This window comes from Rhododendron vialii, chromosome 5a (assembly GCF_030253575.1).
Source record: "Rhododendron vialii isolate Sample 1 chromosome 5a, ASM3025357v1".
Taxonomy (NCBI): domain Eukaryota; kingdom Viridiplantae; phylum Streptophyta; class Magnoliopsida; order Ericales; family Ericaceae; genus Rhododendron; species Rhododendron vialii.
In genome coordinates, this window is record NC_080561.1 from 26,724,857 (window position 1) to 26,796,870 (window position 72,014).

The window sequence follows — 72,014 nt, forward strand, 5'->3', positions numbered from 1 at the left end:
TAGACTTTAAATTCAAGAGATTGTACGACTGCATGGGGTACCGGTATCAATTGTATCCGATCGCGACCCGCGCTTCACGTCAAATTTCTGGCAAAGTCTACAGAAAGCATTGGGAACAGATCTTCGTTTGAGTACAGCCTTTCACCCTCAAACAGACGGACAACCAAAAGGATGATTCAAACCCTTGAGGATATGCTTCGTGCCTGTACTTTAGACTTTACGGGAAATTGGGAACGCCATTTACCGTTAGTCGAATTTGCCGATAACAATAGTTATCAGGCCAGCATTGAGATGGCTCCATATGAAGCCCTATACGGACGACCCTGTCGATCCCCTATCTGTTGGACCGAGCTAGGAGAAGCAAGTCTATTGGGACTAGAACTTGTCAAAGAGACAACAGAAAAAGTCAGAATCATCCGCCAACGACTTTTGACTGCTCAGAGCCGACAGAAAAGCTACGCTGACAAGAGGACTAGACCACTATCCTTTCAAGCTGGGGAGCATGTATTCGTTAAAATCAAACCACGACGAGGAGTTATTCGGTTTGGAAAGAAGGGGAAGCTATCACCCCGGTATATCGGACCATTTGAGATTTTGGAGAGGTCGCCTACCGCCTAGCCCTGCCACCTCAAATTGACAGAGTTCACAACGTTTTTCATGTATCTATGCTTCGCAAGTATATGTCACACCCCTCTCACATACTCAACTGGGAGGAGGTCACACTTAACAAAGACACGACTTTCGACGAACAACCTGTCGAGATACAAGATTATAGTGAGAAGAATATCAGGGGTAAGACGATCAAACTCGTCAGGATTTTATGGTGACATCGGGGTATAGAGGAGTCAACTTGGGAAAAAGCTGATACTATGCGCACCAACTACCCGTATCTGTTTCCACCTGAAGGTATACTTTAATTTCGAGGACGAAATTTTTTTTTAAGGGGGGTAGGTTGTAACATTCTTAAATTTTAGAAGAAAAAAAAATTGAAATGTTAATGTTTAATTCGTTAATTAACTAGATTCATTAATATGACTACATGATTAAATGTATAATTAGAATTAGTCATACGATAATTCTAAACCTTACATAGATATATATGCATTTATACTTATCTTGTATTCTCTCCTAACTAACTCACCCACACCCTAACATTTTTCCATCCCATAATTTATGGGATTCCCTCTTACCACTCTCGGCAGCTCTCTCTCTCACTCTCTCTCCTTCTCTTAGTTCCCTCTCACACTCCATCACCTCCACACTTATCCCCCACACTCCTATTATCTCTACACTTGCATCCCCTCTCTCTCACTTCTCTATACAAAACCCACACCTCATATAATCCAAAAATTGATAGCCAAATCATTTTCGTAGCTGCATAATTGTGGTGAGAAACACCCATCGCTCGACTAAAGTCAGCCCGAGTTCTCTGCCGCCACCGTCTTTTTCCTTTTTCTGAAACCATCCAGAATCCGTTTTTCGCTTGTAACCGAATTCGAGGTAGATTAATCTCTTCTCTACTTTCTCCTAAGTATATAAATGTGCTATTATATTAGTTGTAATGATAGGAATTGAAAAGAAACAAATCCATGCATTGTGCGTTGAAGAAATCGAAAATTCTTGTTTTCTGTTCAGATCTGTGTTTTTTTGTGAAACTATTCAAATGGAAAATCTGATTTGTTCATTTTGTTCGTCTTGTCGAGACGATTCCGGAAAGGTATAATAAGCCTATTTTCGATGTAGGGATTGATCACACGACCCAGTCAAAATTCCGGATTTAAACCATATGTTTGCGTTATATATATAACTGTGTGCGTACAGTACACTAGGTGGAAGACACTGACGTCATAGAACCCCATTCGACAAAAATTACAGTTTACCCCCTGTGTCTTGGTTTGTACTAAAATATGATCCTAAACTATGTGAAATTAATTATTTTACCACTTGTGCTAAATTTTTAAACTTTTAGGATACACCTATGACTATTTCTTTGGGATCTGCGATATATGTTAACCTTGAAAGGATTTAGTAACTAAAAGTATTAGGTTTAGAAAGGAATAAAATTATTTTTGGTATTATTATTTTTATTGTTAACGATCCTAAAAAGAGATTAATAAAAACTAATATCAATTTACTTGTCAACGAACCTTAAGGGCATCGGCCAATCATAAAATATTATGTGTTTACATACTTGCACAATACCAATTGCTATGCTTGCTTTCATTTTGAGATACATGTTGTTTGTTGATTAAGCTATTCTGAAGTATTATTGTTGTGGTTGTAGATTGGACAAATAGGTTTCACAGGGTGGTTACGAGTAGTGACTCATATAGACGATGTTAAGTAAATGGAAATTGGTAAAGTGTTGGAAGTGTGAGTATGTGAATTGTGATTTGAGCCATGGTGATGGCGAGGGTAACCTATGGGGCCCTGTGTTGAAATGGGTTACCTGCGGGGCCTGGTGTTGTGACGCTAACGTATGATACGTCATGGAAAGTTTCTCTTTGAGGAAGAGAATGAGTTCCATGAGACGGTTATAGTTAGTGAGACGTTAATGTATGATACGTCATGGGAAGTTTCTCTTGGAGAAAGAGAATGGGTCCCATGAGACGGTTATAGTTAGCGTGGGGTAGTGGATGTCCGACCCTAATGTACGATACGTCATGGGATGACTCGATCCTCCTGTTATGGTCTTAAGTGAGAACATACTCGGTACATAACTTAGATGCGCTCACCTAGGACCCTGGTGCAGGATAAGCAAGAGGAAGGGTGGACCCATGAGACGATTGTAGTTAGTGGATGTGGGAGGAAAGGATCTCGTGGAGATGATCCTTAGATTTCATGTAAGATGATGGATAGTAAGAAAAAGACGATGTGTTATTGTTCCGTACTTTCTGTATATTATGAATTATTATATCGTTGATCTGCTAATTGTAAGGTAAGGGGGTAGTAGGGTTGGGATTATCTTCTGAGTTTCAAAACTCATTATAGTGCCGTTGGGCTGGCGTTTCATTCCAGGTAATCAGGAGACCGAAGAGCAGAATCCGCTGCAAGATGATCCGTACCAGAATGAGGACCTCCCAACCGAGGAAGAGGAGTTTGTTGAGCCTTGGAGGCCATACCCTTAGAAGCTCTGTTAATTTGAAGTATTTTTATTTAAATTTTTCATAAGTGTTATCACATTTGTCAAAGTCTATTTCATTTTGTTGGTCTGTAAGACTATTAAGTAGGTTTGAATTTGGTATTTGAGGTTTCCGCTGCTAAACTCTATTTAATAAAATTTCATTTCTTATATCTCAGTTTTTATGAATTTTTAAATCAGTTGAAAATGATTTAAATAACGTGTCCGAAAATCGGGGCGTTACACCTTTGGAGTGAAAATCACTTATGCTTTATCACTTCAACAAATAATACAAACAATTCACGTATACATGCTCATACTTCCCTTAGCAAAAATAAGTTTGTTGACTATCCTGCATTCCAAACATTATAAGTGACAGATAACCTTATCTACTTAGAGAAAAACGGTTAAGGATATTCTATTTTATGTCTTGAATTAGAGAGTAAGGGCATTCTACTTTCCAACATACAATTCTACGCTATACGTGGGGTTAGTGGAGAAGGGACTTGTAACGCCCCTAATTTTAGAAACGTTAAAGAGATAATTTCATTGAAAATCTAAATAGAGTCTGGCATATTATTACATCATAATCCCCATAATTACACAGAATGGAAGGAACTAAGATTCCTAACTACAGCTCTGCCTGTTCTTCTATCCTAGCTAGCTCTCCGGCTCCAAAGGCCTCCAAGGTGTACAGCTCACCTTGTTCATCTACAGAGTCTAACACATTATACCAGCGTCACACCGATATAATATGTCAAGGTCACCAAAGGTAACACCATGAGCTACAGGAGCTCAATAGAATAATCCAAACCCACTAACCCTTAACTCATAAACAATAAATCATAAATTAACGATTTCCAAATAGAACATGCATAATTGACCAAAACAGCTAACAATGATACATCCACATTCACTATTCACTATTGTTGGTGTCTATGATTTTTTTGAGTTTCTCCTACGCGACATTTCGTAGATCGTGTCACTGGTTTCACCTTTCATTTACCAAATCAATATTTCCAAAATCGTCATTTTACACACCCAACCTCGGTTCCGCCGCGCCGGTCTCCTGAGTGTCCTCACAATGGTTCCGCCGCGCCGGGTTCCCATTGGCACACAAAAACATTGAATTTTGCATTAGCTCCTCCCCTCGGATAACCAATTCACAATTCAAAACCCTCGGTTCCGCCACTCTAGGTTCTCGAGTATCCTCACGATGGTTCCGCCGCTCCGAGTTCCCATATGGGTTTTCGAAAATCATTAAACCAATTGTGTTGGCTCCTCTCCGCGGATAACCGAACCACAATTCATCCCTCGGTTCCACCGCTCCGGGTTCCCGAATATACCACAATGGTTCCGCCGCTCTGGGTTCCCATTGGTTTTTCGAAAATACTTTACACACGCACTCTTCACAATGGACTATCAAGTCCGGCCACATCGCAGTTTCCAAAATATTTCTCTTTTGCAAATCACATCATTCCATTAACTACACTCTAGGTGTCATGTTTCTACTTTCTTGATTTATGTGTCTCGTTTTTATGCAACGACTCCGCGGTAGGATTTTTCACATATGTAATCATAAATCATTCATTGTAATCTTGAAACTAAACTAGCAAGATCATCCAACTAAATCATGCTCAAAACACCACTTAAAGCATAACGCCACATGTACGGACGCCTTTGGAGTGAAAATCACTTATACTTTACAACAAGACAAGTAATACAAGCATTTCATGTATACATGCTCATAATCATCCTAAAGATCAAAATACGAATATTTTCGTGCATTTTGATATACAAACAACATACAATATACGTAGAATAAGTAAGTAGAGATATTCTACGTATACTTAGAGTAAGCGGTTCGAAGTATTCTACCGTTCTTCTTGGTAGGGCGGCTACGGAAAAGTAAGTTGACGATCAAGCGGAATGACTTCCTACGGTAAACTTTCAGTAGTTTCGGAAGAGAAAGGTTTCTCTTGAAACTACTTCGTGACTAGAACTTCTAAACTTTATGGATCGAAAGGGTGGTTTAGGATGAGTTTCTTGAAGATCTTAGGAAGAACAAGAACACTCAAGACAAGGACACACATGCACACACATCTCTCTCTCTCTCTCATCCTCCTTCTCTCGGCCTCTCCCTCTCTCTCTCTCCTCCCTCTCTTTCCTCTCGGCCCCTCCCTCTCTCTCTCTCTCTCTCTTTCTCTCTCTCTCTTGTATTATGTATGTAAGTATGTATATATATGTATCTAGGAAAGTAACCCTAGAATAATTAGGCTTAAGGCTATAACCCTAGGCATGTCTTGTCTTATCAAGTTGTATATATATGTATATACACTTGGCAAGTCTAATATTTATTAACCAAGGGATAATAATTCCCCTAACATTTGTTACCCAATGGGTAAAGAAAAAGTAAGGTTGACATGAAAGGTTGAAATGACAAGCTTGACTTCTTGGAAGCAAGGTACAAGATTATCATGGTACAAGATTCCCATGTGACTAGTCTTGTCACACACACACACACACACACACATATATAACCCTCTGATCTCTCTCTTCCTTTTTCCATTAAAATGGATGACTAGGATTAAGAATTAAAAAGGCACCATCTCTCTCTTCCTTTTTCCAACTCACGTGCAGACCTCCTCCCCCTCTCTCTCTCTAACCTCCGTTCTCTCCTCTCTCTCTGTCTACGCTACTACCTCCGATCCTCCAAGCTCCTTGACAAACAAACTCCCACCGTCAACGATCATCAACTGCTAACCCTCCGGTCGCCGGCGACAAATCACCAGAGTGCACTTTATTTTCAGCAACTGTATCTCTATCTCACCCCTCTCTCAAAACCCCAATCCAAGCCCTAATTCTGGTGAGATAGCTCTGGCGACGATAGCTCTTCCTGTGAATACCTCTAAATATTATTGACGATAAGAATCATTCATTAATAGAAGAATTAAGGTAATTTGTTGTTTTTGAATTCTTGGTGAGGTAATTTTGGGATTTCTTGTTTCAAATTAACTGAATACAGCGGCCGAACAAAACCAAAAAAAATTTGAATGATTCTTGGCCGACATCTTTTCGTAGTGGGTTCATTGATTGTACACCTCCGGTGGTGTATTTATGGACCTAGTGAAGCCTTTATTCACCTGATTTTGTCATTGATGCATGCTTGGATGTCAAGGATTTTGTCTTCCCGTCAGTTTTAGATTTCATTGTATGAAGCTCTAATCATGGATCTAAGGGATGGGTATGTGATCTCATCCTTTTGAGTGATGAAGATGTAGCTCGAAAACTATGTCTGCCTATCTTCTTCAAGGATTAGAAAATTGTAAGGATTTTAGGACGTGGGTCGGTCTCGAATTGCATGCTAGGTTTTTGTCGAAGGAGGACGTTATGAAGGAGACAAGGAAGAGGACGGTAAACAAGGAAGAGATCTGTGAGGATTTGTGCTTTGTTTGCAAAGACGGTGGAGTGCTATTTACTTGCGACTACAAGTGAGTTTTTATCTTTTCAAATGAAAGGATTTTGCGGATCTTCTAAGAGAAATAGACGGACACTTTTTTAGGATCTCGCCCTTTACATGTGGGTCTTTGCAGTTCAGTTGATTAAAGAAAAAAACTTGTTGATTAGTATATATGTTAGATGTGGTTGAAATTAGGGGGAGGATTGAGATTTGGGGTGAATATTTTTTGTTTGTGCACTATTCCTAATTTTTTCCCATAAGAATAAATGAAAAAGTAACAGTAAAAGAGAGAACTATATAAGGTTCTATTTTCACGAAAACAAACCAAGAAAAAAATATCCTCAAGAAGTGAAAATTACTTCAAATCCTGAGGGATTTAGAGATCGCAAAAAAATAAATAGAACACGTTAAAATTGTACATACACTTGTACAAAACATGCATATCTACGTGGAAGATGAGCTGATTCTCTTGAACCCAAAAAACAAAGTGTCTCAAAATTCCTTACGGAAATACCAATGATAATAGAAGTTATCACATAACCATGAAATGAGATACATATTTCTCAATTCTCATTACTTTGACACCAATACAGTGGCAATTTTGGTTGATATTAAAAATAAATTTTTCAACAACTTCCTCTACATGATCCCAAAAAATTGTCACATGGAAAAATTAAAAAATTGATTTTACATAATTTTACATTCATTATGGATCTCATTTTGTAGAGTTTTTCAAGTAAATTTCAGAAATATAAAATTTATAAAAATTAAATTTGTAAATCAAAAGTTATGTAGTACATTTTAAGATTTAAAATTGAGAGAGAGAGAGAGAGAGAGAGAGAGAGAGAGAATGGAGAAAGTTAAGAGAGGGAGAAGGTCTGCACGTGAGTTGGAAAAAGGAAGAGAGAGATTGTGCCTTTTAATTTTTAATCCTAGCCATCCATTCTAATGGCTAGGATTTAGTGTCTATTTTTTTGGCAAAAGTTTTGTCCCTTGATCCCGTCCCATATATATATATAGACTAGTTGTTATTATCCAATGGGTAACATCTCCCTAACAATTATGGACCAAAGGGTAAAGAAAAAGTAAGGTTGACATGACATGACCCAAGATTCTTTTCTTGACTTGTTACATCAAATCTTTATTGGCCATTAAAACTCTATTACCTAACGGTTACAAGTTTCCCTAGCGGTTATTAACCAAAGGATGAAAGAGAAAAGAACTAAGTAGTTTGGTTTCTCCAACTAACCAGTTGAAAACTAATTCTACTTGCCACGTAGGATTTCTAGTCAAGAAATATAATTTAAAGATTTTATTACATTTACTAGGAAAATATATAAGTGCTTCTACATGCGTACTTGTCTTTAGAAAATGACTAGATTGTCCGGTGCAAAGAGATATAATTTTATAAGTCTCAAATCTAATTATGACGGATTATTAGAAATTAAAAAAAATTTAAAAGCAAATCCAAGTAATTAAAATAAAATTTAAATATTTAACGAAATTTTTATTTACCGAAAATCAAGGTCGTTACAGGACTCTACCTTTCTTCTTGGCGGTAGTGACGACTACGGAAAGTAAGTTGGCTATCGGACGGAGTAACTTCCTACGGTAAGCTTCCGGTAGCTTCGAAAGAGAAGGGTTTCTCTCAATACTAAATCTTGACTAATACCACTATAACTTTTGGATCGAGAGGGTGGTCGAGTGGTGGTTTAGTGGTGGCTTTGGATGAGTTTCTTGAAGAACTTCAAGAAAAACTCAAGAACACTAAGAACAAGGAAGAACAAAGTAAGAACTCAAGGATTCTAGAGAGAGAAGTTGAAAGGTTGGAATGTGTGAGTTAAATAGCAAGGATGAAGTGCTATTTATAGCAAAAGTCTTGGCTATTACCCAAGGAATAAAATTTTTTCTAACAATTATTGTCCAATGGTTAAAAGGGCAATTATGATAGGTATAGTCTTGTCTTGTCATAAGAAAGCTTGCTTGCAAGAAAGGATAAAATGATATCTAGGCTAGAGAGTAGTCTTCCCATGTGTAGTCAATCCTAGGCTAGGTTGTAGTCAATTTCTAGGATGATTAAAGGCTAGGTAGTATGCTTGAACTAGTCTAGGAATGTGTTGTCATGTAGTACTTTGGTTGAGTGTGAAGGTAGCTAAAAAGTTAGCTTGTGTAAGTACCCAAAACACTAGCACACACTTCACTCCTCCCTCTCTCTCTCCCATTCGGCTCTCTCTTTCTATCTCTCTTTCTTTGTACTATGTACCACTTATATATATATATATATATATATATATATATATATACACACACACACACACACACACACACATACTTAGGATCCAATTAGGGATCCCGCACGGCCTTACCGTGCGGGTCTCCCTTTTCCCGATCGAATTGTGATGATCCGAGCCGATCAATGTGTTCAGAACGTGATTTTAAGGGTACCCGCGAGAAATAAGCAAAAAAATTGATCGGGAAGGGCTTGATCCGAGCAGTTTTTTACTGAACCATTCAATAAAAAATTGTTCAGATCAAGCCCTTCCCGATCATTTTTTTGTTGATTTCTCGCGAGTACACTTAAAATCACGTTCTGATCACTTTGAGCGGCTCGGATCGTCGTAATTAGATCGGCAAAGGGGAGTCTTGCATGGTAAGACCGTGCGGGATCCCTTAAGAAATCCAGACTGTGTGTGTGTGTGTATATATATAGGTGTCTAGAGAAAATCTAGGAAAGTAAGTCTTTGAGGGTAATAAGTCTAAGGTTGACATGCATGACAAGGCTAAGGTTGCTTCTTTTGGAAGCAAAATGATGGCTCCCTTTTGTCTTGTCAAATTTTTGTATTCTTTGGCATGTCTAGCTTCCATTATCCAAGGGATAAAGATTTCCCTAATATTATTAACCAATGGGTAGAGAATAAAGGTGATAGGTATGGGCTTTGAATGACTAGTCATGGGGTATAATGATTACCTCTGTTTGGAAAACATTTCGTTGTAATTTTAACCACTGTTGAAAAATAGTTCTTTGTTGAGCAAAATTGTTTTCCATTAAGCAGCCAGAAGATTTAACTACTGTTGTCTTTGTGCTATTTTATATTGGTAAATAGCCAAATTAACCTTATATGAATTTCTGGACATATTATGCCTCCTACTATTAAGATTTCTAATACAATCTTCCCAATAACGTATTTCAGAAAGGATTTCTAGTCGTCCAATTAATAGCATCTAGCCCTGCAAAAATTCACGAGTCAGAAAATCAAGTAGAGAATTATTTTCTCCTTTTTTGTATTCTATATCAAAATCAAAGGCAGATAATTCAGACTGTCAACGAGCAAAAATTTGCTTTGAGGCAAGATTTTTGATATCTTGTTTTAAAACCTGCTTTGCAGCACTACAATCAACTCTCAACAAAAATTGTTGATTTAGTAAATCATCTTGGAATTTATTTATGCATTTCATAGTAGAAAGAATTTCTTTCTTTACAGTGCTATAATTAGCCTGTGCATTTTTGAAAAGTCCAGAAGTGAATCTTACCAATTCTTCCTTTCCGGAATTTGGATTATATTGTTTTAGGATGCCACCATAACCAATATTTGAAGCATCCGTGTCTACAATTTTCTTCCATTCTGGATTAGCAATGGCCAAACAAGGTAGTTGCTTAGCTTTCAATTTAATTTTTTGGACAGCTCTTGTATGGTCTTCTGTCCAAGGAGGAGGATTCTTCTTAAGCCTTTCATATAAGGGAGCCGAATCCTGGGCTAACTCCTTATAGTAGTCTCCTATGTAATTAAGACTTCCAAGAATCCTTTGCAATTGAGTTTTATCCTTTATCTCATCTGGAAATTTAGAAGCAAATTCTATACTTCCATCTATTGGGATAATTTTCCCCTGATGAATATTGTGCCCTAAAAATCATACCCTAGTTTGGAACAATTTCATTTTAGGTGCAGACACCACCAATCCATTCCTTTTAATTACATCTTTAAAAATTCGAAGATGTTTTAAATGTTGGTCGATGTTTTGTGAAAAGATTAACACATCATCAATATAACAAATTGCAAATTCTGCATAAGGGTAAAAAATATCATTCATAATATTCTGAAATTCTGAAGGTGCATTCTTCAGGCCAAAAGGCATCACATTCCATTCATAATGGCCAAATGGAACTGTAAATGCTGTCTTATATCGATCAGATTCTTTAATTTGAATCTGCCAATAACCAGATTTTAAATCAAATTTAGAGAAGATAACCGCTTTATTCAGTCTATCCAGTAGATCTTTTTTTATTAGGGATGGGATATCTTATCCACATTAAGACCTCATTAAGGGGTTTATAATTAATAACTAATCTAGGAACACCCCTCTCCTTTTCAGCATTTTTATTAACATAAAATGCTGTACAACTCCAAGGAGAGTAACTCTTCCTGATCAATTGTTTTTTGAGTAAATTGTCAATTTCATTTTGACACATTTTAAATATTCTTGTTTCATTTGAGAAGGTCTGGCCTTAGTAGGAATTTTTCTTTCATCAAAGTCCTTTTCATATGGAAGTGAAACAATATATTTCTTTCTATCCCAAAAAACATTAGGGATATCAGTGCAGATTTCTTTATGAAAATCTTCTTCAATTTGAGAAATTTTCTCTTTCATCATAGGTTTTTGCAATGTTTCTTCAATATTCATTATTCTAATTTCTTTTTGAAGAAAATTTATTTGTTTATCCTTATTGGAAATTTTCCTCATGATATCATTTATTTCCTTGTAAACAGGAGGAGAAACAAATTCAAAAAAGATTTCCTGCCCATCCACATGAGCAGTAATACCAGCAGTATTGGTTTGCATTGGCATTAGCATTGCCAAAAAAGGGGTTCCCAATATTAACTCTTGCTGAAGATTTCTTATACAAAGAAATGTTGTTTCCAAACAAACTCCTTTATTGCAAATGTATACATTATTGAGTTTGTATTTGATCATCATGTTAGATCCACTTGCATTAGTGAGACTTTGAGAAGTTTTCTCAAAATATTGGGTTGGAACAATCCCTTCTTGGATACAATTCATATATGCTCCACTATCCACTAGTGCAATAATATTGCTGATAGTATAATATTTTTGTATTACCAAGGTTACCCTCACATGCCATATATGGTAAACCACATTATTAATGATATTTAAATAATTAGAGTCATCAGTATGACTATTCTCTCCTTTTTCCAAAGAAATGAATTTTTTATTCATGTCACTAAGCTCTTGAGTAGCCTTGGTTTGGAATGATTTTAACAGTTTTATTTCTGTCTTTAAAATATTGATTTCTCCCTGTAAATCAGAAATTGTGACAGGTTTATGATTATCCATCTGTTCTAATCTGTCTAAAACATTCTTTAGACTATAAGTTTCATTAGGGATTTGGGGTTTTCCCTCCTCTTCTTCTGTAGTAGAAGAAATACATGTTTCTATGATTTTCATCTTTAATTGAGGATCATTAATTTGATCTATTATATCCAATAAACCTTGTTGTTTATTAGTAAGAACATTTATACTGAGTCCATTCATTTCCATAATAGCTTTCCAATAATTATTGGAAGTTGAACAACCAAGGTTATTACATTTACAATTATTAGAAACTTCTTCTTCTTCTTCAGAACTAGAAGAAGTATCCTTTTCTTGGTCTTGATCAGATATCTCATTTACTCGATCTTCTGACTCTTCCTGTGATTCAGAATCACTAGAATTAATCATTAGTTTAAAGAGTTATTGTTTTAACCCTTCATCTATTTGAAGCTCATTAAGCTTTTTCTTAGTTTTACACTTATTAGCATAGTGGCCTATTTTCCCACATTTAAAACATGTTGTTGTGGTCTTCTTCTTATTACTCTATTTTTTGGTAGTAGAAGTAGACGGTTTTGAACTGGATTGCTCAAAAGCCTGCTTCTTCTTATGAGATTTCTTCTTGGAATATTGTTTAGTAGTTTTATTACTACTTTTCTTGTTAGAGGGTTTTGGGTATTTAGTCATATCATACCCAAAATGTTCACAGAATTGACCCAATTCATGCTTCCCAGTCAGATTTTGCTTCTTCAATTGATTGTGTAGTTTAATATCGTTACACAAAGTTAATCCTTCCTGAATTATTATGGAAATTATTTGTCCATAAGTATAATTATCATAATTAATAGTTAAACCATTATTTTGATCTCTCAATTTTTTTCTAATTTTTTCTGCAAAAAAATATGGTAATCCATCAACAAATTTTGATTTCCAATGCTCACTATTAGCATCAGTTCTTTGCATTACTTTTGCTAGAAACACATCCTTATGCCAACGAAAATGAGTTAACGTTGGACATTTTAAATTCTGAAGTAATTCCCTGCTTCTTTCGCGTTGGTTATCCCAGTGACCAACAAAGTGTAAAATTATTGATTGAACTACAGAGTAAACAGCATCCTGTATCTGTTCCCCCTTTTCATTAATTTTTACTGCATTTAAAATTTCCGAGCGTTGGTTTGCAGATAGGACATTATCCCACCAACCTTTAATCATACCAGTAAAACCAACTGTTATCTAGCCAGCAACCTGTTTATCTTCATTTTTATTATTCACACAGATAGTACTATACATCATCATTTGATGTACTACTCCAAAAATTTGATATTCTGTCATACCATCTATGTTCCATTCATAAATGACTCTACCATTATAAGACATTTGTTTTTGAAAACCAGATTCCTCATACAACATATCTTGAGGAGTTGGTCTGGGATAATAATATCTATCAGCCCCTGAGTAAGGAAAATCTTTATTTCTGGGATATTGAATTTTATTGATTGTATCAGGCTAAGCTTGGATTAAAGAATTTTCCAATTCTAAAATTTCCTGGTTATTCATATCTTCAAGAGTTATTTCCTTAGATATAACATTTAATGAAAGACCTTGTAATCTTTTTTGCAATTCTTTAACTAATTCGATATTTTTATTTGGATTATTCAAATTAAATCCAGTAATAGGAATAGGAGGTCGGATATTTGAGGGAGAAATTTCCTCTTTTTTCACCATGCCCTTGTGTCCTAAATTCACAATCTGCTCACTTATCTGGGCTATTTGTCCTTCCATCCGGACTAATTGATCTCCAACTGTGTTAAGAAACAAATTGGTATAATTATTCTGCTTATGGATCTTACCATTTACATCCGCATTTGTAGGTTTAACAAATGCCACAGTCTCTAAAGAAGGTTCAGAATCTGAACTGCCCTCCAAAGATAAAGGAGTTGTTGGAGGATGAAGTGCAGTTATAATTGTTCCGGTCATAGATCTCCAATTTCTATGGTAATTCTAGATTACATTTATGGATTTATCCAATTCCGTGTAATACTTCCCATAAAACTATTGTGTAAAAGGGATAATATTCTTTGTATATTCTATCCAATTATAGAATTCTTTTTTAAAATTCTGTAATTGATTCTCATTATATTTTGAGAAGTACCATTCCCCAAATTCTTTATATTTAGGTTGGTAAAATTCCTTATTAATCTTTTCCCTAATCTCCTTACCTATTATGGTCATTAATAGTAAAATTCATTTCACTAGCAGTGTAAAGACCCTGTATTTTTAATAAATAATAATAATTACCAATATATATATATATATATATATATATATATATATATATTATTTTGCTCGTTAGTTATTTAATGCGAAAAATTATTTATGTCGTCACACCAATTTTTTTCTATAATCTATTGTGCGCGCACGTGTCCGACAAGTTAATTCTTTATTGCGTGCGTGTGTGTACACTGGATCATTTCACCCAAACCTTAACCTAACTAAATCCTAAACTAGAATCCTAAACAAACTATTACCAAACCAATACTCTACCATCACCTCACATCTCCCGCTCCTTTCTTCTTTTCAGCCGAAAATCCCACCTTCTTCCCCTGCAAAAAAATCAGAAACCCACTCCCCCACCATGCCTCCTATCCCATCCAACCATTCCAACACTCCAAAAAATAAAATAAATTCCAAAACCCATCTTATAAACCCCCATTTTCTTCTCCTGTTTCCAGTTCCCTTCGGCAGAGAGAGAGAGAGAGAAAAGGCAGCCTCCATTCTCCACCTCCCACCCGTAGTCTTCCACCATCACCCGAACTTCACTTCTCCAAGCACCACCGGGCTCCGCCGTCGCTCCGAATCACCACCGAAATCCCTCCATAAATTGTTTCGTCGGACGAGAGGTAGTTCGAAACTCACCTCCCTACGTATATAACGTGTCCGTAATGATTTTTATGTTTCGGTATGATTATATTCGAACACCACTGCCACCGTTTTGTTCTTGTTTTAAAAAAAAAAAAGAAAGAAAGAAAGAAGAAGTGCAGCCGCTGGAAAGGCAACACACAAAGGCAACACACCGTTTTCTTTTTAAAAGAAAAAGAAGGAAAAGAAAGACAGCCCGGGAAAGATTAAAAAGATTTTAGAATAATTATTGCTTAACCCCTTGAGTTAGATTAGCTTGTAAATTCCACCATTGGGTTTGAATAGCTTCTAAAACCACCCTAGAGAATATGAAATAATAATATAAGTCCCTAAGTTAAATTTTTTCGGTTTGATGTTAGTTTAATCGCATGATTAATATATTCAAATGATAAATTCTATGGTATGATAAATTTTATCACATGAGTAGATTTATCGCATGATTGGTTGTTATCGTAGAATTAATTATTGTAGCATGTTTACATGTTTTGTAGAAGTATTAAATTGTGTGAAATGTTGTTGGATTGATAGATTGGACAAATAGGTTCCCGGGGTTGGTTGGGAGGTGTGGATTTAACTTATTAGACGTGAGAATAGGATTAATGGAAAAGATAATAAAGTGAGAAGCTGAGATTTGGATTCCGGGCTTGGAACTCGTGGTGATGTATTGATTGGAGATTGATTGGTGGTGAGTTTGTGAATTGTTGGTTTACGAAACCCTGGGTACGGCATGGTGTGGTCGACTCTCGGATATTGGGACGGGTCATAAGGGTGGTATTGTGCTTGTGTCACAAACCGGGACAGAGTGTGCTTGCCTGCGCACCCGGGAAGTTTTATCCGAACTTATGGTCGCGGATGGGATACCCGAGTACATAACTTAGGTATCTTTCATCCGGATCTGGAAAAGGGGAGTCGGACCACACCAGTGTTTTGTGCCGGAGGTTATGGGTAGGAACGGATCTGTGGATAAGATCCGAGATTTCACTTAGGTTAAAGAATAGTAATGAAATAATGGATTTGTTCTCTTTTGATGTTATTCTTATTGCATTCCTATTATAAATCTTGTTGCTTGTAAGTTATGGGTTCGGGTGGGTTTTGGCTACTGAGCGTCATCGCTCACGGTACTATGTTGCCCTGGTAACTCGAACGCCAGGTACTGAAGACAGAACGGAAGTGCCGTTCGAGCAGCCTAACTTTAACCCTGCTAGGGACGGAGGCGAGGAACCTTGGTTGTTGTACGCTTAGATGCTCTGGCAGAAAATTGGTCTTTGATTTTGAAAGCTTAAACGTTTAAATTTGGAAAGTGTAATTACTCGACTTGTTCGAAACTTTAAACTTAATTCAATATGGTTGTAATATTTTGACATATGCTTTTGGAATGACTGACGCAGTAAATCGGATTAATCCTTTGAGAAAATTGTCCTTTAATATTTATTTAACGTTTCTGAAATTCGGGGCGTTACAAGCAGTCGGTGATTCTACTGTGTTTGGTGGATTATTGTAAACTCCATGAGGAATTTGGTTCTGGGATATTCTTATTCCTGCTAGATTAACATCCTCTATTGGATGGTGTGATTCAGGAATTTCAGATGTTAAATGTCTACTAGTAGTAGGAATACTAACCTTATATGGTACTTGTGTTACAGAAAAGTTATTCCTAGAAGTTCTGCTTCTAAGAAACCTTTCTGGTTGAGAATTCCTAAAATTTAGAGAGACAGTTCCATCACTGTCTTGAACTATTTGTTCAATTTGATTGACTATAGGTCTAGGTGGGACTGCATTATTTATTACCCAGCTTTCTGGAAACGTAATTTCTTCCCAATTAATCAACCTATTGGTTGCAATATTCGACGTTAACATATTGGTTTCAACCAGGACAGTCTGGTCAGCTGGTCCTAAATGACGAACCCTAGGATTTACAGTATTCATAATCTTATAGTAAATTCTATAAACTACTGCTATAACTTCAGATCCAGGTAAGAAATCATAACCTCTAGTCTGAATTCTACAATTTAAAACTTCACCTAAGTTTCTATCTGTTAGTGACAGAGTAAGATTTGGATAAGCATTAAAATAAATAGGACCATGACATAAACTGGTCTCTATGGCCCCCATTATTGAGGACCTCCGATTATTACATCTGCCATCTCTAAGGGTTACTTGAAGATAGGTATCCATACCTAACAGAGTTAATGGTTTAAGTGCTATTTGCATTAAACCATTATGAACATATTTATAATTTCTCATGTGAGCAATTAGATCACTACGATCCATTAGATTTATTATCTTATCATTAAGCTCTAAGCTTTCTGTCCTTTCCATGGTTTTTATTGCCATGCTACTACGAAATTCAAACATTCCATGCCCATATATAGTAGAAGGAAGGACTGGAGGTATAGTCCAGTGGTTCAGTTGTTCTTGCACATTGGCATATTCCACTAATTCAGTGTTTTTAATTCGATCATTATCTGATCTAAATAATCTTCTCATCGAGATATGATTGTGTTAGTGCTCTTATAGATTATTCTTTCATGAATTTGCCTTTTCTTTTTTAAATGGAAGACAACATTTTAGATAGCACGTCTGTCAACGATTTACTGGAGCAAGGCCAAATTACCCTTCCCGGGTCCTCATGGCCGGACAAATCCGAACGCGACTTGGGTGACGTCCCACTACGTAAAATGTTTTCTTTCATTTAAATTTTTGGTTTTAATTTTTATTTGAAAGGCATCTTCATGTCAGAATAATTTATACTAGCACTAATAGTTTATATTAAGCCATCTATGGCTTTGATACCAAAGGTCAGTCTGGATCTCTCAAGGGATCTCACACGGTCTTACCGTGCAGGACTCCCCTTTCCCGATCGAATTACGACGATCCGAGCCGCTCAAAATGATCAGAACGTGATTTTAAGGGTACCCACGAGAAATCAGCAAAAAAAATGATCAGGAAGGGCTTGATCTGAACAATTTTTTATTGAACGGTTCAGTAAAAAACTGCTCGGATCAAGCCCTTCCCGATCAATATTTTTGCTTATTTCTCGCGGGTACCCTTAAAATCACGTTCTGAACACATTGAGCAGCTCGGATTGTCACAATTCGATCGGGAAAGGGGAGTCCCGCACGGTAAGGCCGTGCGGGATCCCTAATTGGATCCTAAGTATGTGTGTGTGTGTGTGTGTGTGTGTATATATATATATATATATATATATATATATATAAGTGGTACATAGTACAAAGAAAGAGAGATAGAGATAGAGAGAGAGAGGGAGGAGTAAAGTGTGTGCTAGTGTTTTGGGTACTTACACAAGCTAACTTTTTAGCCACCTTCACACTCAACCAAAGTACTACATGACAACACATTTCTAGACTAGTTCAAGCACACTACCTAGCCTTTAATCATCCTAGAAATTGATTACAACCTAGCCTAGGATTGACTACACATGGGAAGACTACTCTCTAGCCTAGATATCATTTTATCCTTTCTTGCAAGCAAGCTTTCCTATGACAAGACAAGATCAAACCTATCATAATTGCCATTTTAACCATTGGACAATAATTGCTAGAAAAAATTTTATTCCTTGGGTAATAGCCAAGACTTTTGCTATAAATAGCACCCCATCCTTGCTATTTAACTCACAACTTCCAACCTTTCAACTTCTCTCTCTAGAATCCTTGAGTTCTTACTTTGTTCTTCCTTGTTCTTAGTGTTCTTGAGTTTTTCTTGAAGTTCTTCAAGAAACTCATCCAAAGCCACCACTAAACCACCACTCGACCACCCTCTCGATCCAAAAGTTTTAGTGGTATTAGTCAAGATTTAGTATCGAGAGAAACCCTTCTCTTTCGAAACTACAGGAAGCTTACCATAGGAAGTTACTCCATCCGATAGCCAACTTACTTTCTGTAGTCGTCACTACCGCCAAGAAGAAAGGTAGAGTCCTGTAACGACTTTGATTTTCGGTAAATAAAAATTTCATTAAATATTTGAATTTTATTTTAATTACTTGGATTTGCTTTTTAAATTTTTTTAATTTCTAATAATCCATCATAATTAGATTTGAGACTTATAAAATTATATCTCTTTGCACCGGACAATCTAGTCATTTTCTAAAGACAAGTACGTATGTAGAAGCACTTATATATTTTCCTAGTAAATGTAATAAAATCTTTAAATTATATTTCTTGACTAGAAATCCTACGTTAAGGTCAGTTTTCTTTTGATCTTTTGTACTATTGCTCTTTTAATTCAGTACTATCTTTGGTATCAGAGCCATAGATGGCTTAATATAAACTGTTAGTGCTAGTATAAATTATTCTGACATGAAGATGCCTTTCAAATAAAAATTAAAACCAAAAATTTAAATGAAAGAAAACATTTTACGTAGTGGGACGTCACCCAAGTCGCATTCGGATTTGTCCAGCCATGAGGACCTGGGAAGGGTAATTTGGCCTTGCTCCGGTAAATCGTTGACAGATGTGCTATCTAAAATGTTGTCTTCCATTTAAAAAAAAGAAAAGAAAAGGCAAATTCATGAAAGAATAATCTATAAGAGCACTAACACAATCATATCTCGATGAGAAGATTATTTAGATCAGATAATGATCGAATTAAAAACACTGAATTAGTGGAATATGCCAATGTGCAAGAACAACTGAACCACTGGACTATACCTCCAGTCCGTCCTTCTACTATATATGGGCATGGAATGTTTGAATTTCGTAGTAGCATGGCAATAAAAACCATGGAAAGGACAGAAAGCTTAGAGCTTAATGATAAGATAATAAATCTAATGGATCGTAGTGATCTAATTGCACTTAATGGTTTAATGCAAATAGCACTTAAACCATTAACTCTGTTAGGTATGGATACCTATCTTCAAGTAACACTTAGAGATGACAGATGTAATAATCGGAGGTCCTCAATAATGGGGGCAATAGAGACCAGTTTATGTCATGGTCCTATTTATTTTAATGCTTATCCAAATCTTACTCTATCACTGACATATAGAAACTTAGGTGAAGTTTTAAATTGTAGAATTCAGACTAGAGGTTATGATTTCTTACCTGGATCTGAAGTTATAGCAGTAGTTTATAGAATTTACTATAAGATTATGAATACTGTAAATCCTAGGGTTCGTCATTTAGGACCAGCTGACCAGACTGTCCTGGTTGAAACCAATATGTTAACGTCGAATATTGCAACCAATAGGTTGATTAATTGGGAAGAAATTACGTTTTCAGAAAGCTGGGTAATAAATAATGCAGTTCCACCCAGACATATAGTCAATCAAATTGAACAAATATTTCAAGACAGTGATGGAACTGTATCTCTAAATTTTAGGAATTCTCAACCAGAAAGGTTTCTTAGAAGCAGAACTTCTAGGAATAACTTTTCTGTAACACAAGTATTAGTATTCCTACTACTAGTAGACATTCAACATCTGAAATTCCTGAATCACACCATCCAATAGAGGATGTTAATCTAGCAGGAATAAGAATATCCCAGAACCAAATTCCTCATGGAGTTTACAATAATCCACCAAACACAGTAGAATCACCTACTGCTAGTGAAATGAATTTAACTATTAATGACCATAATAGGTAAGGAGATCAGGGAAAAGATTAATAAGGAATTTTACCAACCTAAATATAAAGAATTTAGGGAATGGTACTTCTCAAAATATAATGAGAATCAATTACAGAATTTTAAAAAAGAATTCTATAATTGGATAGAATATACAAAGAATATTATCCCTTTTACACAATGGTTTTATCGGAAGTATTACACGGAATTGGATAAATCCATAAATTTAATCCAGAATTACCATAGAAATTGGAGATCTATGACTGGAACAATTATAACTGTACTTCATCCTCCAACAACTCCTTTATCTTTGGAGGGCAGTTCAGATTCTGAACCTTCTTTGGAGACTGTGGCGTTTGTTAAACCTACAAATGCGGATGTAAATGGTAAGATCCATAAGCAGAATAATTATACCAACTTGTTTCTTAGCATAGTTGGAGATCAATTAGTCCGGATGGAATGACAAATAGCCCAGATAAGTGAGCAGATTGTGAATTTAGGACACAAGGGCACAGTGAAAGAAGAGGAAATTTCTCCCTCAAATATCCGACCTCCTATTCCTATTACTGGATTTAATTTGAATAATCCAAATAAAAATATCAAATTAGTTAAAGAATTGCAAAAAAGATTACAAGGTCTTTCATTAAATGTTATATCTAAGGAAATAACTCTTGAAGATATGAATTACCAGGAAATTTTAGAATTGGAAAATTCTTTTATCCAAGCTCAGCCTGATACAATCGATAAAATTCAATATCCCAGGAATAAAGATTTTCCTTACTCAGGGACTGATAGATATTATTATCCCAGACCAACTCCTCAAGATATGTTGTATGAGGAATCTGGTTTTCAAAAACAAATGTCTTATAATGGCAGAGTCATTTATGAATGGAACATAGATGGTATGACAGAATATCAAATTTTTGGAGTAGTACATCAAATGATGATGTATAGTACTATCTATGTGAATAATAAAAATGAAGATAAACAGGTTGCCGGCTGGATAACAATTGGTTTTATTGATATGATTAAAGGTTGGTGGGATAATGTCCTATCTGCAAACCAACGCTCGGAAATTTTAAATGCAGTAAAAATTAATGAAAAGGGGGAACAGATACAGGATGTTGTTTACACTCTAGTTCAATCAATAATTTTACACTTTGTTGGTCACTGGGATAACCAACGCGAAAGAAGCAGGGAATTACTTCAGAATTTAAAATGTCCAACGTTAACTCATTTTCGTTGGTATAAGGATGTGTTTCTAGCAAAAGTAATGCAAAGAATTGATGTTAATAGTGAGCATTGGAAATCAAAATTTGTTGATGGATTACCATATTTCTTTGCAGAAAAAATTAGGAAAATATTGAGAGATCAAAATAATGGTTTAACTATTAATTATGATAATTATACTTATGGACAAATAATTTCCATAATAATTCAGGAAGGATTAACTTTGTGTAACGATATTAAACTACACAATCAATTGAAGAAGCAAAATCTGACTGGGAAGCATGAATTGGGTCAATTCTGTGATCAATTTGGGTATGATATGACTAAATACCTGAAACCCTCTAACAAGAAAAGTAGTAATAAATCTACTAAACAATATTCCAAGAAGAAATCTCATAAGAAGAAGCAGGCTTTTGAGCAATCCAGTTCAAAACTGTCTACTTCTACTACCAAAAAACAGAGTAATAAGAAGAAGACCGCAGCAACATGTTTTAAATGTGGGAAAATAGGCCACTATGCTAATAAGTGTAAAACTAAGAAAAAGCTTAATGAGCTTCAAATAGATGAATGGTTAAAACAATAACTCTTTAAACTAATGATTAATTCTAGTGATTCTGAATCACAGTAAGAGTCAGAAGATCGAGTAAATGAGATATCTGATCAAGACCAAGAAAAGGATACTTCTTCTAGTTCTGAAGAAGAAGAAGAAGTTTCTAATAATTGTAAATGTAATAACCTTGATTGTTCAACTTCCAATAATTATTGGAAAGCTATTATGGAAATGAATGGACTCAGTATAAATGTTCTTACTAATAAACAACAAGGTTTATTGGATATAATAGATCAAATTAATGATCCTCAATTAAAGATGAAAATCATAGAAACATGTATTTCTTCTACTACAGAAGAAGAGGAGGGAAAACCCCAAATCCCTAATGAAACTTATAGTCTAAAGAATGTTTTAGACAGATTAGAACAGATGGATAATCATAAACCTGTCACAATTTCTGATTTACAGGGAGAAATCAATATTTTAAAGACAGAAATAAAACTGTTAAAATCATTCCAAACCAAGGCTACTCAAGAGCTTGGTGACATGAATAAAAAATTCATTTCTTTGGAAAAAGGAGAGAATAGTCATACTGATGACTCTAATTATTTAAATTTCATTAATAATGTGGTTTACCAGATATGGCATGTAAGGGTAACCTTGGTAATACAAAAAGAGTATACTATCAGCAATATTATTGCACTAGTGGATAGTGGAGCATATATGAATTGTATCCAAGAAGGGATTGTTCCAACCCAATATTTTGAGAAAACTTCTCAAAGTCTCACTAATGCAAGTGGATCTAACATGATGATCAAATACAAACTCAATAATGTATACATTTGCAATAAAGGAGTTTGTTTGGAAACAACATTTCTTTGTATAAGAAATCTCCAGCAAGAGTTAATATTGGGAACCCCTTTTTTGGCAATGCTAATGCCAATGCAAACCAATACTGCTGGTATTACTGCTCATGTGGATGGGCAGAAAATCTTTTTTGAATTTGTTTCTCCTCCTGTTTACAAGGAAATAAATGATATCATGAGGAAAATTTCCAATAAGGATAAACAAATAAATTTTCTTCAAAAAGAAATTAGAATAATGAATATTGAAGAAACATCGCAAAAACCTATGATGAAAGAGAAAATTTCTCAAATTGAAGAAGATTTTCATAAAGAAATCTGCAGTGATATCCCTAATGTTTTTTGGGATAGAAAGAAATATATTGTTTCACTTCCATATGAAAAGGACTTTGATGAAAGAAAAATTCCTACTAAGGCCAGACCTTCTCAAATGAAACAAGAATATTTAAAAATGTGTCAAAATGAAATTGACAATTTACTCAAAAAACAATTGATCAGGAAGAGTTACTCTCCTTGGAGTTGTACAGCATTTTATGTTAATAAAAATGCTGAAAAGGAGAGGGGTGTTCCTAGATTAGTTATTAATTATAAACCCCTTAATGAGGTCTTAATGTGGATAAGATATCCCATCCCTAATAAAAAAGATCTACTGGATAGACTGAATAAAGCGGTTATCTTCTCTAAATTTGATTTAAAATCTGGTTATTGGCAGATTCAAATTAAAGAATCTGATCGATATAAGACAGCATTTACAGTTCCATTTGGCCATTATGAATGGAATGTGATGCCTTTTGGCCTGAAGAATGCACCTTCAGAATTTCAGAATATTATGAATGATATTTTTTACCCTTATGCAGAATTTGCAATTTGTTATATTGATGATGTGTTAATCTTTTCACAAAACATCGACCAACATTTAAAACATCTTCGAATTTTTAAAGATGTAATTAAAAGGAATGGATTGGTGGTGTCTGCACCTAAAATGAAATTGTTCCAAACTAGGGTATGATTTTTAGGGCACAATATTCATTAGGGGAAAATTATCCCAATAGATGGAAGTATAGAATTTGCTTCTAAATTTCCAGATGAGATAAAGGATAAAACTCAATTGCAAAGGATTCTTGGAAGTCTTAATTACATAGGAGACTACTATAAGGAGTTAGCCCAGGATTCGGCTCCCTTATATGAAAGGCTTAAGAAGAATCCTCCTCCTTGGACAGAAGACCATACAAGAGCTGTCCAAAAAATTAAATTGAAAGCTAAGCAACTACCTTGTTTGGCCATTGCTAATCCAGAATGGAAGAAAATTGTAGACACGGATGCTTCAAATATTGGTTATGGTGGCATCCTAAAACAATATAATCCAAATTCCGGAAAGGAAGAATTGGTACGATTCACTTCGGGACTTTTCAAAAATGCACAGGCTAATTATAGCACTGTAAAGAAAGAAATTCTTTCTACTATGAAATGCATAAATAAATTCCAAGATGATTTACTAAATCAACAATTTTTGTTGAGAGTTGATTGTAGTGCTGCAAAGCAGGTTTTAAAACAAGATATCAAAAATCTTGCCTCAAAGCAAATTTTTGCTCGTTGGCAGTCTGAATTATCTGCCTTTGATTTTGATATAGAATACATAAAAGGAGAAAATAATTCTCTACTTGATTTTCTGACTCGTGAATTTTTGTAGGGCTAGATGCTATTAATTGGACGACTAGAAATCCTTTCTGAAATACGTTATTGGGAAGATTGTATTAGAAATCTTAATAGTAGGAGGCATAATATGTCCAGAAATTCATATAAGGTTAATTTGGCTATTTGCCCATATAAAATAGCACAAAGACAACAATAGTTAAATCTTCTGGCTGCTTAATGGAAAACAATTTTGCTCAACAAAGCTAAATGATGATCAAGACTGGAAAATTGAACTACTCCAGTTATCAATTGACCGTCTTCAAAATAAGCTAAATGTTTTGGCTGGTGCTTAATTTTGCAGAATGAATCGACCTCCAGATCGAGGACGTGGACGGGGAAATATTTCTCGTGGCCGGGGAAAATCCAAGGTCACACAAGCTGATATTGAAGCCTACTTGAAGGCTCACAAACTAGAATTTCCTTCACTACAGGATGCTACATCAGCATCAATATCACCCTCACTCAAGGAGGTGGTACAATCTGAAGAGGTTTTCAAATCACTAGAAACCACAGAAACAATTATGATCCTGGAATCTCAGGATGAACAATTCAAGAATGATCCATGGGAAATAAAGTCACGTTATTTGGATACAATGAGTTATCCAGTTCCAGAGGGAAAACTCCGATATGTTTATGAGGCAATGCTCTCAGAATCTGGATCGGTGGAATTCCGCCACACTTATGACAGCAAGATTGGACAAAAAAGTCAAGAAGCTATAGTAAGGCTATAATTAAGATGGTCATATCTATTCACAAATGGGGGATACACCCACAACAATCTAAAACCTTGTCAATAAAAGCAGAAAATGGAGTTCCAGTTCATTATAATTACTGGGATTACATTGAAGCATGGACAAAGGCATTTTATTACCAAAATCAACGGAGGAAACACTCATGGTTTCTTAAAATTTGTCCAAATCTTGTTGGAAAACATGAATTGCCAAATTGGTTTTATTTATGGTGGTCTACATTTGGCCCTCGATCCGACTATCTTATTCCCGAGGTTCAAATGGAATTGGAATTTTTTACCAATCATCATCCTCAATTACAGGGGACCAATACTTCAGAAGGAAAATCATTCCTTTTCATAATGATGACTTTTGGTATCCCATGGATCTGGAAATGGGATGTTCAATTTGGAAGCAATAATTTTGGACTTCCAGTTTTACGAAGAACTTTCCAATATAGATGGTGGAAATGTATTAATCTCGATCAGACTCTTGCAGAAATAAAGGCTGCAACCCAGGAATTAAAGTTACAATTGAAAAGAAAGGAGTAGAGTTCCAGAAAGAATCCTTTCTTGGAAATCTCAGCCCAAATCAAGGCAAAAAATCCATCCTTAACAGATGATGAATTGGTAATTAAGACCATGGATTATATGAAGAATCAATTCTTGCAATCTTTCCAAGCAACGCAAATGGCTGATGATGAGTCCATGACATCAGCAAAAAGCAATAAAGAAGATAATAATCCCTTCACATGCTTAGCAGGGGAATCTCAAGACCCTTATGAAGATGATGGGACAACACCAGCACCGACTTTGGGTGATTTTTGGGACAGCATGACCGAGATGATGGCGGAACATCTGTCCTCCCGAAAAGGCAAAGAGAAGAATCAATAATGCCAACCAACTTTCGGTGAAAGTTACTCAATAATGGAGTAAAAGTAAAGACAACTCAATTATGGAGTAAAAGTAAAGACACTTAATAATGGAGTGGTTTTGGTAGCACTCTACTTTCAGTGAAGATATTTGTGACGATGGGGCCCAATGTGTACCCGACAGGAATCTTCATTTGTATGTAATGTCTCTATAATTTTGAGGGTAAGAGTCCTCTATATAAGGACGCGTCTGTACTAGGGAAAGTCAGGTTTTGGATTGCTCTCTCTCTCTCTCTCTCTCTAAAATCCAAGCACTCTGATTTTCTCCTCTCCTCTTTTGTACATTGACCTCGGCCTTAATAATCATAATAAGGTCAGTTTTCTTTTGATCTTTTGTACTATTGCTCTTTTAATTCAATACTATCTTTATTTGAATTAGGGTTGGGAGGGGTTCACAAGGCTCAAAGATGGTCAAAAAGGTCCATCTAGGGTTAGGAAATTGTAACTAGGTGATTTGGTAGTTCGATTCCTCTAACTAATCGGTTGGAAACTAATTCTACTTGCCATGTAGGATTTCTAGTCAAAAAATAAAATTTTAAGGGCTTAAATCTAATTATCACGGATTATAAAGGAATTTTTAAAAGTAATTTTCAAGTAATTAAGAAAAATTCAAATATTTAACAAAATTTTTATTTACCTAAAATCAGGGTCGTTACAATATATATATTGCACTAAGTCTCCTTCACACAAGATAGACCCAATTGAAATTTAGGAGTTACAAAATACCAACGGTGGAATTACTAATTACTCTAGAAACACTGATTATCAACTCCCATGACTCATTACGGCAATACACTGACAAACACTAGAGTCAATAAAAAAAAAACGCTTGATGTCTAATGACTCGAAGGGAAAGGACACAACGTCCGACGACCGTGAACGGAAATAGCATACCTTGAGGAGGATTGGATCCGGTCAATTTGGCTTCGGACCAGTTTGATCCATTTAGTGCATCCGAGCCGTCCAAAAGTGTTTTGGACGGCTCAGATTTAAAAGGGTATTTTTGTTTTGTTTTAAAAAAAAAACAACCCTTTAAATCTGCGGCTCGGATGCACTAAATTGACCAAACTGGTCCGAGGCAAATTGAGGGAATCTGGTCCCACCTTGAGGCCCCTCTTTTTCCATCTCCAACTCCTTGCCTCTGTCAAGTAAGTTTTTTTATTAAATGGATTGGCTATATATATATTGTCTATAGAGAAGAGTTGGTAAAGCTGTTTGACTATGGAGATGTAATTAGTATGTTTGCAGCAAAAAATGCGAAAAGACTAATTTTCAAATGATGGATTTTGCTATATTATAATGGTCGCATTTTTTGGGATAACTATATGCATAGTATTTTGTAAAGGTAAATCTTTTGCAATGAAATTTCTTTTTTTTATGAAACTCTTTGTAGACCAACTTTTGTATTGATAATATAAGGAGGCCTCATTCAAGATGCTCGCTTTTCGGCCTCCAAAACTTATGAGCCGACCCTGGTTAAAATGGACGTGATCCGAACAACAATTATTCGTCGGTTGTATGCTTGTTGTGTGGCGTTTCTTGTGTTTAGGGGTTATGTTGGGTGTCTTTCAATATGGCTTCGGATTGATGGTTTTGAGGCTGCGTGGTTTATGATTGGGGCTTAACTCTTGGCGTTGGTGTTGGTTTGTTTGGGGTATATTTGGGTTCGATTTGGCGCTTGTAGGGTTCTTTTGCGGATTGATGTCTATTGCGATAAATGTTTAGTTTGTTTGGTCTGATTGTTGAGGTTTTGAGGTGGTGACCGAGGGGAGTTAGGGTAGGTAGTAGTTAATTTCGATGCTGCAAAGACAAATAAGCTATGGAAAAATCGGCCTCTTTTGAAGGAAAAGATACATCGTTGTAGCAATTTCAATAACCACAATTGTGATTCCTTTCTGCAATTACTCTATCGATTTATGCGCTATAATTAGTTTTGGCCATCTAGTTGCATGTACGACCCGTGTCAGCTGACTTGCTAACCTTAGCCTAATCACGTGGTTCAAAAGGTTAATATCGGGTTATACAATAGCTAGTTGAAGTCTCTTATAAATCATATTCATTTCCCACATCCTATCAATGTGGGACAAGGTGGGTTGTCATAATCTCCCCAGCTTATGGTGCAACGTTCTAGTTGCATTGGCCCTACAACTTTTCCCATAGCCGTCATGATGTAACACTTAGGGCTCGTTTGATAACTGTGTTAGATATGGTGGGATTTGTAAGAAGATGGGATAAGAGTGGGATTCGTAAAGAGATGAGATTAGGGAGTGGGATTCGTAAGGAAATGAGATTAGAAATATCGCGTTTGTTTCGCTCACATAGGATAGGATTGGAATAATGAAGTTCCAACATTGCCCTTGCCCATGCTCAATTCCTACAAATGCATAAGGTGTACACAGCCCCAAGGAAGTATGGACAAGGGGGTCATTTTGCAGCCAAAGCTTGAGAAATGATTAGTAATACCTGGTAGGAGGTGGTATTGTTAATCTCATGAATTGGGAGGATTGATAATCCCATGTGATTCCTAATGCCATCCCTTTTTGTGCAATCAAACAATGAGTTAAAGGTCCCACAAGATTAGCAATCCTAGGACCCTTGTTGGTTTCGCTGCTACTTCTTCTGTGATTGGTTCTTATGTCCCAATGTTTCGTCAGCCTGCATTTACAGTAGGTGCCTGTATCTAGGATTAGGTAGTTTTGGTTCTCTCATAATCTTTTGATAATTTCTGTATTGCCTTCGAGTTTTAAATGATATATGGCATTGACCATTTAAAAAAAAAAGAATTAGAATTAACATGCTTTCAAATAGATCATCGTCTAAAAATAAAAGATTTCAAGTAACATTTTTTAGGGTGTGTTTGGAATAACTTTATTTATTGTTGCTGTCTTTTTTGTATTTCTAATTGGAATATGTGTTAAATTTGTGCAAATATTTTAGATTAGATTTGTCTCAACAAGAAAAATCGAAAAAGTATACAATTATATTTTAAAAGGTTCAATAAAAACATTTTTTTCCTAGAAAAAGTTTTCCCTTTTATTCACTATCTTCTCAAAATAGAATATACTTTTAGGGGCAAAATGAAAAATGTACCAACTTTTATCCACTAACTTTATTAAATGGACACTTATTTAGGGATAACCCAAAATAGAATACTGGACTCTAAAAAAGGGACGGAGGGAGATCTTTTTGTTCGTCTTACATGAACTTTTTTTCCAACTCTGGTTCATATTTTTATAATTTCTCTCGTCTGAAAATATATGATGAAGAACTAAACAAAAGTTCACTAAACAACAATACTTCAATCTTTACAAAAAATTACCTTAGGCCAAATAGAGTATCATTATCATTTCAATTCCGTTAGAATAAATTTTCCAAGAACAATATTGACGTCAATATCAAAACCATCAAAAAATATCTGAATTACTTATCAGATAATAATGAAAGAAATTTCTTCATTTAGCATTCACATCAATCTCAATGAAACATTAAAATCACACAGTTGTTTACATTTAAAAATCATACAGTCTTTCAATATGTGTTTTACTTATTTCAAAGAGAGAAACCAAATACTTAAAAAAGTCCATTTGAAATAAATTAATCATGGTATTATTTTGTATAAATATTTATTTTACATGTCTCGACGAGAGAAATTTAAAAACTTAATAAAACAACACTTAAGAAGTAAAATGATTATGAAAAAAATTTAAAACTTCAATAAGGAAAAAAAAAAAGGGGTCCAAATTCAGTAAACTTTTAGTTCATTTTTTATTCTTCTTAAATTCTTCTTGTCGAAAAGAAATTAAGAATAAAAAATTAACAAAAGATGATACTAAAAATTCAATAATTATAACTAATCTAAATGTAGCCTTAACTAATTAATTTACCAGAAGTTTTTGTCTAGCTCATTTAAAACCATTTATTGCAGACCTAACCCTGCAGATAATTAGGTCTGGCAAGAGGGTGATTTAATTCCAAATCTTGTGTTCCACTAATACAGAATGCTGAATTGAGCACTTGAGTGTTTAACTGATCAAAGCCAATTCTAGTTTCTACACTTTTACCAACCATGTCTGACCAATTTTGCCTCTAGTATCATTTGAGTTTTGAAATAAAGTTAGGTGATGTGATTTTCACATTTTTTTAATACAACAATATATATATATATATATATATATATATTTAGTCTTTGTGATGTGAATTTTAATAATATTTATTCTTTTAAATATGAACAAGTATACAAATGAAATGATGGTTTCCTAAATTCGAACAAGTATACAAATGAAATGATGGTTTCCTAAATTCATATCAAAAGAGGATTAAAAAAAGAAGAAGTGTGATTATAAAAAAAAAAAGAGTATGCATGTAGTATTTTAATGAAGAAGTGTGATTATAAAAAAAAAAAAAGAGTATGCATGTAGTATTTTAATAATTACCTAAAGTTAAACTCAAACTCCATGGGTTGGCCTTGTGGAGTATTTTAAGGATTTATTTCCTTTTAAAGATTTCAGATTCAAAATCTCTCAATATTATTAATCCTCTTCGGGTTTTGTCTATAGGAGTATGTGTTTCGACTTTAAGTGGGCCCCTGTTAATCGACGGTGAATTTATGGTTATCAGAATTAATTGAGATACGGGTAAGATATTTCGGATACCTGATTATAAAAATATAGTAGTATTTTCGAAAGAATTAAAGACATCAGTGCAGGATTCCTTTCGAGTTTTACTTCAAAAAGAAAAGTAAAGAAAAACAAAAGTCTTCCAAATTCTGACATTAAACTGTAAAGCAAGTTGCTTTTTCTCACTTAAAAACTGACTGACAATCACGTGATCTCTAGTCCCTTCTCTCTCCTTCCCTCCATGTGGGTTTAATTTTTGTCTCAAACCACGCGCTACCTCTCCCTCTCTCTCTCTCTACTTTGCCGTTTTGTCTTGTTGACACTCCACTTGATTCTTGTTGGGGGGTTTTCCAACTTCAAACATACATTTGCTGCTGCGAGCGGTTTCACTCGCCAGATCTGCTCTTCAGGGACGGGTACGCTTCTCTCCCTTCTCTATTATGCTCTCGTAGCTAATGGGTCTTCTGGGTTTGTTTCATAGATTTGTCCCAGCTGTTCTTGTTGTTCTATATACCTCGTTTGGTGATTTTTGGGCCTATTCTTCGTTGTAGGCTCTGGGTTTTTGATGGGTGTTTTACATTTGCTTCATAGATGTACTAAAGGGTGTCCTGGATTTGTTGCGTGGGTTTGTTTTAAATTTTCTGCTCCTCCTTATACCTGGTTTGTTCATATTATTGGTCTATTCTTGGTGGTAGGATATGTTTTTTGTTTCCTTTTCTTTACATTGGTTGAAATCTTTGTCAAATGTGAGTAAATAGGGGTGTAAACGAGCCGAGCCGAGCCGAGCTTTGTAGTGTTTGAGCTTGTAAACGATCCTAAAATTCGAGCCCTTAACAAGCCGAGCCTGGCTAATTTGGTTAATGAGCCTCTTTAAATGAACCGAGCTTTTTACTATCGAGCTTGGCTTGTTTAGTAAACGAGCCCAAAACTCGAGCTTGGTTCGATTACTAAACGTGCCAAGCCGAGCCTTAACGAGCCGAGCCACAAGCAGCTTGGTTCGTTTGCTGCCCTAATTATGTAACTATTGTTTCAGTTGTTTGGTCCGTTTAGTCTTGAATATTTTTTCTGCAGTTCCTTTCCTGGCTGGGTTCGTTCTGTGTGTGGGGTAATTCTCCTCCCCTTCTCCTTATGTGTGTGACTCTCTCTCAACTACATTTTTGTTTTTGCATTTATGTGTGCATTGTGTATGTGTATATGTCTATAAATGTGCGAGTTAGGCTAATTGCTTCATCTCTTGGCGGTGATTTTGAGGGAACTATTTAGCTGAATGTTCAGTTTTTACTTCTGTTTGTATTTTTGTAGGAGAATGGGATTTATTTCCCGGAAAATATTCCCGGCATGTGGGAGTATGTGTGTATGCTGCCCTGCTATGAGGTCAAGTTCGCGACGACCGGTCAAGCGTTACAAGAAACTGCTTGCTGAAATCTTCCCCAAATCCTCTGTTAGTATACACATTTGCTATTTCCTTGCAATTGTTGGCTTATTTCGTCGGATAAACTGTCAGTCAGTTGTCATAGTCATGTCCCTGTTAGTGTCCATGAACTTCAGAACTACAAGCGATGTCTAACTGGATCTGAGCCACCTTAATTGTTATGATGGGTCGCAAGTGTGTGAAATCTTGGTTGTGTGAATTCTTTTTATCATGTGAGAGCTTGATCATCCATTCCCTTTATATGTGATTAGCTCATAGGATTTGGGCTTTTTGTGTCCACACGGGTTTTTATTACCCATGTATCTGGGTATAGAACCCAAGGCATTTAACTATTTGCCCTAATTGCTTCTTCAAACCTTCTGTTTGTGCCGTTTATGTTAATTACTTGTTCGTTAGTTCAGAATTTAGACCACACTTGATGAGCATAGGATTCCATCAAAATATATGGTTATAAATTACCTCATAATTCATAAAAACTTGTCCGGATGGGAAATATCATTGGTAAGCAGTTCAATTCATGTATTCCTAGTTTATCAGTTCAAGTTCAGGTATCATGGAAGTCCGGTGGCATCTTTGCCGGTGAAATTTGCACATTTATGTTATATTAGATGGAGTCTTCATCTTTGTCTTTGGCCAGGATGTGGAGATTAACCTTGTACTTTATTATGCAGAAGGCCCCTCCAAATGAGCGAAAAATTGTGAAGTTATGTGAATATGCTGCCAAAAACCCTTTTAGAATCCCAAAGGTAGTGAACCTGAAATGCTATTCTTTGACCTTGGTTATTAATGTCACCTGCTGACGTATTGGTGGTGCTGTTTATCCTCAATAGATTGCAAAGTATCTTGAAGAAAGGTGCTACAAAGAATTGCGTTGCGAGCACATCAAGTTCATCAATATTGTTTCAGAAGCTTACAACAAGTTGCTCTGTCTGTGTAAAGAGCAAATGTAATTTAATTTTGGTTATGTTTCTATTTTCTCCCTCTATGATGCTCATCCTTGTATAGACTGCTATTTTGGGGGAAGTATTTCTGAATTGGTCATTCCTTGATGGATCATGGTAGTCATGTTTTTGCCTTTAGCTAAACATCCTTCATTTAGTGTGAACTTCAAAAGTTCGAATTACATTCCCGTTTTCTACTAATCTTTTATCCCATCATTTCATTTTGTTGGAGAGTTTAACCCTTCGCTGTTCTCTTTCACTTACTTTTGTTGCTAGATCTAGAGTTGTATTATTCTATAGAAAAGCATGGGGACATATTTTCCTTCTCGTTCATATGACTGATACGGAAAACTTTTTTCTTTGTACTTTTGTTTGTTCTTAGTGTAGATGAAGTTTAATGGAAACAATTGAACTTTTTCTGTTGATAGTAATTTTATTTTCATCTTATTGCGCAGGGCATATTTTGCAGTCAGTCTGCTGAATGTTGTCAATGAAATGATGGATAGTCATAAGAAAGATGCTGTGAGGATAATTGGATGCCAGACCTTTACTAGATTTATTTATAGCCAGGTGAAATAGTAGTGCCCTCTATTATAGCATAGAGTTTGTGTTTGATGAATACTTGGGATATTTTGTCGAATGTCTTCTGAATAGAACGATTCCAGCATTTTATGTACTCATTTATAGAACAATACGGAGAAATTTTAGCTGAAAACTTCTATATTGTTAGTACACCAGATACACCTTTTTAGATTATTTCTTCCTTTTATGGCTTAGAAGAAGAATTTTTCAACACTGCTGTTATAGTCTTTTGATTTTGTTACTTGGAATCATGAGAAGAGTGCCCTAACTGCAAGATGAGTGTTGTTGCTTTCTAAGAAACAGTAAAAAAAAACAAGTACATCCACTATTCTCTAGAGATCTTATGAACTTTTTATGGAGATCGTGTGATTTTGTCTGTCCTGTACTATTGATGCTTAGTAGTAGAATATACGTTTAGATTATTTGCAAGCCGTTCAAGGGTCATAGTTATCTCCAAATTTGCAGATGACTTAAAAATCAAACCTGTCACTAAATTAACTTTAGGCCCCTTTTGTTAATCTAGATTATAGCATCAGATTAAGCTATAAATTTGAGTGGGCCACATATCTCTCATTTGTTTGGAACTTCTGGCGTCACGATTACATATCCTTCGGATATTATGTGCCACAAAACATGGGTTGTGAAATACCACAAGGCGTGGGTTTGTATTGTTGGCCGATGGGATATCTTATCTCATAGATAATATACCTCTTCATTGTTTGCCGGTCCAACAAATATGCCCTTAGATCTTTATATCTGGAAAGAACAAGAATGGTCTGCATTCTAAGTGAGCTGCATGCTGTTCGCAGTGTTCAGGTGTTTATTTTTACTTTCATTTGCATATTTTTACTGATATCTACAGACTACATGCCACAATTGTAGTGTCCTTAATACTTTCTTTTTTGACCTGGTACATGAATAGGTAGATGGGACTTACACGTATAACATTGAAAATTTGGTTGACAAAGTTTGCACACTAGCTCGGGAGAGTGGAGAAGACCATGAAAAGCGCTGCTTGAGGGCAGCAAGTTTGCAGTGCCTATCAGCCATGGTAATATGATACTTTAAGTGCTTTTTGTGGTGTAAATTAGAGAGCCATTTTTATAAAAAGAATTATTGTACTATATATTGTCAATTTTCCTTTACTCTATCCATTTAGTGGAACTGCATATTTCCTTCATTCTTTTCGTTTCAAAAACAATTATATCAAAGCCACTTTTGATCTATATAGTGGGTAACTTTCTCCCCTTGCAGGTATGGTACATGGCAGAATTTTCGCACATATTTGCAAAGTTTGATGAGGTTAGTCATTCTTTAACGTTGTTGCTTACTTATAGCTATTTAATTCTTTACTTGACTTTTTAGGGTAGGGGGAATGGTTGTGTAGTTTTGGGACACCCCCAAGTCATCAACTTGGTCAGTTACATTTGTCACCAAAGTTCAAGAAGGTTCAAGTTAGTATCTTAACAGCTAAAGAAAAGAACAAAAGAGACCATCGCCTTAAATTGAAGAATTCTCTTATTTGTTTGGTATCCTTGTCTCAAATCAATCTTTTTAGATCCTATATAATACAGGAAGTACGACCAAATGTAAAAACTATTCTGATTATTGTTTCTCATTTAGGAACATTTCTGTAGGCTTCTTTTGAAACTACCATGCGTCGTTTTTTTCTTAGCAGTTAAGTTTAGGAGACTCAAATTCTGGTCTCTTGAGTCTTGAGTATTAAACGAACAGGATTACTGTGTGAGAAATGATCTGGTCACTAAGTTTTCCTATTGGAATAGGTACATGTAATGGTTGCTTTTATGATTAGGAATTTGTGATGTAATGTGGAAGCCTCTCTTGTAATCGATAGATAAACATGAAGTGACAACGCTTTCAAACCACTATCATACTGACTCACTTGAATAGCTTCATATGAAGGATATGAACTGTGAGTTGAATCTTTCCGTATTTTGCTTCACGACCTTTGTCAATGTTTCTGTTTCACATCCCTTTCTTGTTTATTTTATACAAGCATTCCGTTCTATAAATTGAATGATTGACAAAAACCATATGGTGCATCAAGTTTATATGTTCTCCATCTTGCAGATTGTGCATGTCACTTTGGATAACTATGACCCGGATCCACTAGGTGAAGATGATGATGAAAGAGGGGAGCCACATCATAATTGGGTTGATGAAGTGGTAAGATGTGAAGGTAGAACTGTTGCTGCTGTTGGTAGTGAAATCTCTAGCTGCACTTTCCTCAGGCCACGAGCAGAAAAGAAAGATCCTTCTCTTTTGAGCAGGTTCGAAAGCCTAAACTTTGTTCTGTCTCATTCTTGGCTTCTTTGCTAGCTATTTTACTATCCTCTGTTTTGAATTTATCCACTACAGAGAGGAGATTGAGACACCAAAAGTTTGGGCACAAATATGTATCCAAAAAATGGTTGAACTGGCCAAAGAGAGTATAACAATGCGACTGGTCTTAGATCCGATGTTTATCTACTTTGATACCAAGCGGTACTGGGTTCCAAGGCATGGGTTGGCAATAATGGTTCTATCCGACATGTGCTACTTCGTGGAAAATCCAGGTAACTAAATACTATATCATGCCTCTTTGCTGTTTCTTTTTTCTTTTTCTTTCTGTAGTACCTTTTTTTGCCCTCTCCCTAATTTTCTCTTTTCTCCTGAAGAGCATGCCTTAGTGGTGTGAAATTGCAAGTATTTTGTTAGACCGTGATACAGTTTGCATTCCATCGCTAGGCTTTTTTTTTGGAAAGCCTGTCACTAGACTTTCTTTAGGTACTCCTAATTTTAAGAAAAGTTCAATTTGGTACCTCTTGGTATGCAAATAGTTTACCTTCCCTTGGATGGTGCTAGAGTGTTAGGATTTTGAAGAAGTATAACACAAGATCTAGAGGATACAAATGCAGAGAATAAAGAAATTGAATGCACACACAAAAGAACACAAGATTCATATGGTTTACCTAATGGGGGCTACGTCCACGGTCTTTGCTGCCATGATGACTAAGAATAAGGAAGATAGATTGTAATTGCCCTTTTGTTACAACATATAACAAGGGCTATAAGTATGTGGAAAACCCAAATGTAACCATGTAGAAAATGCCTGTAGTTTGGGTTACAACTACAACTTAGTTTGTAGTACCCTTGTATACCTACATTATAAAGTCTGCAACATATAGGTTGGAAGATACCAAAATGACCCTTGTATTACCAATATACAGGTAAGGTTAGAACTTAGAACTAAAACAGTCAGATCCACGACACCTGTGGCTAGGTAAACATTACCATCAGGTTTCTCACTTCTTAACATTGAGTTTCTATGTACTACCACATCCAATTAGGTACTGTTTACAGAGGTTCAGACAGATGGGTGCTGTGCAGGTTGTCTTCTTTTGTTGGTTTATGCATAGTTTGTGAATCTAGTTTAACTGAACTTAATTGTTTTTCTGAATCTGTTTAGTTCTTTATAAGCACTCCATTTGCTATGAGTACCTTGAACTTCCTATGACAGCTACGGCACATATAAATCTATAGTTTGTCTAATTATCTTGACGTGGGTATTAGTGAATGCAACTGAAGGCCTGAAGCATATTTTTAATAATGTAAATGCCAAATCATGTGCGCATTGGTTGTGCTCTCGTGGTTATACCAATTGCTTCTAGTTAGGTCATTCAATACAGACTCTAAATGAATTGTGGTATTTCATTTTTGGTTCCCTAATCTACTACAGATTTGCTTATGCTTCCTTTATTTTGATTTCAGGGAACCAGCAGTTTATTCTGAGTACTGTGATTCATCATTTGGACCACAAAAATGTGTCACATGATCCTCAAGTCAAATCTAACGTTGTCCAAATTGCTAATTCTTTGGCTCGGCAAATTAGATCTGAAGCTGTACTTACGGATTCTGGATTTATCAGTGATCTATGCCGACATTTGAGGAAAAGTCTTCAAGCAACTGTTGACTCTGTTGGAGAGGAAGTATTGAACTTGAATATCTCCCTCCAAAACACCATTGAAGATTGCTTACTAGAGATTGTTAAAGGGGTAAATCCTTTTACAACACGAAGTCTATCTTTTTTCATCTTTTTCTAGTCTTCCATTTACCCTGTTAGGTAATTAGCACCTAAATTGATCTTCATTTGATGCTGTTAGATTGTTGATTCACGACCGATGTTTGACATGATGGCAATAACACTAGAGAAGCTTCCATCTGTTAAAGTTGTTGCTAAAGCAACTATTGAGTCATTGATCATTCTTGCTCATGTGGTTTCATTGGCATCTGTCTCTTCACTTTCGCAGCAGGTGAGAGGGTTATGATACTCTTGTTGTGTGCTTAATATAGAGACTCTGCCTGTACATGTCTGTGCTTCTGCTATTTCTTGTTTCCTATTTGAGTTTGCACCCTCCCATATTCTTTTTCCAGTAAGAAAATGTATAAAGCAATTTCAAGAAAATGTTATTTTCTGTTCAATCGGATATTTATGGTTTTCATCCTTCATATGCTGAAGCACGGAACGTCCGTCCACCTCACGTGTCTGTGTCAAAAGAGACTTCTCTAATCCTTCTATTACGTTCTTAGTTGGACGGCTAGGGGAAACTCTAGGAAATGGTGGGAGATGCTGAGGAGTGAGGGCACTTGTGAGGTCAGGCTGCAATTTAAAAGTTCTGGGGAGGGTCAAATTGCCGTGAATGCTTAATAGTTGAATACTTCATAACGGTTGTTTTTATGTATTCAAAACCACCCAAATTATTCGATCCTTAATTTAATCCCTCATTTCTTAGAGAAAGTGTTTTTGTTTGATTTATGAAGTATTGAAGTTACAGAAAATCTAATGTGTCCCCAACGTAACTGTGTCCAATGTTTTTGAAATATGAGATGTTCCATGTTGTGTCAGTTAATTCATATCTCGTATACTTCGGAGAAATATTGAACATGGCATCATAGTTGTGGGCATGTGGCTGATGACATTAACCTTGTCTTTAGCTGGAGAAAAAAATAAAACAGGTTTGAACATTTTTTCACAGGTGTTTCCAGAGGCACTTTTTGTGCAACTTGTGAAGATAATGTTGCATCATGATGTTGAAGTACGTGCTGGAGCGCATCAAATATTTTCTGCTCTGCTTGTCCCATGTTCTAACTCACAACATGGCATTGGTAGTAAACATCCAAGGAGATGGCACTCAGATTCTGCATCTCCATTTGCTTCAATAAAATCACTACTTGAAAGGCTTCAGAGAGAGAAGGATGGCACTAAAGTACACAAGCCGGTGAATAATGTTCAAGATAATTTCAAGGACAGAGAAGTTACTGAGGAAGAATGGAAGCAGGGACGGGCTCCCAAGAATTCATCTAATTTTCATAAAATAAGTTCTATCATTGACAAGACAACTAAAACAACCAGCTGGGCTGAGGCTGTAAGAATTTGTTTCCCATTTAAGTTATTCTTTCCGGAAGAATTCCATGAGTTTATCAACTTTGTGGTATACTGTATACACCTGTCTGTTTTTCAGTTTTGAAGGAATTATAGTACCTGGATTTTCTTTGCTAGTATAAATGATTAAATTCATGAACATTTTTTTCTCGATTTCACAGGAACCATCAATTCTGAAATTTAGTGAGGACCAAGTAGCCCAGTTGTTGTCTGCCTTCTGGGTACAAGCTAATCTTCCAGACAATCTGCCTTTTAATATTGAAGCGATAGCTCACTCTTACTGCTTAACACTTCTTTCTTTACGCCTTAAGGTAAGGATTCTGGTGTTCATTCTTCCTCTTGCCTGCTTTTCCTTTCAGCCTATTCATTCCATTTTTTTCCTTTGCCAAACTTATGTTGGTTAACTGCACTTGCTAAATGTGAAAATAGAGCCGTTTGATTATGTCTGTTACTTTTGGTAGATATTAACCATCAAAATATGGTGTCCATGTAGAAAATAAGAGCCATTGTGAAAATTATTAAATTAAGAACATTGTTACAGAGAAATTCCTAAATTGAATCGTACAGACTATAAAAATTGATGGCTCTTTTGATTATAATTTTCCTCCACTTTTTTTTGTGGAAAAAGCAAATGATACTTGTGTAGCTAAGGCCAAATGGTCCCTTTTTTAAGTCTGCGCGGATTTCTGCTTCATTTCTTCTAGATTCTTTTTGAGGTGGATGTTAATGCATGTCCTGGTATAGTTTGTATTCGGTTGATCTTACATGCCAATTTACATTGTTGCAGAACCCAAAAAACAACGTTGTGGTCCGGTTCTTTCAGCTTCCACTGTCACTAAGGAATATACTGTTGGATCCTAACAATGGTAGGCGAACTTTATTCTCTAAAATAGCCTTATAAACTTAGGCGATGTTGAACTTTGGTAGATGACACTTATTTACCTTCTACGTAGGTACATGGCCTCCAGCATACCAGAGAACGGTCCTCATCTTATCAACAGCAATGTTGACTTTTGCAGCTAAGATGTACCAGATTCTTGATTTAATTGATTTAGTCAAATCTCTAGTTGAATATGAGGTGAGTTTTCAATTGCCATGGATCTTATTCTAGGTATCTAGCTTAACCAGTACATGTGCACAAGTTTTTAGTTTCAATATTTGCAAATGGTTGTGTCAGTAAAATGCAGCTATGCTAACATAGTAAAACCAGAATAACAGATAATGGAGATTGATTTGGTTGATTGTTTGTGCTTCATTTTCTTTTCTTCATTTGTGGGAATTGGGACGTTTACATTTGGTAAGGTTACTTGGAACATTTTTGTATTGCTCTGTTCTCAAAGTTTCCTTAGCGGATTCCAACTTATGCGGGAAATCTTCTGGACCCTTGTGCTGTAAAATACACTGTCTATCAAAAGATTGGATTTGTTCTGATGGGAAATGCAACTAGTTGCCTCCATCCTATGCTTTAAACATTCAAGTGTTGGGGTGGAGTGAAGTCCAATCGAAGAGAAGTAATCCACAGCTACTTTTTTAATTTCATGTTTCAAAATGTGCAGCTTGATAGCATCACAAGTCTTGTTGGTTTACGTTTAGGAACTTAGGTCTTCGTAATAATGGAAATATATAAACAAAGACATGTTCAAACTTCAAACACGTGTTCAAACCTGTCTCATACCTCTATTTTACTTTGTGTTTGGCATGGGATTTGATATGCTATTTGCTTTTGTTAGAAGTTTGAAGTTTGTTAGTAGCAAGTTTTTGTAGCACTATTTGCCTACATAATCATCTACAACACATAGTTTCTTATTATGTTTCAGAGGATATCTTGTACTTTCAGGTTGATCCCTATCTAGGCATCAGTGATGACTTCCAAGTATATGTGAAACCTTGGGCAGATGTGAGGGAATTTGGATCCGCAGCTGATAATAAAGACGCAGCATCATTACTACATGATCTGCGGAACCAAGTCTATGAAACTGACAAGATTGTTGTGGATAGTTTAGTTCAGAGTTTATCCGGCACTACTGAGGTGCGGTTTGTAATTGTTAACCATGGCCTCTACTCCTATGTTACAAGTTATTACCTCTCTCTCTCTCTCTCTCTCTCTCTCTCTCTCTCTCTCTCATATTTGCGTGTGTTGTACGAATGTGTACTGTATGTAGTCTCACATCTGTGTTTTCTTTTCTGCTTGTTAAGCTGGAGCCAGATGACTTAGCAAAGCAACTTTCTGAACCATTCACACCTGACGATGCATTCATGTTTGGTCCACATTCGGTAGTCGATTTGGATGACCTTCAAGCGATCGAAAACTCCAAGGAAACTCTTTCCATCGACGGGGTATGTTCTTCTATGATTATTGATTATTGTCTAGTGATTTGTGATGTCTGTGAATGGGCTGGATGAAGGGACTGTATCTTGTCAAGTTTCTAACCTCTTATCCTAGGGTCTGGTTTTTTAGTTAATTTGTCAGCTGTTGGCATGTCATCCGTCTAATTTCAAACCTAGCTACATCTGACCACGACCAGCGTCCATGTATTTACTGGATTTTTCTTTGTAGGGAGGAAAATTGAAGCTGTTTTATGTTGTTGGTTATGCTACAGGATTTTACGACAAACCTGATGGCTGAGGATGATCTGAGAAGTGAATCATCTGTTGCTGACCTCTCTCGCTTCATTCCCCACGTGGCCGCATCCCCTTCCATGCCTCACATCATTAGCATCGGACAGCTTCTGGAATCGGTAATCTAGTGCACGTGCTTGTTAGCAAATGTGATTACAAGTTGAATGCATGTGTTTTCAAGAAGACTGCAAAATTTCTCTTAGGTATTGCGTTTGAAATCAAATACAGAATGTGGTTCATGGTTTGAGATTTTCTTCTTTTGTTAAACAAATACTCCCTCCGTCCCTTTTTGTATTTTGGGAGTTCTAACCTTTTAAGGGAACATGAATTTAATGCACCTATGCATTTAAATTCAACTAAATGATTTCTTGATTTCCAAAATGGCCCCCTTATCTCCACTTGGAAAACCAAGTACAATAATTTCTAGGGACAGTTCTGGAAAACTAACAGTGTAGAGCTTTTACTTTTCACAGTGGACAAGCATTTTGGAATAAAAAGGAACAGAGGGTGTCATATTGAAGAACTCCTTCAATATCTTCTGTTTTAGGAATGTGGTGGTTCCAGTTAACAACGTTGTGTGTTCTGAAGATCACAAGCGTTCCTTTTAGGGCTGATGTGAATTCCATCCGTGAATTCGGAGCCCAGAGCTCTTGACTAAGGAAACACTTGTGTTACAGTTTGCCACTTTTGTTTCTTGAGACTTGTTTTCCCAACAAAGTGGGTATCAATCTGTTGTGTGGATGTGGGACATTTATCTACAGATGCTCATCAAACACTCCCAAACATCCAACACATTCAAATGTGTCAATTTATTTTTATTTTATGCAAATTCAAGTGGATACATTCGAAGATTTGGGGACATGACACATATGCTTGCTCATATCCGCATGATACACATCACAGGTTCAAAACAAAACCTGCGTGGAATTCTGAAGCCTAAAATTTTCAACTAGCTTATGAATAGGACTTTTTGTAAAGTACAATTAAGGAGTTTTTTTTTTTCCTCGCATCTTCTCCAAATTCATAGAATGTGGAAATTACATTCACTTTAATGCAAAATAATTTCCCCCCCTACAATTGTTGAGTGTTATGTCTTTTTTCTTATTTTGGGGAATCGATGTGTCAATGTGTCTCTGCGGTGTGTACTGGTTCGTGTCTCTTAGATTCCAACATTGAAACAATATCAGTTCTATAAGATGAGATCTTTGAACTTCCTTGGTTATATCTACTAGATCTCAGAGTCTTGAAATCATTATCATCAAGTGTTGAGCTCCACTAATGACTCATTGGAATTTTGATTACTGTTACCATGAGAATTTCTCCCTGCCTCCTTGGCAGATTTGAATAACCTGTACACAAGATAAGTTGGTACCTTCCCGAGGTATCCTTTAAGTACAAGCCTTGTGTACGAGTGATTAATCATTGCTCCTCACGTGGTTGCTCCAGGGTCCTTCCTCACCACATATTGTTGTGGGAGCCACACACTTTGTGATAGAGCCCAGACCAATGTGGTTGAGAAGAGCCCATGTGGCGGTGCTCCAAGTGCACTTATGTAATTTTCCCTTCTGCACTCGGCGTCAAAAAAATAAAATGGAAGCACTATGATTATGATTATCTGTTTCCTAAAACAGTTGGTTGGGCTTGTATAGAAGATATGTATCATTAAACGAGTGCATATTGATGGCTTTGGTTGAACAGAACAGAGCGAAAAAAGTGATTTTGATCTTGCTTGGAGGAACTTTTGTTTTCAATTTCTTCCTTTTGTGGAAGGCAACTGTATAGACCTGAACAAGGTTTTGTTCCTGCTTTAAAAAAGTATTTCATAATTTCAGGCGCTTGAGGTAGCTGGTCAAGTGGCTGGAACTTCTATTTCAACTTCACCCCTTCCATATAGCGCCATGGCCCGTCAATGTGAAGCTCTTGGCACTGGGACAAGACAGAGGCTCTCGAGTTGGTTGACCTATGAAAGTCATTACTCTAAAACATCTGAAAAACTGTTTCCAGCAATTTCTACGGATGGGCATTCAGAAATCAAGATGGTGAGCTTAATTGGAATGTTCTTATATATTCGTGTCTCAAACAATTTTCCGTTTTCTAGGGAGGAGCATATAGGTTGTGTTTAGATCATGGGTTTGGCTTCATTTCAATCAAGGATTTAGGCAAGAAAAAAGAAAAGTTGGAAGGATCTAACCATTTTGTTCAGTTAGATCCTTTAACTTTTCCATCTCTTTTTCCTTCCCAAATCCTTGATCCAAATACACAGCTTAATGGAAAACAATAATACAGAGAAATCAAAGAAATCATTTGGCTTATCGTTTCTTTATTGTCTAACTATTTTCTCTGCATTTTCCTCTCTATTCATAATCCCTTCATTATGCATAATCCAAACACAGCCTTAAGGTCTACAAAATTCTATGATGATGCATGGGGGGTGTATGAAATGAAGATGCAAATAAAAGATGGGGTGTTAGGTCTAAACTTAATGTTTGCCTAGTTACTTCTCATCGTTCTTGAAGCATTTAGATTCTGCTGCTGTCGAAGTATTATCTGCTCAATAATCTCTCCCTCGCTACTGTAAAATTTTGACACAAGTCCGGAGTATATTTAGTCGTATCCTTCTATGTTCATGTTCTTATGGACGATGGTGTTCATGTAGGTTAACAATGGAGGTGGAGCTGTCCAGGGAGGAATGCTGCCGATGGACCCTTGGTTGGCAATGAAGCTTCCTCCTGCTAGTCCATTTGACAACTTCCTCAGAGCAGCTAGGTATTAGTAACAAAGAAGAGGCTATAACAAGCTGTCTGTTAACCTGACATTGTAAAGTTGTAGGAATTGTAGGATGTTCACAGCTCAGCTCATGATTTCAACATGATTAACATTCGAAGGGCTTCAATGCCCTTCCGAATTTGGGTTATTGTATGCTATGTTTACCTCTCTCTCTCTCTCTCTCTCTCTCTCTCATGCATCTATTGTATCCCTGTGTTGCGTTTGGTTGCACACTCTCCGATGTTTCTGTAGGCAGGGTTGGTCTTCCATGATACATGCCATAAACTTTAGTCCTCTGGTATTTGCCCCCCTTGGTTTTACCCATTCGTTTGGATTTTTAGAATCTTGCGGTCCTCAGTAGTTGGATATATAAAGGGAGAGATGGGGAACTTATTTTACTTGCCTTTTAAGGATGTTGTGTATTCATCGATGCCATGAATCTATATTGCTTAGTTTGGTTGTGACTGATCATGGAAGGAAATTGCTTGCAAGAAAAAAAGGAGTGAAAGGAAATTGTACAATCTATTGGTGGATGTTACATAAATCTTGAACCACTTTCCCAGTACATTGGCAGGGAAGCTGGGGAAACTGAAGTGAAGTCTAAAACTGCGGGCGTCTCATTGCTAAAGCGCCAAACAAATACACTGCTTGTTATTTCTTATTATTCATCTCATATTGCTTGTCCTGTATTTCTATTTCAGAATGCTTCAAGAAGATTTTCCACATTGAAAAGCCAAAAGAAAAAGGGTCTAAATTTTCGAAAACTTACCCTCATAAATAAAAGTAGTTTTAGATGTAGAGAATAAGGAGTAATGTTGAAAATCTAATTCAACTTTTTTCGAAGACATGCGATTAATTGTATGTCCGCTTAAAAAGTCGAGTTTCCGGTGGTGGACAAGTAATATGGGATATGGGACAAAGGGAGTACTATATGTCAAAGTTGGGAGAGTTTAGTTATCATTAAGGAGACTTGATACTTGTTTAGCATAACAGAGTTTTCAATCCCTTTTCTTAGATAGAAAGGAAAGCTTATTATTGTTTTTTAAAATTTATAAAGAAAACAAGGTGACCGATATGCTTTACACTTTTATACGTCTGGGGGGTTGAGTTATTCCTTCATGATCGTGAGACTTCTTCTTTTCTCATTAATGCAGCCGAGATAAATTGAATGTATTCGTTGATCTAGTGACAAACTCTTTCATGCCACAACTGTGATTAAAGAATGCTTATTGCTAGGCATTTCACCTCAGACTGACTTCACTAGCTACATTTACCTAGCCTCTAGAGGCTTGCTAGGCATATAGAGTGGGTTATGGAGGATACACAATTCATCATTTCGCTTAAGAGAGTACAAATCCAGCCTCGATATAGATGAATAGTCAAAAATAGAGAGCATGATTAGAGTATGTAAATGAAAAAGTGAATGAGCGAAATAAAAATGAACTTTTTCTGTACTTTTGATTAGAAAACATAAAGACTAGGGTTGAAGATGCTCTTACTGCCACATCATACATGAGACTCTCTTAATCCTAATAGGCTCAATTATGATGTCAAGAAAATGTGATGTCGTATTCTCATAATTCTTATATTAGCAATCACTTTCAGAGTAAATGAGAATATGATCTCTCTACCTCATCATAACCATAGATTTCTAGCTCAATCAATTAAAACAAAAGAAATTTCTTTCTCTTTCTTAATGATTCTCTCTCTTCATTTTATCTCTATTCTTTCTTATCTTGTACAAGGCATTTTCTTGTGAACCATTATTCATTTATTTTTATTATGTGGAGTCTGTGGTGGATTGATATCTAGGGCTGCAAACAATCGAGCGGCTCGGAACAGCTCAAGGCTCGGTTTGACTGGTTTAGTAATTGAGCCGAGCTTATATTCGAATCTTAGGTTCGTGTAGTAAACAAACCGTGGTCAACAATGTAATACTCGGCTCGAAAAAGCTTGACTCTGTTAAAAAAATATCAGCTCATTTAGTAAACAAGCCGGGTTCAAACACTTCAAAGCTCGACTTGGCTCGTTTGCCCACTTGGAGGCATGTATTGGCAGGACGAATAAGGTGGGCTCTTTTGAATCTAAAGTTAAGCGGACATATTGGGTTGGGTTGTCTTGTTACTCAAGCCCGGCCCAATCAATAAAAAGCCGATAAACCCATTAGTTAACAGGGGGCATATCAAATGCTTGAGGCATCAAATGCTAGGGTGATCTTTCGCAAGCTCCACACTCATTTCAGGTAATGATTCTCTCTCTCTCTCTCTCTCTCTCTCTCTCTCTCTCTCTCTCTCTCTCTCCACACTCATTTCAGGCAATGATTCTCTCTCTCTCTCTCTCTCTCTCTCTAGACGTAAACACATGCATATAGAAACAAAAATCGTTTCTTTATAGGTGATATTCATCGATCCGCGAACTGTCAATATTCTGGGAATTGCATATGCTGCTGCATTCTTAGATGTGCCTAGTTCTCTCTAAATGCATGGCACCTGTTGATAAATGCTCTTTATTTGGATTTTGGTTTTTGTGGTGGCTATGTACATGTACTTATTAGGCTTTTGAATTTTCTCAACTTTTTGGGTTTCCACGTTTGGCATTTGGAATCTCTCCCTGTATGTCTGATGGATTGCTCGTTTTGAGTGTAAAATTGGGTGGGGATATCATTATGGGGGAATTTTTTTCTTTTCATTTGTTTCAGTGCTAGTTCATATGTTTTGTTCTTTTATGGACTAAAAACCTTTGTGTCCGCTCCATAGGCTTTGATTTTAGCTGGACTGATAATATCATTATGTCGAGTTTGAATGGTCCACTGAACAAATAGTGAGGAAATTTTTATTGTACTTCATAGTTTTTATAGCATTTCAAATGAATGTCACCAATTGTTAAATTTAAACGCTAGAGATGACCTCCCAAACAAATCTATAATTCAATCTCATGTCTAATCTGGCCAATCAAACGGTCCCATGGTGTTGGGTTTGTGAAGCCTGTTTTGGTTGAACCATGGCAGGGGCTTCGGGGCAGCGCCACCGAAATGTAAACATAGTTATTACGATAATTTGGTGGTGTAAAATCCTAGCATATATAATAATGCTATACGCAGCTGATGGAACTTGTACTATATTCTCCATTCAAAACAAAGTGGAACTGGCATGAGCAATGTACCCAATTACCTGATTGGAAAACCACGTAAATCTCTGTGTCTTGCTTTTTGTTTGCATTCTTTGCTTCACTATTCTTTTTGTGGTTGTGCGTGTGTGTGTGTGGAATCTACAACCCGCAGGACTCCTCCATTAGAGTCCTAACCTACTAGTAGTTCACACATCATATACCACTCACCGTAACTGCTATGAAGAACTCCCTTTGATGCTGACTTAGTCAATTTCTGGTTTTCCTAGACCACCATTAGTTTTTAATGAACGTCTCAGATTCTTGCTTCTACTATGGATATTATAGGTTCCATTAATACTTTAATATACAATTCAAGGTTCTTGAGAAAGTATTAAACTTGATAGGATAGGAAAGTATTGTTAAAACCAGGAGATATTGCATATTACTTCTTTCACATCCCTCTTGTACTGTTAAACATCAAAGGCACAACCTTGTTCAATGTGGTTTCATATGGCTTTCTCCATGGTTTGCAAGAGCGTGCAGTAAAGTTCTTTTTCCATGAGTTGTGTATGACACTATGAGAAATGAGAAATTCCCATGCAACAATTCTGTCATCCTTCTCTTGAGTTGGACTTTGCAGAAATTAAAAAACCAAACTGGAAAAGTTGAAAGTACATCTAGAACTTCACCAAGCAATTGTAATTTGCTATTGGGATGATAAGCGTAGTAATATCACGCTATTATGTTCCATAAATAATTAAGAAGCAATGTAGTAAGATAATTGTTGTAGGTGTATTTTCATAAACTTTCTGTCGATGGTAAGTGGTAACAGAGCTTGAAACATTTCTTTGGATGTAGTTTTTAAGTATTTAGTTGCCACTATTATGGTTAATTGCACAATATGGTTTAATTGGAAGATTAAGGTTTAGAAGTGGTTTAAAGAAGATCAAGGGTACATGCCAATAAAAAAACGTTGAATAAGCAAGTGTTGGATGGGGGACTCAACTTTCTTGTGATTCCAAGTTCATTCATAAGAGATAAATTCAATCAAAGGTTTTGTGTTTATGCATTACAAGTCCATATTTTTGATGATCAAATACTGAATTAGACTTTTTCCTTCCTTTTGGGAGAACATTGACCCTTCGTGTGATATGCCATCTGATTCTTCTTTCAACTGTAGAGATTGTTTCTTTACTACCAGAAGTAAAAATGGCTGGCCATAAGGTTGCTCATGCTGCATTGAAAGGTCCAAGTGTGATCAAGGAGATTGGTTTGGGGATTGCCCTCGGTCTGGTTTGTGGTGGCATGTGGAAGACAAAGCAGTGGGAGGGGCAGAGAAAAGTCAGGACATTCTATGACTTGCTTGAGAAAGGTGAGATCAGCATAACTTCTCAAGAGTAGCTGCTCATTTGCCCTCCTCATTTTGTTGGAATTTGCTGCTAATAATGTTTTTGGCCCTACTCTTGTTTGTTGTTCCGCGTGCTGTGATGCCAATCAACATACTTTGGATGCTCTGTCTTTTTTCTTTTTTTTTTTTTGGGCTTCAAGGTGAATAAGTTCTTTCAACGAAACCTGATGGCAGATCTCTCATAGTAACTCAACATTTTCTTATGCTCTTTCTGTGATGATGTTACCCGGTTTGGCTTGGTTCTGTGAATGTTACAATTACTTCCAAGTTCTGAGTATGATACGTGTTCATCAAAAAACAGTCATTGCTTTGGAACTCATCTTATACTATCTGGTACTATAGAATTTGTCACTTCAATCGTTTGGTTGCTATTTAAACTCTCAAGTAATTGAGAAAAACTGGCAAGGATACTTGTTGACATTTTGGGAACTTTTGTCTTGTAACATGAAGTTGGCTATCCATATGGTTAAGGCCTAACGGTGTGTAGTCAAGCATCCGAGTTGTTCAAACAACTAAGTTGTTAAAGTTCTGGCACCTATTTACCATTCTTTTGAATTGATTTTACTCATTGAACGCGTGGTTTTCGTCTTGGTTGGTTAGTAAGAGTTTATGCTCTTATTGGTTCCTAATAGAAGATAAAGGTAGTTCATAGCTCTAGGGTCCTATTCGTTTGTGTGATCCGTTCCTAATGAAATCTTCTGTGGGTTATGAGCCATGCTGTTGTAAAAACCTTAAGCGCATTACAGGGTGTACCAACTGCGACCAACGTGTTCGTAAATCCTGCTCGATCTCATCGTCACACCGTGAATGCACGAGATTCGCAAATTCGCCTCTCTATGGTGGGAAATCAGGGCACTTAGGCTCCTGACTTTGATATCTGCTGAAGAAGCTCTTTACAACTTTGTGATATTAACTCTAGACTCTTGGTCAATTGCCACCTTAGTTCCTTTCCAGTGCTTTGAATGATATCTTTCCTCACCTTTGTCCTACTACTTATATTCAGGGCCGATGAATGAGACAAGCAGAAAAAATTGAGTTATGTTTAAGCGCTTTTAGGTTACAAACCGATCTCGAATGAGCTTTTACCAAGTCGAATACTAACCCGAACTCGAGTAGCTTGGTTTATTCATCAGTTGAATTTTATTTTGATTCCTTTGGTTACAAGCCAATCTCGAATGAGCTTGGCCTGCTTGTTCAATGGCAACCAAGAGTAGCACCCGGTGGCAGTCGCATAAATTATGCCTAGGAGGGGCCCTAACTACATGTAATTTTATATGGATAGCAAATAATATATTTCATATGTATATGTCGATATTTACAATGTTTGAGGAAGAGATGAGATGGTGTGTATTTGCTTAGCCATCATACTATTATTTTATACACACGCTCAAAAAATAGTTGATAACTTGAAATTTTAGGAATTCTTTCTACCCATGTATATGGATCCTAATAATTTTTTCTCACTCAAGGAACACTTGCAGGGGCCAATCCCATAGAACTTTTCTAAATTAACCTAAAAAGGAGTTAATATGTGGGAATATTTGGAGTTATGCAGGGCCCGGGCACCCCAGCACCCTTGTGTCCGTCCCTGCTAGCACCACATGTACATAGTTCCCGACACGCGAAGACAATCGAACGTGAGACAAAACACCAATTTGTTTTGCAGACATTTTGTTATTTTAATTTTAAAAAAAAAATTAGCCCGTCATTTCAGATTAGTAAAGAATTTGAGCAAAAATAAACAAGTTTATTGATATTGAAATTGGATTGCAAACCAAATTGAGTTTTGATTCTCAATCTATTAGCGACAGCTTCATGAATTCGCTGTCATTGAGATCTCTCATATTAATAATCCAACATACATCCTAAAATCATAAAGATCTAACGGATTCTTACGTGCTAGTACATTACAAAAGAAGATAAATTAAGAGGGTTTAAGGGCCCTTCTACCCAAAATATTCTCAGACTTTTTGATGCTGTCTTTTTTTATTGATTTCCTTTAATTTTTAGTAAATTTAGATCAAAATTTTCGTCTCGATACGAGGAATCCGAAAAATAAAAAAAAATGTACGCCAAAGTCAAAAAAAAAAAAAATCCTATAAACCAACGGAAAAAACTAAAAAAAAAAATTGACTTAAGAAAAAATAACCAAAGAAACTATATGATGTACCAAAAAAAGGACAGCGATTTCGTCTATGATTTAGTCGAATCTCCCAATGATGTCTTCTACAAAGAGAGGTTTTGTCCATCAGAATCAATTTTAAAGCCACAGTGTCCGTTTCATTCCTCAAATCTGCTCCCAGGTTCCACGTCTTACACCGGAGAAAGCAGAGGCCGAAGATGACATAGACTAAGAAAATATATACAATCGGTAGATATCAATCATCAAAGGAATCTCGATCTCCGTTGAGTATACATGCAAGGTCATATACATAATTGAAATAACAAAATTATATTGATGAAAATTGGTCTAATATGACGAATAAAGAAAACGAGGTGTGTAATGAAAGGTTGCATCTTCTTTTTGGGTGTCTATGAAGTGGAATTTTTGAAAAAAATAGTTAAATAATTGTTGAAGGGAGATAGTAGTATTAGGGAATTAGAGAAATTAGGGTTAGGAATTGGAGAGGGGAGAGGACGAAGAGGAATGAGGAGAAAGGACGTTTTGGGAAGGGGACATTAGGTTTGTGTGTGTGTGTGAGAGAGAGAGAGAGAGAGAGATGAAATCAGCAAAGCCGTTAGTCCTCGTTAGCAATTTCCGTTGACAATTTGACAGATTTGAATGGCAAGGGGTCAATTGAAGGATAGTTTGGGGGTAAAAATTAAAATTTGGGAGGTTATGAAATTTGGGGAGTATTTTGAAAGTTTTTTTCCCCAAAAAGTAGTAGTAAAAAAGGTGTGGCAGGGATCCAACATCATCACAATTGAACGAATGTACGTATAAGTTGGTTGAGTTGGGGAAAGTGACAGAACAAGTACCATCCCCTTCCTATGAATTTTCCTTTTGGGTTTGGCAGCATTCAAGTTTGAACCCAATCTGCTGAAGGTAACATGCATGCATTCCTTTTTATTTTATTTTTTAATTTTTCACGCAAAAGGGGGGGGGTACAGTCTAGCTGAAAACAAAGTCGAGTCTTTTGAATCCTGGAATCCCGGTCAATGTCTGGTCCTTTCCACGAATTGTCTCCAATCCTTTACCCTCTTTAGCTTCCCTCACCTCCAATATATGTCTGTACTGCAGTACTGCTTTGTGAGTACGTACTTAGGTGCCTCCAAAGTGCATGTGTCAATGGGGTCAGGATCGATCTTTAACTTCAATTACTATCTTTGATTGTACGAATGGTCGCGGACCTCTTTCTCTCACACTTCACCGTCTCTCTCCTACGACTAGACGCTAGAGCTAGAGGTTGTAAATGGATGGATTTGGACGGATTGAAAGAGGTCACGGGTCAAATATGAGCTGGTCAAATAGTAAACGGGTTGGGTCGAAAATAGGTTAACCCAAACCCACCCGACCCGACTCATTTTCCTTAAAAAAAAAACTTAATTTCATCTTTATTCAAAAAATTATGAGTTTTGATCATTATTTTTTACTTTTTCTATTCCTCTTAAAGAGACGAATAAAAAAGATACAAAAGTTTGACGCATAATTAATAAATTTGAATATTTTTTGTTCTTCATAGTGTGTGGCTGTAAAGGTTTGATACCTCTTTGGGGGAAGGATGAATGTTTACAGGAATCGAACACTGGTCATGTGTATAGAGTATAAGAGGGATACCAACTGCACTTCATTCTACTTGCGTGGTGTGTAAAGGTTTGCCTTTTGGACTTTTGTTAGTTTCACGTCAATTTTTTGTGGATTATTGGTTCGATTCGACGAGAGGAATCGGAAAAGTAAAAAAATTTGGTCCAAACCTATTTTTTTTAATCGCATTTGTTAGTTTTTCGTCAATTTTTTATGGATTATTGCTTCATCATGACAAGAGGAATCTAAAAAGTAAAAAATTACGATCGAAACCTATTTTTATAACAAAGACAAAAATAAGCGGCTTCTTTTTGTCTTTATTAAAAAAAAATTGGGTTTCGATATTGAAAAATCGACGCAAAACTAACAAATGTGAAAAAAATTGAATAAAGGACAAAAAAAATCCATTTGGATTATTTCGCCAAAATTCGATTCGTCTCGTCGAAATGAACGATTAGCCCCAAGGTTACAAGGAAAAGCTAAACAAAAAGTTACGAAAGTAAAAAAATACCGAAATAATTTCTAGACCTATAAATTATGAAAAGTAAAAAAAATGGGGCAGCAGAAATCGGCACTGAAAAATTACAAAAAGTAATAAAAAAAATGAGGGCAGCAAAAATCGGCACTGAAATTTTTTCCCAATGACCAGATGTGGAAACAGCACTTCCGTGTTTTTTGGATCATATTTGGGTCTTTTAATTTCAACCCATATTGAACCCATTTTAAACCCACCTAAATCCATGTAAATATGGGTTAATATGGATTGAACCCATATCAACCCATTATATAATTTGGACGGGTTGGATTGGGAAATAAGTGGACGGATATAGACGGGTGGGAAAATATATGTTGAGATTGCCACCTCTAGACTCTACTACAGTATTTGCAATGAATGAATTTGCCAAATGTTGTGGGCACGCGCTGATCGATCGTGCACAGATGAGTCTGTGGGCTCATTTCGGGGTCCCACACGAATAATTTGAGGCGAGTTGTTCAGTAATTTTGAGATAATCTTTCAAGTTTTCGCGTGGAAGATCAGCTTAATCGAATAAGTGTAGGTGTTTAATACAATCTTTCATTTTTTTCATTCAAAATATACTATTATTCGTGTAGATCCCGGAATGGACCCTACAGACCCATCTATGCACAATCGGAGCACTGCCCATCGGTACCTCTAGTCGGGCCCGGGATTTTTTTTACAGTAATGCTACACGCACAGCAACTGTGCACAGATTTTGTGCACAGGTTTTTTGTGGGGCCCACTACGGGTCCACACAAATAATCCGAGCCGTTCATTAAATGTAAAACATTTTTTTAAGGGCCCTCGCAAAAAATCAGTTCAATCCGATACTCATAGATGCCTGATTCAATCATTTAACTTTTCATTCGAATCTCAGGATAATGAAAAGTTAAATGATTGAATCAAACACTTATAGATATCGGATTGAGCTGATTTTTGGTGGGAGGCCTTGAAAAAATGTTTTACATTTAATGAACGGCTCGAATTATTTGTGTGGGACCCGTAGTGGGTAACTTACATTGCCCCTTCTATAACCCTCAATTACTTTTGTCACCCCCTCTAAATCTCTGAAATACTTTATCCTCCCATTTTATTGCGCCTGTTTTTTTTTTTGAGATGTTCTAAAAAATTATTTATATCTCACAATCTATAATGTTTTTTATGATTTTGAAAACTTGTTAAAAAAATAAATTAAGATCTATCAAACAAGATCCATATTGAATATATAAAATATTATAGATTGTGAGATATAGATAATTTTTTGGGACGCCCCAAAAAGGAAACATACGGAACAAAATGGGACGGTATTGTCAGCTAACTCGGTTTACGAAAAAAGAAATGCATTCCGCATTGAAACAACAATTATATATAGTTCGAAGAATACCTAGAAAATGGTTTTGCCAAATTCACACAACAAATCATAATGAAAGTTAACAAAATGACGTGACACAATTAGTTTTTTTTTTATTTTATTACATATTAAAGGTTCGTTCTTTTGGACTTAACTTAAATCTGAAAATTTTGTCCTTATTTGAATTTTTTTCGCATTTGTTAGTTTTGCGTCAAACTTTTATGGGTTATCTAAAAAGTGGGTATTTCTCAAAATACTTGGGTAAAAGTACCAAAATTTTACTTTTCCGATTCCTTTCATCGAGACGAATTAATAACCCAAAAATATTTGGTGCAAAACTAAAAAATGCGAAAAAAATTCAAATGAAGACAATTTTCAGATTTAAGTTAAGGCCAAAAGAATGCAGTCTAGATGTAAGGAGTTGCATATTAAATATAAGGAGGGCAAAAGTTTTAGAATATCAAGGTCACATTATTTTGTTTCTTGTTTAGAATAAAATTTGAATAAGATGAAAAATAATTCTAAATTAACTAAGTTACAGAAGAATGGACAAAACACGAACCAAACACACTAGCACGCCCACATAATTAGCGTCAGGGTTGACTCTGAGTTTTCGGGGGCCCGATGCGGACGTTTTAAATGGAACCCTTTATATAATTCACAGATAATTTACTTTTAAGAATATAAAATCAACTTTAAAGAGAAATATTACAAGTATTCAAAAATGTAATTTCAAAAAACTAGATAATCATTTCTATGGGGTGGTTCTGGCTAAAATGAAAGGGAGAGGAGGGGATATGAAACCCTTTGTACAAATAATTCGTACAACGTTTTCTCATTCTAGTCAGCTTTCACGACACTTTAGGTTAACTTGTTACATCGAAAGGGTCCTGATGTAGTGGGATCGCTTGGATTATTTCAATGGAATTACTTAAACATCATTATTTTCGCTTTTTTAGTGACAAAAATAGTTATTAGACTCTCACACTAATTCTGTGTATGGACATAATAGAAGAGTATATATATAAAATAAAATAAAAAAAAGGAACCCCAGAAATTAGAAAAAATTTGGCAGCACGATTATCGATAGGCCGCATCCTCGGGGTAACGTGGACAGAACACGAGCTCAAGGGCAAAGGTATGGAGGAAGAGAGGTGGGCTATAGCTCTGGTTTAGTGAAAAAAATTAAAACATTTATATGTAAAATTTTAGCCCATCTCATTCATATGTAAACTTGTTGAAAATATCGACTCAAATTGAATAATGAACGATTTTTAATCTCCAAAACAATGCAGGACACAACTTCAATAGTATACTTTTCTTTTGTTTATTTTTGAACATTTACGTATTTATGTACAAATTTGTTAGATATTAATTATAAAAGTTTCTATATACATATATGTACACATATTAGTTTATTAAATTTTCGGTTAGCTCATGGCAGATTAGATTTTTGATTCCACCCTTGCACGAGCTGGTTGTTTCCATTGAAAGCATAGTACTACTTGAATTGCTAAATACTGTGAGTGTGACTATTGCTAGGTTTCCTCGTCGTTTAATATTACAGTAGTAAATACAAAACTAAATTTACGAAAAAAAAACAAAACAAAACTGATTTCCTCAAATGATGCTACTCCACAAGTATGTTACAAACGGAAACCCCATAATGTTCCGTCATTCACCGACCTAAACCATTGATTTGATACTCTCATAACCTAAATAGATCACTGCAGGATAAAATCAAACATGAGTTTCGTCTTTCGAGCATTTGGTTATTGTAGAGGGCAAATAAATACCCGCACACATGGCATGCTTCCCGATCAACACGTGAAATGAGAAAAAGGCGCAAAGGAAAGTACCCGGCCCCATTACCACAGGCCCAAGGCCGCGAGACCAAGCTCACCGCCGCGGGCCTAACACCGTGGGACCAAGTTCACCACCGCAAGCCTAAGGCTACGAGACCGAGTTCACCACCGCAGATCATCCAATCCGTGGGCCCAAGACCGTGTGATCGAGAAACCACAACCGCGTGCCTAAAGGCCAAGGCCACGGCCCGCCACATGACCAAGCCCATCGAACCGTGGGGTCTTGAACCGCAGACCACCAAGCAACAGGGCATCGAGCCACAGGTCACCAGGCAGCAGACCTCAGCTTCCAGCTTCAGAAGGCCACAACTTCCATCTCCAGCAAGCCATAACTTCCAACCTCAACAGCTTTCAGGGCTTATTTTCCTTAAATAAAGTTTAAGTAAAGATTTCTTTACTTTATTTTATTTAATGAAAATAAAGATTTGTGGGCTTCCCGACCGGCGCGCGCTCGAGAGTCGCCACCTGGATTTTTGAGATGGATGATCCAAGAAACCGGGAAATCGTTTGAAAAAGGCTTTTGGTCTAGCGAAAAACGTTGAGACTTTGGGTTCGGAAGCCATGTTACGAATGAGAAAGGTTTTGTTGAAAAGCACCCCATTCGCCCGGTAAATCCGGTCTCTACTAGACATTTTCAAAGGGGGGGAGTTTCATACATCTTTTGGAAAATGGAACTCTTTAATAAACAAATAAGAGGGGAAGGGACATTGGAGATATATCACATTAACGTGTACATGGTGCTGTCTGTATAGAAATGGTGAGCAAATGATATGATACAGAATGAAATAGATGATCTGTAGGCCATCCGGATCAGAACCACACAACACAGCCTATCATAAGACCACGCACGGCCTTATGATATGCCGTGCGGTCTATTTATGCTACTATCAGATTTTCATCAGTGCTTATACAGCGCACGGTACTTCCGATATCCCGTGCGTGACTCTGTAAAGATATCAGAAAGTACCCAGCCACTGCTTTATTTCAGAATAGTACATCTTTCTTCAAGCCACGAACGGAAAACAAGTTTTGACGTATTTGGATCATTTGAGAAAGCAAATAGGCCTTATTCAGGGAATAAAACATGGCTTGTAGATATAGTCTTATTCTGAAGCTACTGATGACAATATTTCAGCAATATAAAAAGGCCCGATGAAGAACGACCATGATTTGGATAGTTTGCCAGAGATTAATGAAAGACCGTGCATTTTAACATACCACGTCGTGTGACACACCAAAATGCCGCACGACGTGGTATATCCTGCACAGTGACTGCTTTTGTTTTCAAAAATGGTTTTTAAATCAGTATTTAATTAAAAGGGGTGAGCCTGACTACAGAAAAGTTTCCTTAGGGTCAGGACTGAGCCTAACCCAAGGAAACTTGGTTTTTACCTTTGATCTTGAGCTTGGATGAGGACGGATGACAGTGGATGGGCGTTGGTACGGTCGGTTGAGAAAAGAGAGGTGTGGATGTGCGTGGTAGATGGGTACATTGGGTAGTTGGAACCTTAAAGTGAGTAAAAGTGAGTAAAAGGACTCACTTTAATGGTGAGGAGAAAAATAGGAGACTTTTGGAAAGAAAAAGCCAAGAGAATATTTTTAGAGCAAACTTTCTCAAGGCTTGGAAGTGAGGAGTGGGTGTGAAAGCATGATGAGAGAGAAAGAGGCTTCAAGGGCCCTTTCCCTTGAGTGGAGGGGTGAATTTATAGGCAAGAGCTAAGGATTTTGAATTCAAATGGAGAAGGTATTTCCTGGGCGGGCCAGAAGTGTTTTTTCAGCTAAGCCAGCTTGTAGCTGTGGCTTAAGTGGGCGTGGCCGACAGCTAACTGAGCCAGTCAGAACTTTATCCAAAATGCCGTGTGGTTTACCTCATGACCTCGTACGGCGTAATGAAATTCATTACACCCCGCGGTGTAGAGTTGTGTTGTGCGGTACTAAGAATCCAGTCCAGGGCTTTTGGGCTTATTTTAGGCTCTTGGACTCTCGGGTTGAGGGAGTCTTTGGGTTGAGGGAGTCCTTGTCCTTTATTCAAGCTCTCAAAGGTATCGTTTCCTTTATTTCATCATCGGGACATTCAAATATCCTCCGAGGTCCGGATTGGGGCGTCTACAGTAGTCCCTCTTTAACGTAACTCAGACACCATTTATTGGTGCGAGTGCCGCTTAAAGAATAGGCATCCCAATCCATTGCTCCAAGGTCTTTAAACGGAGACAAGAACGCATGAAAACCGAAATGCAAGCATTTGACAATGGTGGTCACGCTCATGGAGCTGCCTACGTACCCCGTTGTAGAGATCAGACCAACGTAATTCAATCAAGACAATGCAAGCGAAAATGAGTCCGGGAGGACAAATAACAAAATCATGTAATAAACTTGAGAAGATCGAGTGCCTGTAGTGCTGAGTGTTGTGAATTAAATGTAAATAACTGTGTGTGCGAGACGAGCCCTGAAAAAGGCGTTAATTCGTGGCGAGCCCCTTCGAGGAGCAAAAATTGAGACGAGAATTCGAGACAAGCTCTCGGGGGGCTAAATTCAAGACGAGCATTCGAGAGGAGCCCTCGGGGGGGGAGGGGGGCAAAATTTGAGGCGAGCCTCGGACGGGCAAAAATTCCAGACGAGCCCTCAGGGGGCAAAATTCGAGGCGAGCCTCGGATAGGCAAAAATTCCAGACGAGCCCTCAGGGGGCAAAATTCGAGGCGAGAATTCGAGACAATCCCTCGGGGGGCAAAATTCGAGGCGAGCCCCGGACGGGCAAAAATTTGAGACGAGCCATCAGGGGGCAAAATTCAAGGCCGGCCCCGATGGGCGAAAATTCCAGACGAGTCCACAGGGGGCAAAATTCGAGGCGAGAATTCGAGACGAGCCGTCGAGGGGCAAAATTCGAAGGGAGCCAAATTCCATACGATCCCTCAAGGGGCAAAATTCGAGGCAAGAATTCGAGACGAGCCCTCGAGGGGCAAAATTTGAGACGAGACGAGACTTGGAAGGGCAAATTTTGAGACGAGACAAGCCCTTGAAGGGCAAAAAGTTGAGACGAGCCCTTGGGGGGCAAAATTCGAGACAAGACGAGCCCTGGAATGGCGAATTTTGAGACGAGACGAGCCTTTGGAAGGCGAAAAGTCGAGACGAGCCCTCAGGGGGCAAAATTCGAGACGAGACAAGCCCTAGAAGGGCAAAAAGTCAAGACGAGCCCTCAGGGGGCAAAATTCGAGACCAGACGAGCCCTTGGAGGGTGAAATTTCGAGACGACCCCTCGGAGGGCAAAATTCGAGACGAGACGAGCCCTGGAAGGGCGAAAAGTCGAGACGAGCCCTCGGGGGCCAAAATTCGAGACAAGACGAGCCCTAGAAGGGCGAAAAGTCGAGACGAGCCTTCAGGGAGCAAAATTCGAGACGAGATGAGACGAGAATACTGCGAGTCCCCAGGGACGCTAATATTTCGGCAAACCCCGAAGGTTGGAAAATTATTAGAAGTCCCCGGAGGATGAAAATTATGACGAGTTCCAGAGAACGAATATAGCGAAGAAATGTGAATACGGCAAGTCCTCGGGAGAGGAAAAATTCTAGGACAAAAATTAAAGAACCCCTTAATCAAAGCACAACTTTCTAAAAAAAATTTATGCAAAACGACCGGAATATTTAAGTCCCAAGAGGAATTTGGTGGCTAGGTTGAACAATTTTAGAGAAGAGGGATTTACTCCTGTAAAGCTAGAATGCCGTGCGGCTTGGCATTCCAACGCGTGACATTTCAATTTTCCATGCAACTTTTCAATTTCCGAGAACAGTCGGTTGGTTTAAGGATGCCCATTAATGCAGGCGTGCCCGTTCGTCATCTTCCGTGTCTTTATAAGGATAGTGGTGCCTCATTCCATGCACCACCAACAAAACTCTTTAGTTCCTTCACATCCCTTCCGTACTACAGAAGATTTACGAGCACAAGAATGGCAAACAACAGCCTTGTTGCGTGAGTCGCTGCCTTGGAGGCCGAAGTGGCCTCGTACCGGGAAGAGATCGAGCAACTTACTACGCAAATCGCGAGACTTATCTCTACTACTCGCACCCTTCATCGGGCAGTGTCGAATTTGCAAGACTTTGCCTTTGACCAACTGGATGACAAGCATGACCTCGAGTACGCACCGGGGCACGAGTCAGAGGAGACTGCGGAGGATTCGGAGGGGAATCCGAACGGTTCCGATGATCGTTCGGATGGTGCGAACGATGCATTCGGCGAGGGAAGCAATTGAAGGCAATGAAGAAAGCGAAAAGGAGCAGTAGGATTTTTCTCGTTTTTGTTATTGTTTTTGTTTCTTTTTTTTATCCCGAATGTAATGAAAATTCTGGGGGTTGCCTCAGTTTGATCAATGGAATGAAGTCCCTTTTTCCTTATATCTGTCTGTTTTCTCTGTTTCTGAATAGACCCGAGCAACCCAAACATAACGCCTTCAGATGCCAGAACTATTCTCAGAACACTTGTCGAAATAACCAAGAACGCCGCGCGTAGCTTACAGAGGGACGTACGGCTCAACAAACATTATGTCGCGCGTTGTAGTTAGAATGTCGTGCGGCGCTATAGGTTGTGAACCCAGTCCATATTTAATTCTAGGCGATTCGGTTCGAGAGGGGAATATATACGGGTGAGGCGTACACAGTACGCCCCACCGTTCAAAAATTTCCTCTTTCTCTCTCTCTCTCTCTCTCTCTCTCTCTCTCTCTCTCGATCATCTCTCTCTCTGCTCTCTCTCTCTCTCTCTCTCTCTCTCTCTCTCTCTCTCTCTCTCTCTCTCGGCTTTCTCTCTCTCTCACATTCGATCATGGACGATATTGACATGCCCGGTGGTGATCAACCAAAAAGGGTCGAGGTTACACCGCCCCCGGTCCCTCCAGAGAGTGACACGGTGATTGGGGATGTTCCGGTGTCCATGGGGGACTCGGTTCCGACAGCCATGGACGACGAGGCTGCGGCCTCGGCTGCCGTGGTAGGCAGCGACGGTGGCGACAGTGGAGAGGTGGCCGGTGATGGTCTTAGTGCAGAGGGCTTCGGTGCAATAGAGCCGAGGGGCAATGGTGAGGCTGTGGGCCAGTCAGGAGCTGTTGGTGGTTCGGAGGAGAGGGCCGCGGAGGCCCATAGTGGTGGTGGTTCAAATAAGGCAGAGGAGGAAATGGAGGCCTCTCTCGCGAGAGAGCCTCGGGCCGACTTGGGGAAGGACCCCATTGTCGAGGAGGAGCTGGGAGAGGAGCAGGAGACACCGGCCATGTTTGTAGGCAGTGGCGCAGGTGCGGGGTTGTCGCGGCCCATAGGTGCAACGGACTTTTTAGAGACAACGTCCCTCGCAGACTTGGTGGAGACTTTGCGAGGGGTACCTGGGCTGGCTGAGGCTTTGCTTGAGTCCCGTGAGCGGGAACTATGAGCCAAGATTGAGACTGGAGCGGCCGAGGGGCCACGGGTTGAGGAGGAGGAGGTTTTGGTTCCACGGAGGACCGTGGTGGACGAGGAGACTGCGGTCCTTGGGTGTGACCGGCCTTTTACCGAGGAGTCTTATGTGCCACTTCGGCACGCAGTGGTGCCTGCGCTGTTGGATGCCTATATGCCTGAGAGGACTGCCTATGACGAGGCCCTGGTTCTGAGGGACCCCCAGCTGCACCTGTCCTTGCGACCAGACGAGGTATGCTTTAATACTTGTATTTCAATACAATTCACTATGCCTCTCAATTCCATGCTTTAGAATATTATGCCTATTCTGAGTATTATGCCTGTTTACTGAATATTATCCATTTGTCGTAACAGGCGATCACGATCTCATTTTACGGGGGTGCGGTCGACGTGCCGAAATTCTGGGAAAGTCTCCCTAAAGCAGTGAGGGAGATGGTGAGGGAGGCAGGCTTCGGAGAGTTTGTTAGGGTGTTAACACAGGCGAGCAACGATCGCCAGGTAGTGAGGGCACTCGCCGAAAGGTGGTGGGATACGACAAACTCGTTCCACTTCTCTTTTGGTGAGATGACGGTGACGCCATTGGACTTTGTGGCGATCACTGGTCTGAGGGTCGGAGGTGACCCTATCCCTTACGACGCTACGGCGGGGAGAGACCTCGAGCTTCAGAGGCGTCTCCTGGGGTACAGGCTGAAGGCAGAGAGGGGGGATGCGCCATACGCCCAGCTTTTAAACTTTTGGACAAAGCCTCCGGTGGGTAGGGTCTAGAAGGAGCAGATGGCGAGGTGCTTCGTGTTGTACGTACTTGGTGCGTCCCTGTTTCCCAACAGGCGCAACCTAGCACACCTTTCTTTCCTGCCTGCGCTGAGGAATATCGGGGAGATTGCCCGTTTCGACTGGGGCGGTGCGGCTTTGGGGCGTGCTATGCTTTCATGGGGTCTCTTTCCCGAGGAGCAGGGAAGAGCCTCGGCAGCTATTGGAGAGTCTGGGAGGTATAGCTTGAAACTCTATTTTTTGACATTTGTTAGCTTTCCATTCATTCATTGCATGTCTTGTGCTAACTCTTAATGCTTTGATTTGCAGCTTTGGATGTATGAAGTACTAGACATGTACCCTCCCATGACGTCGTGTCTTGACGACATGATATTTCCTCGGGCTCTCCGTTGTTCAAAGGAGTATCGGGGCGTGAAGAAAGGAAAGGCGACTTGAATGCCTACCGGCTGTACTTGGACGAGTTGCTTCCTGATCAAGTATCCATGCTTCCTTTGATTTCCTAATTTATGTTCCCAACACATTTCTATTGAATGATTTCCTAACGCATGCTTCCCGCTATAGGTACACTGGCGCATCTGGGATCGCTTTGAGGTTCCATATGTGGCCCAAAGTAGGGATGTGGCGAGGGGAGAGTGCTGCTTCAGTCCCCTTACGACTAGGAGTGGTACCTGGGTGACCGGTTATCACGTTAGTTGTTAAGGCTAGACACTTTTCAAGTCCCTGGGCCCCTTCCTCCTTCTATGCAGAGGACGAGCCAGTATACATTGGAGGAGGTTGAGCGGTTCACGCAGCCGGACCCTCAGCTCGAGCCATTGTTTCAAGCTGGTGCTGACTATGCGGAGTAGCAGGCTCAGGCTCAGTACCTGATGCAGGGCTTTGGGATTCGTGATGCCTGGGAGGCGCAACGGCAGGCGCGAGGTGGTAGGAGAGGTAGGGGAGAAAGAATAGGAGATGGAGGTAGAGGCAGGGGCGGACTTACTGTTGGGCAAGGGGGGTCCACTGACCCCACTCAACAAAAAAAATTTGTGAGAAGTAATGTAGTTTTAGGGGTATTTTTGTAAACTTGCCCCCATGTCCTCTAAACATTTTGCCCTTATACCCCCACCAAATTACAAGCATTGCCCTTTTCACTTTCTCCTTTTTCAGCCACTTTTTCTTCTCTCTCTCTCTGTCTCTCTCTCTCCAAAAAAGGAAAAAAAATGGAGAATGGAGATTCGGAGAACTCACACAGTTTGAAGGAAATTCTTTTTGAAACCCTCGATCTTCATCACTACCGCTGACGAGCTGGAGTTTTTTTTCAGTCATCACTTATCAGACCCATTTACAGGTGAGTAGCTTAGTCTTAAATCCCTTTTTTTTTTTTTTTGTGCAAAGTGGATTTGATCCACAAATACTCAATCTCTCTTAATACTTTTTCTCGCTATATGGATAATGGATATGGGGATGAAAATCAATATTTGTGGCTGTTTTTATAGTTTTTTGGAACTCACTGTTTATGGTTATGGAACAAGCTCAAGGGAAAGGAAAGCATTTTGTGAATGTTTTGTGGGTCTCTGATTCTTTAGTTTAATTTTGGGCTAATTGATTATTTTTTACAAAGTGAATGTTGGTGTGGATTTTTTTTTTGTTGTAGATTGGGGAACCAGGAGTCCGGGACCACAGTCTCAAATTTTGAGCAAAGAAAGTCAAAGGCAAAAGCTAACTCATGGCCCTAGATATAAATTAATTGGGACATAATTCATTATTTTGTAGATTGTGACTTTTTTGGGGAATAATACTATTGACTATTTTTTTTTTATCCGCATACTATTGACTGTTGAACACCAAGTTCTTCCATTATGGCATTTGTAGTTTCTATAGCAGCTGCATTGCAAATGTCCTTTTGAATCTTCGGAGATGTGAGTTTAAGATTTTCAGGAGCATTTTTAAGTGAAACAGCTCTAACATTCTCATTTTGCACACAAAGAAACTTCAAAAGCTCAAGAAAGTTTCCTTGGTTGTTTGATAGTTCGGATTCATCATGCCCACGAAATGAAAGCCCTTGTCTCAAGAGAAATCGAGCACAATCAATTGATGCTGTCAATCGTACCTTGTAGTCTCTCTTGGCATCATCAGATAGCTTGGAGAAAACTGTTTCAATCTGCTGCTTTTGATTCAATAAATCTTGACATTTTCTTTGAGCTTGTCTATGGGCGCCATTAATACTTCTTTCATGAGTTTTCAATCTACGCTTCTTCTTCCAATTTGTATATCCCTCACCCACAAAGCAATCACCACCTCCTTGATCTCCTATTTCAGTTTTGAAAAGATAGCAATAAAGGCAAAATGCAGCATCTTTTGATATACTATACTCCAACCAACTACCATATTCATCAAACCATTTAGAGTTGAATCTTCTCAAGAATCCCGAAAAGTTCTTTTGCGGAAATTGGTGGTTACGAGGTTGGCAAGGGCCCTTTAGCAAGTAAGCCCTCCGAACTTGTTCTCGAATGTTTGGATCATAATCCATAATTCGAGGTCGAAGCCCTGGATCAGCTTGAAGCTCCGGTAAGTCACTTTCTTTACGACTTTGCTTCGAAGGCTCATTGTTAATTGTAGGAGTTGATGATTCTTCGGGATTCTTTCGTTTAAAATACCTCTCCATATCTATAGAAATAAAAGTACAAATTGTTAACAAATTTCTATCAAAAAAAACCCTAAGTTTGAGTTCTTCTCTATTCTCCTTGATGACTCTAGGGATGTTTCAACGAAGGAGCAATGGCGGTTGCTTTGAGATATGTTGATAAGAGGGGATGTGTGGTAGAGCACTTTGTGGGTATTAAACATGTTAGTAGTACTAATGCTCTCTCTCTAAAGAATGCAATTGAAGACTTGTTTTCCACACACAACTTAAGCATTTCTAGATTGCGCGGACAAGGTTACGACGGGGCTAGCAATATGCTAGGGGAGTTCAATGGACTCAAATCACTTATTTTGCGGGAGAATGAACGTGCATATTATGTTCATTGTTTTGCTCACCAGCTTCAATTAGTTCTTGTGGCCTTAGCAAAAAATCATGTCCATATGGCCGACTTCTTTGCTTTGGTTTCTAACATTGTTAATGTTGTTGGAGCCTCATGCAAACATCGTGATGCTCTTCGGGAGAACCGAGCTGCCCAAATTATTAAAGCTCTTAGTCTCGGTGATATTACAAGTGGCAAAGGCCTTAATCAAGAGACCATTCTTAGTCGCGCTAGTGATACACGTTGGGGATCACATTATGGCACCTTACTTAGCGTGGTTACCATGTTCGACTCTGTGATTGATGTGCTTGATGTTGTAGTAGAGGATGCATCTTCCTCAGATCAAAAATTAGAAGCCTTCCATTTATTGAAGGGAATGCAATCTTTTGACTTTGTATTCAATCTACATTTGATGAAATCTGTCTTGGGAATTACAAATGACTTGTCGCAGGCATTACAAAGAAAAGAGCAAGACATTGTAAATGCCATGACACAAGTTCAAGTATGCAAGCAACGACTCCAATCGATGAGGGATAGTGGATGGAGTAGTTTGATGGATGAAGTTTCTGCTTTTTGTAGAGGCAATAATATTGATGTTCCTAGCATGGAAGGCCTCTATGTTGCTCAAGGAAGATCAAGGCGTAGAGCTCACGAAAAGACTATTTCTCATCACTATCATTTCGAGGTTATGAACACGGTTATCGATAGGCAACTCCAAGAGCTAGACAATCGTTTTAATGTGGTGAGCACCGAGTTGCTTCTTTGTGTTGCATGCCTAAATCCATCCAACTCATTTGCAAGTTTTGACAAGCAAAGGTTGAACCGCTTTGCCAAATTTTATCCTAAAGACTTCTCGTGTATTGAACTTTTGGCAATTTTGGATCAACCTGAGAATTTCATCAGTGATGTGCGCTCTAGTTTTGAGTTTTCAAATTCAAAAGGAATTAGTGATCTTGCTCAAAAGATGGTCGAGACCCGAAGAGATATAGGGTATCCATTGGTATACAAACTGTTGAAGTTGGCCTTAGTTTTACCTGTTTCGACTGCGATAGTAGAGAGGGCTTTTTCTGCTATGAAAATTGTGAAGAGTCGACTTCGTAACCGGATGGGTGATCAATGGATGCATGATAGTTTGATTGTCTATATTGAGAGAGAGATTTTTGATAGCATTTCAAATGAAGCTATCATGAATCGATTCCAAAATATGACAAATCGACGTGGTCAATTGTAGGTGAAATGATATGTAATGAACGGATATGCTTTTTTGCTTATTTATTAGAAGTCGGTATCTCTTTTTGGTTATTGTTCTATTATTTTTGTTATCTTTTGGGTCATTGTTTACAAGTGCAAAATTATCTGTGTTGTATATGTTTGACGACTTGACCCCAGTGGGATCAAATCCTGGTTCCGCCACTGGGTAGAGGAGGTGAGGGTTATCGTGACGGCGGTACAGGTCCGAGTAGAGCCAGGTTGCCTGCACTCTCTTGGACAGTGGACGTGGTGACCGCTCAGGGAGTCCCTGGCCTAGTGGAGGGGCCACATCCTATAGTCGAGCCTCCAAAGTTCCTTGCTCAGGTATATCCTATTTTTGTTCCCTTCATACGTCTTGCTATTGTCACTGCACGTTCTGATTTTTCCTTTCAATGCACAGGTGACTCCAGAGTACACCAGAGAAATGGCAGCGGCCATGATGGGCCTGGAGCAGCTGGTGCATCAATATGTTATGGGCCATCCCCCAGCAGTACTGACTCGCGTTGGAGGGACGACGGTAAACCCTTTGAATTTCTACTGCTTACTCTTATTCTAATTCAAGATTATGATGTGTATGCTATATGAATGCTATTGCAGGCTAGAGGAGAAGCTTCACGAGGCTACGCCGGAAGTCTGTTCGCATGCCTGTGCAATAGGCTTCTTCCGCTGGCTCTCGAGAGGAGCGACCCTCAAAGAAACAACGACACTCTGGCGGCACCGAGGAGGAGCCTATTGCCGTTCCAGACGAGATCGATGAGCCTACAGACATTAATCTGTAGGACACCTTTGGTAGTACCGTGCCAAGGGTGACGCGCATTCAGGAGGTTGTCAGCTCTGAGGCAGAGGAAAAGGACGAGGAGGAAGGTGAGGACTGAGTTTCCTCTTTTGCTTTTTGTCTTTTGGTAGGGCCTGCATGCTTCCTTTTGTAGGGTGCCTGTTTACCCTTGGTAGATAGGATTTTGTGCATCAGGCTTGCAAGCCTTATTTTACTATATATTCCGACTCATGGATGCCGAGGAATTTATGCATAGAAATCTTTCTTTCAATATCTTTGTCACTCAATCTCTTTTATTGCTGCTGTTCAACGAGAATGTAATAACTAAGACACTCACCAAAATGTACAACTAGTCATAGATCATAAAATTGAGTCCAATGCGTGGTTTGCAATGATTGACATAGAAGTAGAAATCGAAGAAGTAATTCAACAAACTTGGAAAAATTGACGCTTCACCCAAGAATTTACACAAATGCCCTTGCCACGGATTTGAATACGACTATGACAGACTTCGAAACTTGATATGTAACCTAAAAGTTTGACCTTATGCTTGGAATACGCTTGAAAACTAGTCCAAAAAGTTGACTCTGGAAGGTCACAACTTCAAATTTTGACTTGGGACCCGAACTGGAACTTGGACCGAGTTACTTTTGACCAACATGACTTGTGCGACTTGAGAAAACAACTTGAAATGATCCGAGACGTGATTTGACATCTTGACACGGCTTAAGAATGGGATTATGTTGACTTTTTGTACCACGACCTTGAATCTTGGGAGTTGACTCAAAACGAAACATCCTTGAAGTCCCAAATTCTTGCTAGAGTGTGTTCTGGTGGTTGGTGGTGCCCTAAGATGCCTCAAATCCATTCCATGCTCTTGCTGTCAAAAACTGTAGAAATGCAGACGGAGTATGCCGTGCGTTCTTTCAAAACGCCGTGCATTACTCCTCAAGGCTTCACGGGGTACCAAAGCTATACCGTGCTGATTCTCCTGGATCTAAACGTCGTGCGTGGCTCTACTACGCCGCATGGGGTTATCTTCCTAACACTCTGCATTTTGTTGTTTCCCAAGGCATTTTGCATGAAGGTTGAAGTTTGACCTGTGCAAAGGCATTTCAAAGCCAATGCATGTTTGCATTGTACTTCCATGCTATGACCAAGCCTTTTCCTATGAAAGACTCATGAAAAATTTACACTTTTGAAACCCAAGGCTCCTTGAAAGTTGAAGTTGTTCCCTCCATCATTCCTATAAATTCAGGCCTTTAACTCCAAATTCTTTCCACCCCATTCAAGTCTTACTCTTCTAAAGCTCATTCTTCCTCCCAATGGCCCTTTCGCTCACCGGTTCACTCCGCCCATGGTTGGTTTCGATGGAGGGCGTCGATTGACTCAACTTCCGGGCTCATGGCCTCTACTCCATGAGGTACCTTCGCAACATCCGTCTTCACCCCAAGCTTTTGAGGGCAACCGCGAGTCTTTGGGACCCCGAGGTCCATGTGTTCCGTTTTGGCGAACAAGAACTTTGTCCCACCGTGGAGGAGTTCCGTGCATACCTCGGCGGTTTCGGCTCGGGAGAAGTCATTATCTCTCCTGTTCGTGAGAGCATCCATAAGGTTTTATCCGCAGCCCTTGGATTGAGTAGCAGTGCTGCTCGCTACTTAGTTAGCGATGGTCGCCTCCATGTGATGCGACTTATTGAGATGTTTTCTCCCCCCAATGATCTTGCGGACATAACTTATCAAACTCGGCTCATGACTGCCCTCTGCATGTGCCTGCTTGCGGCCTACCTTTTGGTACTCTCCACTGGTCATGCTGGCTCAGCTCTGGTCAGCATTGCCATTCAAATCGAGGCTCGAAAGGACGTGATTCCGATGGTTTTGGCTGAGACATTGATAGGTTTGGATAAAGTTCATTCTGGAGAGACTGAGACTTTCGGGGGTAGTCATCTCCTCCTACAGGTTGGCTTCTCACTCAGCTCTCCTTTTTCGAGTCTCTCTCACGTTCTCATTTTACCTCAACGCTTAGTTCGGCTTCCTATGGTTTCTTGTTTTTCTCTCTTTTGTAGATCTGGCTTAGTGATAAGGTGAATGTGCTAAGCATTCCTCCTGGCAATTGAGCATATAAGGCTAGGTTATTGTCCCTCCAATGCTTTGAGTTTGCGGACAGGCGAGTTCCTGAGTGGGTCAACTTCTTTAGGCGCCTGCGAGCTGAGACCGTTTCGTGGAGGTGTTCGTGGCTAGATCTCCCACCTATGACTGTGCACTTCATGGGACCCCAGTGGGTCGTCCTTGTTGGTTTGGAGACCTTTACTTTCTATATCCAATACCAGATTCAGCGTCAGCTCGGCCTTAGACAGGAGGCCCCTGCAGAGGTTATGGTCGATATTATTCTGCCCTTGTTTCGCCACTCCGTTGTTTGCAACTATCAACGGTTCTGGAGAACTCGTGAAGTGACTGATGCACACCCTTATCTGTCTGTGATGGTTCGCGGGAGCTACCGAAAGTGGCTTAGGAGAGATATTGCTGCGAGGGTTGGAGCTCAAGGAAACTGACTCAATCCTACTACCCTGACCATGGAATAAATTGTGGACCTGGTTTCATCATGTTGCACTTTTGTTTTCGAAAATCATGCTCAGCCTTATGTATTAGAAACAATTATTATAATAAAATGAGTCGTGGAGGGTTTCCCCTTTCTCAATTCAGTGCTTCGAATTCTTACAACCTAAATTTTTATTTTGATTGATCGTGACCGGGCCTCAGAGTAAGGCTGCCTACGTATCCTTATGGCAAAGGAATCAGGTCATAACGTAATTCAGGTTAGGGTTCGCTCTGGTCTTAACACTCTCCTTTTGTGCTCTAAATTTTGCCTAGTACCGCCCTTTCGGGTTTTTGGTCTAGCGAGCTCATTTATTGCATGCCTTAATTTTTGCCTAGGATGCCCTTGCAGGTTTTCAATCCTAGCAGGCCATTACTCTAACTTTTGCCTGGGTCTACCCGCCCTTGCAGTTTTCAGCCCAGCGAGCCTCTCTCAAGGGTAATAGCGCTTGAGTTGATCCAGGTTGACCAAAGTTGAAAATTTGTTTCCGTCCAAGTCAATAAGCTGCGCAGCTCCTCCGGATAGGATGGTCTTGATAATGTATGACCCGAACCACTTCGATCAGAACTTTCCGCGCGGATCGTAAACTGGTGCCCGGATTTCCTTTAAAACCATCACCTTTTGACAAGTCCCTAGCTTCACCTTTTTATTGAATGCGCGTGCAATTCTCCTCTGATACCCTTGAATATGATAGAGAGCCCTCAACTGGCATTCATCAAACAACATGAGCTCTTCAAATCGATTGCTTAACCACTCTGCCTCCTGGACCTCACACTCAATCATAGTTTGAAGAAATGGAACTTCCAACTCAATGGGAAGTACAGCCTCCATACCGTAGACCAAAGAGCAAGGGGTTACCCCTGTTGGTGTACATACGGATGTGCGATATCCCCATAAAGCTAGCAGCAACTGCTCATGCCAATCTCTTGCGGATTGAATGGTCTTTTCCAAGATGGCCTTGATTGTTTTAGTAGCCGCTTCTACGGCTCTGTTGGTTTGCGGTCGATAGGTGGTTGACTTGTGTACTTGAATCTGGAACTCATCCAAAACTTCCCTGGCTCTTCCCTTGAAATGAACCCCATTGTCAGATACAAACGCCTGAAGGACTCTGTATCGGTAGATGACGTTTTGCTTGATAAAGTGCGCAACTTGAACTGCGGTCAACATGACATAAGAAGTACCTTCTACCCATTTCGTCAAGTAATCAACGGCCACCAAGATGAATTTATGACCATTAGACACAGCTGGCACAATTCTCCCGATGTCATCAATTCCCTATATTGAGAAAGGCCATGGCGAGGTCATTTGATGTAGTTTAGATGGCGGGACATGCATGAGGTTGGCATGGATCTGGCATTGTTGACATTGTCGTACGTATTCCACACATTCTGT

At 38.2% G+C, this 72,014-nt stretch overlaps 1 protein-coding gene and 1 long non-coding RNA gene across 5 annotated transcripts; both read left to right on the forward strand.

The window, feature by feature from the left end:
* The first annotated feature begins 31,266 nt into the window (after window positions 1-31,266).
* On the forward strand, window positions 31,267-44,969 carry LOC131325615 (protein SEMI-ROLLED LEAF 2). Of its 4 annotated transcripts, XM_058357950.1 has the most exons (21): window positions 31,282-31,434; window positions 32,090-32,123; window positions 32,321-32,459; window positions 33,122-33,196; window positions 33,281-33,396; window positions 33,847-33,961; window positions 34,896-35,024; window positions 35,228-35,275; window positions 36,065-36,264; window positions 36,353-36,549; window positions 37,745-38,028; window positions 38,137-38,286; window positions 39,010-39,399; window positions 39,578-39,727; window positions 40,204-40,282; window positions 40,370-40,494; window positions 41,254-41,445; window positions 41,613-41,753; window positions 42,017-42,154; window positions 43,868-44,074; window positions 44,692-44,969. In XM_058357950.1, the coding sequence occupies exons 3-21, from the start codon at window positions 32,325-32,327 to the stop codon at window positions 44,806-44,808; spliced, it is 2,988 nt and encodes a 995-aa protein (XP_058213933.1). In that variant the 5' UTR covers window positions 31,282-31,434; window positions 32,090-32,123; window positions 32,321-32,324; the 3' UTR covers window positions 44,809-44,969. The 4 variants fall into 4 exon arrangements, with proteins under 4 accessions (XP_058213932.1, XP_058213934.1, XP_058213933.1 ...); XM_058357949.1 differs by lacking the exon at window positions 32,090-32,123 and having other exon boundaries at window positions 31,267-31,434; XM_058357951.1 differs by lacking the exon at window positions 32,090-32,123 and having other exon boundaries at window positions 31,270-31,434; window positions 33,125-33,196.
* A 2,005-nt stretch (window positions 44,970-46,974) lies between these two features.
* Window positions 46,975-49,480, forward strand: LOC131325617 (uncharacterized). The gene is made up of 2 exons (XR_009199759.1): window positions 46,975-47,043; window positions 49,090-49,480. It is a non-coding gene; the product is annotated as an uncharacterized LOC131325617 (long non-coding RNA).
* Window positions 49,481-72,014: the final 22,534 nt, after the last annotated feature.

Bases quoted from the DNA above. Each gene is read 5' to 3' on its own strand.
- LOC131325615 (XM_058357949.1), top strand. From the start codon at position 32,325: ATGGGATTTATTTCCCGGAAAATATTCCCGGCATGTGGGAGTATGTGT. The intron at 40,495-41,253 runs GTGAGTTTTCAA...TTGTACTTTCAG, and splicing joins AATCTCTAGTTGAATATGAG to GTTGATCCCTATCTAGGCAT. The intron at 41,446-41,612 runs GTGCGGTTTGTA...CTGCTTGTTAAG, and splicing joins GTTTATCCGGCACTACTGAG to CTGGAGCCAGATGACTTAGC.